This window comes from Macaca mulatta, chromosome 6, assembly GCF_049350105.2.
Source record: "Macaca mulatta isolate MMU2019108-1 chromosome 6, T2T-MMU8v2.0, whole genome shotgun sequence".
Classification (NCBI taxonomy): domain Eukaryota; kingdom Metazoa; phylum Chordata; class Mammalia; order Primates; family Cercopithecidae; genus Macaca; species Macaca mulatta.
This window is the reverse complement of record NC_133411.1, coordinates 13,235,963-13,308,051: the sequence shown is the minus strand read 5'-3', so window position 1 is coordinate 13,308,051 and position 72,089 is coordinate 13,235,963. Positions and strand designations below refer to the sequence as shown.

Genomic DNA, 72,089 nt, shown 5'->3' with positions numbered 1-72,089 from the left:
CTCCTTCATTTCTGCTCTAATCTTAGTTATTTCTTGTCTTCTGCTAGTTTTTGAATTTGTTTGCTCTTGCTTTGCTAGTTCTTTTAATTGTGATGTTAGAGTGTTGATATTAGATCTTTGCTGCTTTCTCCTGTGGGCATTTAGTGCTATAAATTTCCCTTTAAACTGTTTTAGCTATGTCCCAGAGATTCTGGTACATTTTGTCTTTGTTCTCTGTGGTTTCAACTAACTTTTATTTATGCCTTAATTTTGTTATTTACCCAGTAGTCATTCAGGAGCAGGTTGTTCAACTTCTATGTAGTTGTGTGATTGTAAGTGAATTTCTTAATCCTGGGTTCTAATTTGATTGCATTGTGGTCTGAGAGACAGTTTGTTATGATTTCTGTTCTGTTGCATTTGCTGAGGAGTGTATTACTTACAATTATATGGTCAGTTTTAGAATAAGTGCAATGTGGTGCTGAGAAGAATGTGTATTCTGTTGATTTGGGGTGGACAGTTCTTTAGATGTCTATTAGGTCCACTTGGTCTAGAGGTGAGTTCAAGTCCTGAATATCCTTGTTAATTTTCTGTCTCAATCTGTCTAATATTGACAGTGGGGTGTTAAAGTCTCCCACTATTATTGTGTGGGAGTCTAAATCTCTAAGTAGATCTCTAAGGACTTGCTTTATGAATCTGGGTGCTCCTGTATTGGGAGAATATATGTTTACGGTAGCTAGCTCTTCTTGCTGCAGTGGTCCCTTTACCATTATGTAATGCCCTTCTTTGTCTTTTTTGATCTTTGTTGGTTTAAAGTTTGTTTTACCAGAGACTAGAATTGCAACCCCTGCCTTTTTTTTTTTTTTTTTTTTTTGCTTTCCATTTGCTTGGTAGATCTTCCTCCATCCCTTTATTTTGAGCCTGTGTGTATCTTTGCATGTGAGATGGGTCTCCTGAATACAACACGCTGATGGGTCTTGACTCTTTATCCAATTTGCCAGTCTGCGTCTTTTAATTGGGGCATTTAGCCCATTTACATTTAGGGTTAATATTGTTATGTGTGAATTTCATCTTGTCATTATGATGCTAGCTGGTTATTTTGTCTATTAGTTAATCCAGTTTCTTCATAGTGTTGATGGTCTTTACATTTTGGTTGGTTTTTGCAGTAGCTGGTACCAGTTTTTCCTTTCCATATTTACTGCTTCCTTCAGGAGCTCTTGTAAGGCAGGCCTGGTGGTGACAAAATCCCTCAGCATTTGCTTGTCTGTAAAAGATTTTATTTCCCCTTCACTTATGAAGCTTAGTTTGGTTGGATATGAAATTCTGGGTTGAAAATGTTTTTCATTAAGAATGTTGAATATTGGCCCTCACTCTCTTCTGGCTTGCAGGGTTGCTACAGAGAGATCTACTATTAGTCTGATGGGCTTCCCTTTGTGGGTATCCCGACCTTTTTCTCTGGCTGTCCTTTACATTTTTTCCTTCATTTCAAACTAGGTGAATTTGATAATTACGTGTCTTGGAGTTGCTCTTCTCAAGGAGTATCTTTGTGGCATTCTCTGTACTTCCTGAATTTGAATGTTGGCCTATCTTGCTAGGTTTGGGAAGTTCTCCTGGATAGTATCGTGAAGTATGTTTTCCAACTTGGGTCCATTCTCCTCATCACTTTCAGGTACAGCAATCAAATGTAGGTTTGCTCTTCTCACATAGTCCATATTTCTTGGAGGCTTTGTTCATTCCTTTCTATTCTTTTTTCTCTAATCTTGTCTTCATGCTTTATTTCATTAAGTTGATCTTCAATCTCTGATATCCTTTCTTCCCCTTGATTAATTCAACTACTGATACTTACGTATGCTTCATGAAGTTCTTGTGCTGTATTTTTCAACTCCATCAGGTTATTCATGTTCTTCTCTAAACTGGTTATTCTAGTTAGCAGTTCCCCTAAACTTTTATCAAGGTTCTTAACTTCCTTCCATTGGGTTAGAATATGTTCCTTTAGCTCAGAGGAGTTTGTTATTACCCACCTTCTGAAGCCTACTTCTGTCAATTCATCAAACTCATTCTCCATCCAGTTTTGTTCCCTTGCTGGCAAGAAGTTGTGATCCTTTGGAGGAGAAGAGGCGTTCTGGTTTTTGGAATTTTCATCCTTTTTGCACTGGTTTTTCTTCATCTCTGTGGATTTACCTACTTTTGGTCTTTGCTGTTAGTGACCTTTGGGTGGAGTTTTTGCATGGTCGTCCTTTTTGTTGATGTTGATGCTATTGCTTTCTATTTGTCAGTTTTCCTTCTAACAGTCAGGCCCCTCTTATGCAGGACTGCTGGAGTTTGCTGGAGATCCACTCCAGACCCTGCTTGCCTGGGTATCACCAGCAGAGGCTGCACAACAGCAAGGATTGCTTCCTGCTTCTTCCTCTGGAAGCTTTATCCCAGAGGGGCACCCTCCAGATGCCAGCCAAAGCTCTCCTGTATGAGGTCTGTCAACCCCTCCTGGGAGGTTTCTCCCCATCAGGAGGCAGGCATCAGGGACCTACTTGAGGAGGTAGTCTGTCCCTTAGCAGAGCTTGAGAGCTGTGCTGGGAGATCTGCTGCTCTCTTCAGAGTAGGCAGGCAGGAACATTTACATCTACTGAAGCTGTACCAACAGCTGCCCCTTTACCCAGGTGCTCTGTCCCAGGGAGATGGGAGTTTTATCTATAAGCCCCTGACTAGGGCTGCTGCCTTTCTTTCAGAGGTGTCCTGCCCAGAGTGGAGGAATCTAGAGAGGTAGTCTGACTAGAGCAGCTTTGCGGTGCTGAGGTGGGCTCCACCCAGTCTGAACTTCCAGGTGGCTTTGTTTACACTGTGAGGGGAAAATTGCCTACATAAGTCTCAGTAATGTTGGACGCCCCTCCCCCACCAAGCTGGAGCATCCCAGGTTGACTTCAGATTGTTGTGCTGTCAGCAAGAATTTCAGTCCAGTAGATCTTAGCTTGTTGGGCCCCTTGGGGCTGGGATCAGCTGAGCAAGACCACTTGGATCCCTTGGTTCAGCCCCCCTTCGAGGGGAGTGAATGGTTCTGTCTCACTGGCATTCCAGGTGCCACTGGGGTATGAAAAAACTCCTGCAGCTAGCTCAGTGTATGCCAAAATGGCTGCCCAGTTTTGTGCTTGAAACCCAGAACCCTTGTGGTGTAGGCACCTGAGGGAATCTCCTGGTCTACAGGTTGTGAAGACTGTGGGAAAAGTGTAGTACCTGGGCTGGACAACACCATCCCTCAAGTCAGAGTCCCTCAAGACTTTCCTTGGCTAGGGGATGGGGTTCCCTGACCCCTTGCACTTCCCAGGTGAGGTGACACCTGGGAATGATTCTGCTTGCCCTCCATGGGCTGCACTCACTGTCTAACCAGTCCCAGTGAGATGAACCAGGTACCTCAATTGGAAATGCAGAAATCACCCGCCTTCTGCATTAGTCTTGCTGGAAGCTGCAGACCGGAGCTATTCCTATTGGGCCAGGAATGTTTTTTTTCATCAATTCCTGTCAGACATTGAATGAAGGCTTTTCCCAGAGAACATCAGTTCCCTGACTCTTCCAGCCAGCTACATGTGTGGCAAAACAGGCTCCAGTGACAAGAGAAAACCTTTAGGCAAAGAAACAGAGGGCCTAACAGTTAGCAGTTGGGGTGACTTTTGGACTGAAATGGCAAGAGTCCACAACACTCAAGTGGCATAGGTGGAGGAAAAGATTCCACATGATATTCAACTTTAACTGATGGTCACAGAAGGCAACACTTCCAAATATATTAGTATTAAATCCAAAATCTGACTGCATTGCCATAATTTTAAATAATTTGTGGAAACAATGATGACTATATATATGACTACCCCTCAAAAAACAATATAGGAAATTTAGAAAGCTCAAAATAATGAGATTTTCTATAAGAAAAATAAAATTAAATGTTATAAAAATTAATATACCATTCTTACATTTTATTCCAGAGTTGACAAAATTAGGGAAAGAATGTATAGATATTTTTAAACCAGTACTATTACTATAGCATTGTCCAAAGATTTATCTGGACTAGAAGTATTTATGAACTCAGATTCTTACACATGTTTCAAATGTATATCCCATACAGTAAAATATTTTTAGGGATGTTATTAGCATAATTTTATAACTACTGATTTCTAACCCAATGACAAGAAAAAAAAAAAATATATATATATATGTATATTTTGTATCCAGCAGCTGGACATCACCATTGAATTATTACAACATTAGCAGGCATTTTTTGTTAAAAAGGTGTTCATCATACAGCTTCCACATTTTAAGTGTAAGATGTTCAATTTTTTTCTTTATCTGATAATTATGGATTTCATCATCCTAGATTCAATAAGGGTTTATCAGTCTTGATTAACCCAGTCAGAACAGGAGCTCCTTTAAATTTCAGAGATTCTATAATGCATTTATAAATACTTGTAGGAGGAAGAATACCAATCCATTTTGTCAGAAATGATTTTATACTTACAACATGGGAGAACCTCACAAAATTCCTGGGCAAGCAAGGACACTCAGGAGCAGATAGGTAGATTCTTCCCTTTTTCATTATGTGCTGTTCTGTGTGACGCTACTCTGTGGGGTTGTAATTTGAGCTAGGGCTTAACTCTAGGGTTAAAGACCATTTCCCAAGTCACTCAAAATTTTCTTATGTCTTCATTGGTCTCTTTTGTATATTTATTTGAGATTTCCTTATTTCTTCCAAAAAAGAAGAGTGAAAAGCCATGCCTCTGAACTCTTCTTATTCTAGGATGGTAATTTTAAAATATGGCAAAGACAGAAGCAATGGATTATTCCATTCTATCTGACTTCTAAATCTAAAATTTAGGATGTGAAACATACTTCAAGCAATTGTCATACAAGCCAGGAAAGACAATTTAGGAGCCAGAGCTCTTGATGCTCTTGAACATAGAAAGGTAATTTCCCTTCTTTATACTTTGTATATTTCCTCTCCTTTTATATGACTGTTTGAGGGGCATTGCTATAAGGAGCCCAAGTAATAATTAATCTCAAAACGTATCCAAAAGAATTGACCACAGCCACAATGACTGCATTTACAAACAGAACATTTTAAGTGGCTAATTAGCATCCCTTTTTAAGTAAGAGAAGGGTGTGTGTCAGTACAAACACATAAAGAACCTTATTTCTATAACTTCAGCCCTGGGTCAAATAAATACAGACACAAATACATAGTAGGGAGAAATCCCTGCAGGAAAAAACGAACAAACAAAATTCCCTCCCACAAAAGCCAGAGAAGTCAATTTAATAATTCCTTTACAGTCAAAAGAGATTCATAACATTGGCAGACAAGTTGATTGACACAAGGAAATTAGCACATGTGCAGCTGAGATAGCCTAAAGTCTCAACAAACTAGTTTTCTGGCCCATCTTATCCAGGTATGTCAATATTTTTTGTAAGCCTGCAGGCTAAGTAAACTCAGTCTACTAGAGATGTCTTAAATTATAATGGAACAATTGCTTGTATCATTGTTCTGGAGTAAGAAATATTTTACATTTCCTTATGTCTTTTTTCCCTTGAAATCCTATGTGGGTTTTTTTTTAATTTAAAAAATAGTTTAGGATTTTGTTAATTTTTTTATCAATATTTTTTCCTTCTGTGACTTGAAAGGTAAGAATTTATGCCCCAGATAGAATATTTTTAAAGTTAAAATGCAGATCATATTTGTCACAGGCATAGTTGTCTAGATCTTAGATCAGAATCTGTATCTTCAGTGTGCTTAGGAAACCAGGGTACTTTTAAAACATGCAAATTATTGGGTCTCATCCTCAGAGATTTTGATTTATTGAGTCTGAAATGGAATCCTGATTTTGCTTTAGAACTATGACAACACAAGTCTGATGTGTTTGAATACTTCATTTAATTTAATGAAATGTTATTCACAAAACACAGCATTTGTTGTTGAAGGACTTGCCTATTGTGCTCTGCTTCACATAAACCATTTAAATAGCAGGGTGGACGGGTCAACCAAAGAAACATCACCCACCAAAATCATGGAGGTATGTAGATAATCCATGATAACTGATTCTTGAGCACTTTTAAACTAATCAACAACGCACCGATGACATATTAAGCAATCAGCCTTATCTCTACATGGCAGTGCAGAAAGTAGTATTTTCTATCCGTGAAACTGAGTGCAAAAGGTGAACTTGCAGTGGCAATGAGGTAAGGAGAAATGGAATGTTGCTTAAAGAATAAAATAATAAAATATGTCAATATTAGCAACCACAATTTTGGCCCTCAAAACCATTAAATATTGGCATTGTTAACCACCATTCTAGATGAGGAAGGCAAGGTCGGAGTGATTCCAGTAGGTGTCTGCTGAGACTTGCATAGAAGTAAATGATGTGCTCATGACTTGCACACTCATCTTCTGACTGATTAGCTGAATGATGTTATGCTCATACTAAAACCTTAAATGAATTCATAAAGTCAGATTTATTTATTTGGTTGTAGCAAGGATGAACACACAATAGAGGAACTGTGGGGGTGTCTCAGTAAGAGAGATATGAAAAGAGATTCATATAAAATTTGACCTTTTGCTGGATGACTTTAAGGAGGATAATGTAAGCAAGCAGGAGCTAGTCTGAGATTAGATGTCAAAAAAGAGGGACAATATTATAAGAATCACACAAATAATAATTATCATAATAATTTATCATGTTACATAATTATATGATTATATAGATATAAAAATATTATAAATATTCTAAAATATAATTATATGATATAAATAAATGTAAGTATACTAACACAAATAAAATTATATATCTATTATTTTATATTATATATTTTTATATATATCATATATTTAATACATTGTATAATATAAATATATAACTAGCATTTTATAATTAATTTAGCATAATATTTTTATTACAGATAAATATTATGTATACATCTCTAGCACTTTGAAAGAATCAAGGCATAGGTAACAGATTAAGCATCTATAATGTCAGAAGAGGGAGATTTGGACCATTTCTCTGGTTGTGGAGTAGTATTGTCTCTGTCTTGTTACATGCATGCTTACAGTCATCTTTCTCTGCCTTGTTGATCTTCTGTAACTATTGTTTCTGCTCATTTGGGGATATCATGGTATTGTCACACCTGGCAAGCTGGGCATCTCTTCCAGATTATCAATGGGTAGACTATATTTAAAGAACTCTATAATATTAAACAAATGAAAGCATAAAACCATTTTAAACTGCTAAGCAAATAGACTGGGTAATAGAACTTAATCAAATAAAAATTATGTTGAGGAAGAAAAATTCTGTGTGTACTATCTTTAATTAAATCGCAGTATAGATGCTCCTTGACAACATCATAGCTTAGCCTAGCCTATCTTAAACATGCTTAAAGCACATTAGCCTAGAGTTGAGCAAAATTATCTAACCCTAAGTCTATTTTATAATAAAATGTTGAATATCTTATGTAATTTATTAAATTCTGTACCAAAAGTGATAAACAGAATGCTTGTATAGGTACTCAAAGTACAGTTTCTACTGAATATACATCACTTTCACACCACTGTGAAGTTGAAAAATCATAAGTTGAACCAGCACAGATCACTGTATTTTGAATGTTCTGGCTAAAATTCAATTTGTTATTTTAATTGTAACAAAGTATTTTTCTCTCCTTTTTTTTCACTGACACCTATAGTCAAATAAGAAACAAAGAATTTCAGACTTGGTTGCCAGAAATAAGCAAATGAGTCGTTTACTCATTGAATTAGACCAAGGCTATTTAGAATCAACAATAAGTTGAGAAATGACTTGTTAAAAGGAAATTTTTATTGTCTATTTAATCATCATCAAAGTCATGGCTATATGATGGTTATAATTCTGAGAATTAGAAGCTTGAAAAGAATGAAAATTAAGCTGAGGAAAACAATATGTGATTACATGTTTCTTAAACACCCTAAAATTAATCAGATATATTTCTTCACATGAGCCTTTACATGTAGAGAAAATGTTTCACACTGAATATCATCAAAAAGCAATTACTGTTTATAAAGCATAATATAAAAACTGGAAGACTTACCAGAGAAATCCAGTTTATAAAGAGGAAATTAATTTAATTTCAGAAGTATCCACAAACACAATCCTCACTTTTTATTGTATATAATTAAGCACACTTGAAAGTGAAAAGTAACCTATAGGGAGCAAATACATTCCCAGAAATGTACAACCTACCAACACTGAATCATGAAGAAATAGAAAATCTGAACAGATAAATAACGAGTAAGGAGATTGAGTCAGTAATCACAACATGCAAAGAAAATCCAAGACTAGGTGGCTTTGCTGCTGAATTCTACCAAATATTTTTTAAAATAATTAATGCCAATCATTCTTAATTTCTTTCAAAATATTGAAGATTAGGAAACGCTTCCAAATTCATGTTATGAGCCCAGCATTACCATGTGTCAAACCCAGAAAAGTAAACTACAAGAAAATAAAATTACTGTCCAATATCCATGATGGGCATAAATGCAAAAAACACAAAATACTAGCAAGTTCAATTTAACAGCATATTTAAAGAATCATACACCAGAACCAAGTGAAGATTTTTTATCCCCGGGATACAAGAATGTGTCAATATATGCAAACCAATAAGTGTGAAGTACACATTAACAAAATAAAGCATTAAAATTATATGGTTATCTCAATAGATACAGAGAAAGAATTTGACAAAATTTAACATCCATTTATGATAAAAATTCGCAAGAAATTATGTATAGAAATGGAATGAACCTCAGCATAACGAGAGCCATATATGACAACTCACAGCTAATATCACACTCAACAGTAAAAAAAACTGAAAGCTTTTCTGATGTGATCAGAAACAAGACAAGAGTGTCCACTTTCACCAATTCTATTCTACATGACACTGGAGGTACTAGTGAGAACAATTACACAAGAAAAAGAAATAAAGTCATCTAAATAAAAATGGAAGTAAAATTGTCTGTTTGCAGATGACATAGTCCTATATGTAGAAAACCCTAAAGTCTCCATCAAAAAAGTGTTACAATTAATAAACTGATTCAGTAAAGTTACAGGATACAAAATCAGCATATGAAAATCAATAGTTTCTGTATGCTAATAATAAACTATCCCAAAATGAAGCTAAGAAATCCCATTTATGGATCTAATAAATGTTTACCCACTTTTCATAAAATGACTACAGAATACACTTTATTTTTCTCTGCACGAGGATCATTTTCAACCAAAGTGTAAATGGACAAATGGGATCACAAGTCAGAAAATCTTCTGCACAGAAAAGGAAACAATCAACAAAGTGAAAAAAAAAACTTACAGAATAGGAGAAAATGTTTGCAAATTATTCATCTCATGGGGATTAATGGCTAGAATATATAAGGAACTTAAACAACTTTAACTCCATAGGGGAAAAATGAGAAAATTTCATTTAAAAAGGAGCAAAATTTTGAACAGACATTTCTCAAAAGAAGACATACAAATGGGAAACAGGTATTTGAAAAGGTGTTCAACGTCATTGATCATAACAGAAATGAAAATCAAAACTACAATATAATATAATCTCACCTCAGTTAAAATAACTTTTATCCAAATATGGTACATATACCCAATGGAGTATTTTCAGCCATAAAAAAGATTGAGATTCTATCTTTTGCAACAATAAGGATGAAACTGGAAATCATTAATTATTCAGTGAAGTAAGCCAGGAACCAAAAGACAAATTTTGTATGTTCTCATTATTTTTTGGGAGCTAAAAATTAAAACAATTGAACTCATGGATATAGAAAGTAAAAAAAGGTTATTAGAGGCTGGGATGTGTTGTGGAGAGTTGAGGATGATGTGGGGATGGTTAATGCCTATGAAAAATAGAAAGATTGAATAAAACCTAGTATTTACTAGCACAGTAGGGTGACTATAGTAAAAAATAATTTAGTTGCACATTTAAAAATAACTAAAAGAGTATAATTGGATTGTTTTTAACACAAGGAATAACGGCTTGAAGTGTTAGATGCCTCATTTACTCCAATGTGATTATTACACATTACATGTTGGTATCAAAATATCCTATGTAATCCATAAATATATATACCTACTATGCCCACACGAAAAAAATTTAAAAAGTAATTACATTCACAAAAGCATAAAAAATTATAAAATATTTAGGAATAAATTTAACCAATTTACACATGAAAACTGTAAAACATTGATGAAACGAATTGAAGAAGACACAAATAAATAGATACCTCATGTATATAGATTAGAAGAATTTCTTTTGTTAAAATGTCTATACTATCCAAAGCAGTCTACAGGTTCTACGCAATTCCTTTCAAAATTCTAAAGTTATTTTTCACACACAAAAAAATCTAAAACATACACAGAGCCACAAAATGCTCCAACTAGCCAAAGAAGTCTTGAGCAAAAGTAACAAAGCTAAAGGCATCACATTACCTGACTCCAAAATATACTACAAAGCTATAGTAATGAAAATAGCATAATATGGGCATAAAAACAGACATAGAGACCAATGGAACAGAAAAAATTGTAGGATACTGGCACAAAATAGACATATAGATCAATGGAATAGAATAAAGAAAGGGAAAGTTGGATTTCCATATGCAGAATAGTAAAACTGGGGTCACAATGAAATGTCATCCTACTCCAGCCAGAATGGCCATTATTTAAAAAGTTGAAAAACGATAGATGGTGTGGAAGTGGTAAAAAAGAAAATGCTTATATACTCTTGGTGGGAATGTAATTAGTACAATCTTTATGGAAAACAGTATAGAGATTTCTCAAAGAACTAAAAATAAAATTACAATTCAAACCCACAATCCCATTAGTGGGTATTTACCAAAAGAAAAAAAGATCATTATATAAAAAAGGTACCTGCGCATATATGTTTATGTCAGCACTCTTCATGATAGCAAAGATTTAGAATCAAACTATGTGTCCGTCAACAGATAGTGGATAAAGAAAACGTGGTTTAAGGTCAGGCAGATGGCTTTTGCCTGTAATCGCAACATGTTGGGAGGCTGAGGCAGGAGGATTGCTTGAACCCAGGAGTTTGAGGCTGTAGTAAGCTATGATTGCACTACTGCACACACTCCTGGGTGACAGAGAAAGAGATCTTGTCTCAAAAAGAAAAAGAAAGAAAGAGAGAGAGAGAGGAAGGAAAGAAGGAAGGAAGGAGGGAGGGAGGGATAGAAGGAAGGAAGGATGGAAGGAAGGAGGGATGGATGGAGGGAGGGAGGGAGAGAAGGAAGAAGAAAGGAAGGAAGGAAGGAGGAAGGAAGGAAAGAAAAAGAGAGAAAGAAAGAGAGAAAGAGGCAGAGAGGAAGGGAGGGAGGGAGGAAGGAAGAGAGAAAAAGAGAGAGAGAGAGAAAGAAAGAAAGAGAAAGAAAGAAAGAAAGAAAGAAAGAAAGAAAGAAAGAAAGAAAGAAAGAAAGAAAGAAAGAAAGAAAGAAAAAGAAAAAGACAGACAGAAAGACAGAGAGAGAGAGGGAAATGGAAAGAAGGAGAAAAAGGAAGGGAGAGAGAAAGGAAGGAGAGAGAAAGGAAGGGAGAGAGATAAAGAAGGAGAAAGGAAAGAAGGTAGTATGGTTTATATATACTGGAATACCACTCAGCCATAAAAAAAAGAAAGAAATCATGTATTTTTCAGCAATGTGGATGGAACTGGAAGCCATTATCTTAAGTAAAACCACTCAGAAACAGAAAGTCAAATACCACATGCACTCATTTATAACTTGAAGTTAAATAATATGTGCATGTGTACATAGCATGTGGAATAATAGACACTGAAGACTCAGAAGGGTTGGGGGGGTGAAAGATGAGAAATTATTTAATGCGTACAATGCACAATATTCGGATGATGGCTACACTAAAAGCCCAGACTTCATCACTACACAACATGCCCAAGTAACAAACATTTTTAAAAATTACAATTAAAAAGTCAAACTTATAAAAGCACGGAGTAGAATGGTAGTTGCCATGGCTAGTGATATGCTTTGGCTCTGTGCCCCCACCCAAATCTCACATCTAACTGTAATTTCCAATGTTCAGGAAGGGACCTGGTGGGAGGTGATTGGCTTATGGGTGCAGATTCCCTCTTGCTGCTCTCGTGATAGTGAGTGAGTTCTTATGAGATCTGGTTGTTCAAAAGTGTATGGTACTTACCGCTTCTCTCTTTCTTTCTCATGCTACCATGTGAAGACATGCTTGCTTCCCCTTCACCCTTCCACCATGATTGTAAGTTTCCTGAGGCCTCCTGGCCATGCTTCCTGTAGAGCCTGTGTAATCGTAAGTCAATTAAACCTCTTTTCTTCATAAATTACCCAGTCTCAGGTATTTCTTTATAGCAGTGTGAGAACAGACTAATATAGCCAGGATGTGGGGCCCAGGGGAGGTTGGGTGGGGAGATATTGGTCAAAGTGTACAACGTTTCAGTTAGATAGAATGAGTAAGTTCTGTAGATTAATTGCATAGCATGTCAACTATAGATAATAATAATATATTGTGTACTTGAAAATTGCTGACAGTAAATCTAAAATGTTGTCATTACAAAAAATGGTAAGTATGTGAGGTAATGGATATGTTAATTAGCTTGAGTGTGATAATCATTTCACAATGTATACATCTATGAAAACATCATGTGATATACTGTAAATATATATAATTTTATTTGTCAATTGTGCCTCAAAATTGGAAAAATATAAAATCAATATTCCTGTTAAAAAACAAAATTTGAAAAACAAATATAATGTAGTATCCTGATATGAGATGTTTTAATTTCACCTCCCTAAAAATTATGTTTTACTTTTACTATATCCTTTACCTTACCTGTTACAGTTTTACCTTTTAAGCTTTTTGATTTCCTTAAATAAAAATGTTATAATGCATCAAATTAATCAAATCAAATAACTGAATCACCCAGAGCTCTAATTACTTTGATTAGATCATTCAATTATAAAGTAGCTTTTTCATTATTAATCAATTAATGTCACCTGCCTACAAAAACAAATAAATATGACAGAACAGTTTTCTAAGCTCATTTCACTAAAGATATTATCATGTGTTCATCAAATGAGGATGTTAGAAAGTTTGCTAAGAGAGCAGAATTATATATTAATTCTAAATTTTTTGAAGGAAACCTTTACTGTTTTCTTGATTCTGATTTTTTTTGTTGATATTGGAGAATCCACACTTAGAAATAGTAACACCAAATATAAGAAAAAATTCTGAGAACAGTATTTCTACAGTATTTCTTCATTTTAAGGAAAATAACATTGAAACATACTGAAAGGTCATGTGGTTTGCATTAGAAGATAATATTTGTCTTGTATAACAAAATAAAATTCAGTAATTTTTATTTTACAAAATATTTACTATAGAGAACAGAATACTATCATTATTATACGTCATAATATAAAAGTCTTTAATTTTAAAGCATTTTTTGTGTTTTATAAGAAAAATTTCAACCTCTATGTTTCATAATTATGAAATTTACAGCTAATAAAATAGTGTTCACAAAACTACTTTTATTTTGAAGGTGAGCTCTACCCTTTCCCAAATAAATTTGAAGAATGGTAGTGTAAATTATTTTAGTTTTCTTGCATTGACAGCAAGAAGTAACCTCTGACTTCTAAGGTGTTAATCAAACTATATTCTAATTTCAAAGGACCAGCTGATGTGGTACCTCACAGCTCTCTAGGGGCTTGCAGATAGCCGTCATTTCAGCAGGACCAGGATACAACCTCCCCTCCAACCTCCTCACCTTTCCCAACTTTTATTTCTATTAAGAATTGGTTTGTTGTGTTTCAAACATCGCCCCTTTCCCCTCTATTTTTTGGGGTGTTACATGCTCTATTTTTTAAGTGCATATACTGTCTATTTTAGGATATGTTTTTAAATTTTAACTTACATGGAAATTATGGCTTTAGTCATCATTTTTTTTCTTGCTTTTATGCAATCAATGTTTACTAAGCTTTACTCTCATTTTCACAAACATTTTTCTTACCCTTCCTCCATTTGTTTGAGATGATTTTCACCTATGAGAAATGTGGTTGGTGGTAAATTCTGGTTTTATTATCTGAAAATGTCCTTATTTTCCTCCTTTTCTAAAAGACAATTTGCCAGAAATGGAATTTTAGGTTAGTTTTTCTCTAACTCAATGCAGATAGAATTCCATTAGGTTCTATCTTCATTGTTACTAATTGCAGTTACTCTATTTTTACCCTGAAGGTGGCCACCTCTCCAAAGTCATACACTTCCTATAAGATCTCTTGCTTTTGTGTTCTGCAGTTTTTCTGAAATGGGTCAAGACTGATATACTTTTTATTGATATTCTCTGAAATCTTAGCCCCCTCTTCTTGAATATCTAGATCATTATGGAACTTCTTTATATGTATCAAAATATTACCCAAATTTCCAAGATTTATTTCAGTGTTTTTCATTTCTATGCCTCTGGACTACATTTGAGATAATATCATCAGATTTATATAAGAACTATCAAACTCTCTCTTCAACTGAGTAAATGTGGTGCTTAAATAATGATGTATATTACATTTTAAATGTACCAATTAAATTTAAATTAGCATTTAATTAATTTTTAATCTATTTCTTGAATTTTTTTTTCATTCACATATGCTTAGTCATTGTATTAGTTCATTTCCATGCTGCTGATAAAAACATACCCGAGACTGGGCAATTTACAAAAGAGAGGAGTTTCATGGACTTACAGATCCACATGGCTGGGGAGGCCTCACAATCACAGTGGCAGACAAGGAGGAGCAAGTCACATCTTACATAGATGGTGGCAGGCAAGAGAGAGCTTGTGCAGGGAAACTCCCATTATTAAAACCATCAGATCTCATGAGACTCATTCACTATCAAAAGAACAGTACAGGAAAGACCCACCCCCACAAATCAGCCACCTGCCACCGGGTTCCTTCAATGACATGTGGGAATTGTGGGAGTTACAATTCAAGATGAGATTTGGGTGGGGACACAGCCAAACCACATCAGCAATTTTTCTTTTATAATCCTGTATTTTCTTCAAATATTTTGTATTTTTTCTAGCTTCTTCAAACATATGAATATGGTTATATTCTATGCTGTATCTGACAATTTCATTATTTATAATCATTGCAGATCTCTAATCTCTGTTTTAGCTAATTCTTACTAATGTTTCCACTCTCCTGCAATTTTTAATTCTGAATTTGAGCCAATTGTTCTCTTTGAAGTTTATTAGTAAGAATGCATTGAGGTCAATGTTGAAGTTGTGTTCTTTCAGTATTTGTGTTTACCTCTACCAGTTTCTGGGGGCGTTATCCACCCAGAGTACTTTAAATTCTCTATTTCGGGGACTAGGGACCTTACTGGTGGCATGGATTTGGGTCAAATGTCTGTATGACAGCCTGTTTGAAGTGATAAATTCTCAAGTGAGATATTTGCTCATTCACCCACCCATAAGTTTGATATAGTCAAGTTTAGTTTATGTCTGCTGGGAGGCTGATTCTAATTCTTATTCATCCTATTACCATCACTATTGTAAGGAAATCATAAGTATGATTGCCTGTCACATGTCATGTACTTGTTTATTCAAGTAAAAAGTCAAAGTTTCCAGAGTGTGGCAGAAACTCTCCGAATGTAAGTCTGTTCTGGCTCTTGCTTTCTTCTCAGGAATTCTGTTTTAACTCTATCTGGGAATTCTAAGGATTCCTTATTTTCATAATCATTCTCAATAAATTCATTTTTAATGTTTTTTATCTAGCATATTGTTTAATTTAGAGAGTCGCTCAAGGTATTTAACACACACTAGAGTTTACAAACAAAATCCATATCTTCTTTCAAATAAGGAAGGTTCTGAAGGCAGGTGGCAGATATGGACCCTCTTCTTCGAGAATGTAGGGCTCACAATGTATTAGGGTTCCCTTCCCCTTTTCTCCTATTCTGCTCCATGGGTGGGTGGGGAATGGGTAGGTTTCTGTTAAACTTTCTGTCTTTCATAGGATAACAGTGATTCAGAACAAAGCCAACAAATGAATATTCAATTCACGCCCATGCATAGAGTCCATCCTTTTCCTTTCCTTCTTCCTGAAATCAATCTCTAGGAGAATTTGAGGGAGAGGAAGGCATTTGTCCATATCTTCATCTCTACTACAATCTCTACTCAACCAGTGAGGTCACATGCCTCTCAAAACTGTCAGCAATGTGGAATGGGAAGTTGAATTAAAAATAAGATTGAATAAAAATAAATCAAAATTAAATCAGAAATGGAGTGGGTTTTCTAATGATTGAAAATGACTACAACAGTATGGGATTTAACTGAGCTGCCATCTCTGTCATTTTGTTTCTCCAAGTCCATTTCAAATTCCTGCTTGTGAACTATTGTCCCAACTTGGATTAGGTGTCTATCCCTTGGTCAATGGCCATCAAGCATCGATTATTGGTAATTCTTCTACTAGGAATACACAAAGTGGGGAAGAAGTGTTTCTGTAAGGGTGTAGATCTTATTCTACTAAAATTAGCTATAAATGACAAAGAAAGAGATAGTGGCCTGACAAGAGAGCTACAGACCATGACAGACTGCATTAAAGTCAGGAATTTATCAGATCAGGGATAGGAACAGTAATGCTTATTTTATTTATATATATATATATGCACACACACACACACACACACATATATATATACACACACACACACACACACACATATATATATGCCTAGAAAGATATTATGGGGGACTAACATGACTGCTATTAAACCCAGGATATTAGGGTTTAATATTTGAACACAAAAGAAACAAACAAAATTGCAAATAGACGAGTTTTTGTAAGAAGTCAATCAGGCAGATTTTACATGAGTCATGACTGCGTTAAGCAAAATAAATAATTACATTATTATTAATTTAAAAATGAGGTAATTACTTATATCTTAACCATGGTTGCATGTTTTACATTTTCTTTAAAGTCATACTAAACAATGCAAATACTTTGAATAACTATTTTGTATTATACACAGGCATATTAAGAGCTAGTATTTTGCTATTTTCAACTTAGGCTTATATATTTTGTGTAAAAAATATAAATTTATTAAAAGCAAATAATTTACCCTGAAGAAACAAAGAAATAGTGCAATGTTATATACCCCTTAATAAACGAATAAATGGATTGATTTATTAACAGAATAAATTGTATAGAAACTATGATGTGATCTTTAAAAGCAGATATAATCAGTGTGCTAGAAAATTAGTCACTGGCAAATAATAGAAGGTAGAAATGAGGATTGTGAAGCTTTTTTGTATCTTGTTAATTTTACTTTTTCTTCCCCTTTCTTCCAAAGCAGAATTAAAAAGCTCATTTCCAATGTCAGCCAATATCAGGCATTTTGCCAGACAGGCAAAGAAGTGGAGGTAATATCATAACAGGTAATGACTAAATTTATTTTAGAGCCTCTGCTTCTACAGCTTTGGAGAGAAAGTGATTCATAGCTGAGAAATCAGGATAATGCAATCAAAAGTCCCCGTGGTACCATTCTTGACCTTTAAAGCCAAAGCACATTTGCAGAATGGAGAATTGAGCAGGAAGCCTACTTTCAAACACTGACCTAACAATGCTTGGTGGTTCACCAGCTAAACAGAGCTCCTTATCAATATTTCAGAGTCTAATGGAACAGGTGCCCTTTATAACCAAAGGTCATGTTACAACTGGAAAAGAGAGCGGCTTGAAGAAAGTCATCTTCAGTAGTACTAATCTTAGCTACAAAAGAACATAAACGTACGCAGAAATATTTTTGGCAAACATTTCTGAAAGGGAGTTTATAATGGTTTATTTAATTCAGAGGCTTGAAAAAGCTATAGCATATTAGTTATTATTTAATTGTAAGAACAGGCACTCAAGCTGATATACGTATAGGTGTTTATTTTGGTTAAAGCTCATGGATGATATTGAAAATATTTGTGGAACTAGAAAAAAATGCACTTCCATGGCACATAGATCTGTTATTGGAAAGTGAAGACCCTGAAACCATTTCTTCTTTTCACTTTTGCCTCTCACGGTATGTCTAACACTCTCCTACTTTTCTCCAAAGACAAGTTTGCTGATGAATTCTGTTCTGTCCTCCAATGTTTTGCTTTAGTATGCCATGGCATCCACTCTGGCTTCAAATTCAAAGAACCACTCAATCTTCACACCTAACAGAATCCAGTTAGCCTAGACTCTAAGGTTTCTATGTCAAATTTTTATAGAGCCAGAAAGACTCACTCATCATAGCATATGGATTAAGTTCCTGGGGTCAAACTTTATGGTATTTGAGGGAAAACTTGTCCCCCCACAAACCAAAAGAGGTAGAAATAAAAGATAGTTAAAACTTTGGTTGGCTGCAAAGTATCTACAAAAGGAGAATAAATAAGGAAGCAACTATTAGCTTCTCTACAAAAATTAGCAAAGGAAATTTAGGTTAGAAAACAGATTACTGGTCTACCAATCCAAGCCAGTTTTAAGGGGCTGTGTTGTAATCGCCAGGATAAACACTCCAATTCTGAAAATACGTGTGGACTAACTATATTACATTGCCTTACTTTTTTTAGGATTATAAAAAGCTTTTGAAAATAATGAGATATCACTGACCAGGCTTAGCACAACAGAGATTATTCTTGATCGTGGAAAGAGGTAAAATGTTACCAAAGAATCCGAGGAAAAATATTTAGGAAATATTACAGCAATTACAACTCGACACATGACACTATTGTAAAATTGTGACCAATTTTTCCTTTTTGATAAGAAGGTTGAACTAGATTCATGAGATAGTCACTTACTGAAAACTATCCAGTCAGAAAGTAAATTTAAAGCTAAAATAGTCATAGCAAAGTAAACAAGACTCTACCTTTGGTGTCAGAGATCTCACAATCTAGAGATAATGTCCCTTCCAGCTCTAAAATTCTGCTACCTCATGGGGCAGCGGTGGTGTTGAAGGTGATATTAGGCATAGCATCCTCTTACATGGGGGCCTCAGATCTGCATTGGTGCAGACAACTTTCCACTACAAGCTTCCCAGAGCTAGTCACACTAAAGAAATTTAAAACTTGAAACAAGTTAACACTTTCTATTAATGGAACTAATGCTGAAACCCCAGTGATACTTTGGCAGAAGCTGGATTGTAGAATGTAAAATACATTTAAAGGTTTACAGTGGCTTTTGCTTGATTTCTAAACCACCAATCCAAATTGGGTCTGGCTGCCTCCGCCCAGAGGCAGGCCTAGGAGACTGACTTGAGGAAGTTACAGGCCATGAGTGGGTCCATCTAACTCATCCTGCTGTTTGGCTGGTTGTGGCAGACAGAGGACAGAGAATCCACAGATATCTCCAAACTTCTATCCTTTTTTTTATTTAAAAAAAATTTAAAAGAGGCAAATGGCTCAATCACTTTCTTAGAGTCCAAAGCAAGAATAGCAAATTTTTGTGATTAAAAAATGCCCAGTGGTGTTGGAAAAGATCTACTTTCTCGATAGTGCTAGGAATCTGCATTCACAGGCTGTGCCAATTCTCTTAAGTCCATATTCCTTGCTATGGCTTATAAGGCTCTTCACAGTCTAGTCCAACATCATTTTCCAACTGTACTCTCAGATTCTCTCCTCCCAACTGCTGGCTACACTGACTTACATGCGCCCATACATTTGTAACACATTCTTCATGCTTTCCTGCCCTGGCACACCCTGCCCACCACTGCACACAGTGATGAATGCCTATTCATCTCTTCAGCTAGGGCTCTCCCATATATAGGAAATGTTCCCTAACTCCCACAGAAAGGCCTGACTATTCCTTTATTCATGACTTCCTCAATAAATTTTAGTTTGCGTTTTAAAAACCGTGATGTGTTTTTTCTTGTGCCTCTACTGTCTTCCTGATAAATTAAACTCACTGAAAGTAAAGTAGATGGCGCTTCATCTTTATGTCTGCGAGCTGTCTTACCTTAAGACATTGTATAATTTGCAGCTGCCAACAATAATCAATAATAAATAAACATTAAAATAATGGTTTGTCTTCTTTAAAACCAGTGGTTACTGTCATTTTTAAAAATCCCTTCTCAATTCCTGAAAGATTTGTAATAATTGAAATAAAAGCTTACAATATGTGTTCAACTGATGTCAAAAAATGGCCCCTTTTCTCCAGTCATTCCTGTGTCATCTCATCCTTAACCACGTCAGTTTGCAATTCTTCCTTTGACTGTGGACTGAGACTGTGACTTCCCTTAGCCCTTAGAATACTCACTTGTGCCATCTTGCTTGGAGCTCTACCACCATGAGACAAAAACCCAAGCTAATGAAGTAGAAGCCTCTCAGTCAAGGTCTTCCCAGACCAGCCCATTCCCAGTTAACCCAACGTACGACCATAGTAACTAAATGATCATGATCCCAGCCCAGCCAAGTCCAGGTCATTCTGTAAAACCATCAAATCAACATTGATACGAGTGAAATAATAACTTTTTATTGTTAGAAGCCACTAAGTTTTAGGGTGACTTATTATTCAATAATAATTAACTGACATAAAACACAGCAATACAGAGAATATCAAAGAAGAGCAAAAAATGACTTAGAATTTCGATAAGATGAAGCAATTGAATTAAAATTATAAATATTTTAATATTTTATACAGAATAGCAGAAGCAAAAATCAGTATGCGTCAGTATCTGAAATAAAATAATGTATTTTATTATTTTGTATTAAAGTTAGTATTTTTTATTATTTTAATGTAAGGTTAAAAATAAAATAATGTATTTTTTCTTTAATAAATAAAATAGTAAATATTATTATATCCTGTTTTAACTTTTATTTTAGGTTAAGAGAATCATGATCAGGTTTGTTATATAGGTGAACTGCTCATTTTGGGGGGTCTGGCATAAAGATAATTTCATCACCTGGGTAATAAGCCTAGTACTTAATAGGTATTTTTTCTGATCCTCTTCTGACTCCTATTCTCCACTCTCAAGTAGGCCCCTGTGTCTGCTGTTCCCCTCCTAGTGTCCATGTGTTTTCATTGTTTAGCTCCCACTTATAAGTGAAAACCTGTGGTGTTTGGTTTTCTGTCCCGGCATTAGTTTGCTAAGGATAATGGCCTGTCTTCATCCATGTTGCTGAGAGGACATGGTCTCATTCCTTTTCATGGCAGCATAGTATTTCATGGTCTATATGTACCCAATTTTCTTTATGAAGCCTACCACTGATGGGCATTTAAGTTGATTCCATGCTATTGTGAATAGTGCTGCTATGAACATAGGTGTGCTTGTGTCTTATGGTAGAACGATTTATATTCCTTTGGTTATATACCAAATAATAGGATTGCTGGGTCAAATGGTAATTCTGTTTTAAGTTATTTAAGGAACTACCACGCTGCTTTTCATAACCACTGAAGTAATTTATATTCCCACTAGCAGTATATAAGCATCTCTTTTTTCTCACCAGCATCTGTCATATTTTGACTTTTTGTTAATAGCCATTTGACTGGTGTCAGATAGTATTCCATTGCGGTTTTGATTTGCATTTCTCTAATGATTAGTAACTCCAAACAGTTTTTCATATGCTTGTTGATTGTTTACATGTCTTACTTTGAAAAGTGTCTGTTCATGCCCTTTACCCACTTCTAAAAGGGATTGTTGGCTTTCTGCTTTTAAGTTTGTTTTTAAGTTTCTTAAAGATTCTGGCTATTAGACCTTTGGGGAATGCACAGTTTGCAAAAATTTTCTTCCATTCTGTAGGTTGTTTATTTACTCTGTTTATAGTTGCTTTTACTGTGCAGCAGCTCTTTAGTTTAATTAGGTCTCATTTGTCAATTTTTGGTTTTGTTACAACTGTTTTGGATGTCTTCATCATGAAATCTTTGCCAAGTCCTATGTCTAGAATGGTATTTCATAGGTTATCTTCCAGGCATTTTATGGTTCAAGTTTTACATATGAGTCTTTTAATCAACCTTGGGTGATTTTTGCATATGGGATAAGATTGAGCTCTGGTTTTGATCTTCTGCCTATGGCTAGTCAGTTACCCCAGGACCATTTATTGAATGGGGAGTCCTTTCTCCATTGCTTGTTTTTGTCCATTTTGTAGAAGACTGTACAGTTGTAGGTGTGCAGCATTATTTATGGACTCTCCATTTCTGTTTCATTAATCCATGTGTTCATTTTGTACCAGTACCATTTTTGGTTACTGTAGCCCTGTAATATAGTTTGAAGTCAGGTAACATGCTGCCTCTAGCTTTGTTCTTTTTGCTTAGAATTGCCTTGGCTATTTGGGCTCATTTTGGTTCCATATGAATTTCTAAATAGTCTTTTCTAATTCTGTGAAGAATGCCATTGGTTGGTTGATAGGAATAGCATTCAATCTTTAAATTCCTTTGGCCAGCATGGCCATTTAGACAATGTTGATTGTTCCTATCCATGAGCATGGAATATTTTTCCATTTGTTTGTGTCATTCCTGATTTCTTTGTGCTGCGTTTTGTAATTCTTGTTTTAGAGCTCTTTCACCTCCATGGTTAGCTGAATTTCTAAGTGCTTTTGTGTGTGTGCAGAAATTGTGAATGGGATTGTATTCCTAATTTGGCTCTCAGTTTGGATGCTGTTGCTGTGTAGGAATGCTACTGATTTTTGTACCTTGATTTTGTATCCTGAAACTTTCCTGAGGTTGTTTATCAGATCTAGGAGCTATTGGGCTGAGACTATGGGGTTTTCTAGATACAGAATCATGACCCCTGCAGACAGGGATAGTTTGACTTCCTCTCTTCCTATTTGGATGCCTTTGAATTCTTTATCTTGCTTGATTGCTCTGTCCAAAACTTCCAATACTATGCTGAATAGGTGTGGAAAGAGAGGGCATACCTATCTTGTGCTGGTTTTCAAGGGAAATGTTTCTAGCTTTCATACATTCAGCATGATGTTGGCTGTGGATTTGTCATAGATGGCTCTTATTATTTTGATTATTTTTCCTTCAATGTCTAGTTTTTTGAGGATTTTTTAACATGAAGCAATGTTGAATTTATCAACAGCCTTTTCTGCATCTATTGAGATAATTATGTGGTTTTTGCTTTTAGTTCTGTTTGTGTGATGAATCACATTTATTGATTTGCATATGTTGAACCAAACTTGCATTCCATGGATAAACCCTACTTCATCATGGTGGATTAGCTTTTTGAGGTGTTGCTGGATTTAATTTGCTAGTATCTTTTTTTATAATTTTTTTCTCTGTGTTCTCAGTAATATTTGCCTGAAGTTTTCTTTTTTTCTTGTGTCTCTGCCAGGTTTTGGTGTCAGGATGAGGCTGGCCTCATAGAATGAGTTGAGAAGTCTCTGTTCAAGTTTTGTAAAATTTTCAGTAGTTATGGCACCAGCTTTTCCTTATGCATCTGGTCAAATTCAGCTGTGAATCCATCTGGTCCTGGGTGATTTTTGTTTGGTAGGATTTTCATTACTGATTCAATTATAAAACTCGTTATTTGTCTGTTCATGAATCCAATTTCTTCCTCTTTCAGACTTAGGAGGCTGTATGTTCCAGGAATGTATTCATATATTTTAGGTTTTCTAGAGTGTCTGCACAGAAGTGTTCATAGTAGTTTCTGATGTTTGTGTTTTTCTTTTTGTATTTCTGTGGGTTCAGTAGCAACATCCATTTGTCATTTACAATTGTGTTTATTTGAATATTCTCCCTTTTCTATCTGTGTAGCTAGCAATGTATCTCATTAATTTTTTCACATAGCCAGCTCCTGGATTTGTTGATCTTTTATACAGGTTTTCTTATCTCAGTTTCCTTCAGTTCACCTCTGATTTCAGTTGTTTCTTATCTTCTGATAGGTTTGAGGTTGGTTTGTACTTCCTTCTCTAGCTCTTCTACTTGTGATGTTAGGTTGTTAATTTGAGATCTTTCTACCTTTTTGATGCTTAGTGCTATAAATTTTTCTCTTAACATTACCTTAGGTGTATCCTAGAGATGCTGGTATTTTGTACCTATGTTTTCATTAGTTTCCAATAATTTCTTGACTTCTGCCTTAATTTCATTGTTTGCCCAAAAGTCATCCAAGATCAGGTTGTCTAATTTCCATGTAATTGTATTGTTTTAAGTGATTTTCTGAGTATTCATTTCTATTTTCATTTCCCTGTGGTCCAAGAGTATGGTTGGTATGATTTCAGCTGTTTTGAATTTGCTAAGGATTGTTTTGTCTAATTATGTGGTCATTTTTGCTGTATGTGCCAAGTGGCAATGAGAAGAATGTCTATTCCATTGTTTTTAGATGGAGAGTTCTATAGATGACTATTAGATGCATGTTATCAGGTGTTGGTTCAGGTCCTGAATATCTGTTAATTTTCTACCTCAATAATCTGTCTGATAGTGTCAGTAGTGTGTTGAAGTTTCCCACTTTTATTGTTTGGGAATCTAAGTCTCTTTTGTAAGTCTTTAAGAACTTGCTCCATGAATCCAGGTGCTCCTCTTTTTGATGCATATAGATTAGCATGTATATGTATTCTTGTTGAATTGAATCTTTTGCCATGATATGATGTCTTTATTTATCTCTTTTTATCTTTGTTGGTTTAAAGTCTACTTTGCCTAAAATTAGGATTTCAACACCTGCTTTTGTCTTTCATTTGCTTGGTAGATTTTTCTCCATTACTTTATTTTGAGCTTATGGATGTCATTGCATGTGAGATGGGTCTTTTGTAGATAGCATACCATTGGGTCTTGTTCTTTATCCCGTTTGCCACTCTGTGCCCTTTAATTGGGGCATTTAGCCCATTTACATTCAAGGTTAGTATTGATAGGTGCAGATTTGATCCTGTCATCATGTTGTTAACTGGTTGTTATAAAGACTGGTTTGTATGATTGCTTTGTATTATTATCTATAGTCTGTGTACTTAAGTATGTTTTATAGTGGTTGGTAATGCTCTTTTCTTTCCATATTTAGTGCTCCTTTCAGGACCTCAGTAATGAAGGTCTGGTGGTAATAAATTCCCTTAGCATTAGCTTGTCTGAAAAGGATGTTATTTCTCCTTTACCTATAAGCTTAGTTTGGCTAGACATTAAATTTTTGGTTGGAAATTCTTTTCTTTAAGAATGTTGAATATAGGCCCCAGTCTCTTGTGGCTTGTAGGGTTTCCATTGAAAGGGCCACTGTTAGTCTAATGGAGATCCCTTTGTAGGTGACCTGTCCCTTAACCTCTAGCTGCCTTTAACATTTTTAAATTTCATTTTGACCTTGGAGAATGTGATTACTATGTGTATTGGGAATGGTCTTTTTTGTGTATTATTTCACAGGTGTTCTCTGCATTTATTGAATTTAAATGTTGGCCTCTCCAGTGAGGTCAACGAAGTTTTCATGGATGATATCCTGAAACATGTTTTCCAGGTTGTTTGTTTTCTCCCTGTCTGTTTTAGGGTTGCCAATGAGTCACAGATTTGGTCTCTTTACATAATCCCATATTTCCAGGAGGGTTTTTTTGTTGTTGTTCTTTTTAATTCATTTTTCTTAATTTTTGTCTGACTAGATTAATTCAGGAGCCAGTTTTCAAGCTCTGAGATTCTTTTCTCAGCTTGTTCTATTTTGCTGTTAATATTTATGATTGCATTATGCAATTCTTGTAGTATGTTTTTCAACTTTATCAGCTTATTTTGGTTCTTTTTTATAACGGTTACTTCATCTATAAGCTCCTGTGTTGTTTTACTGTGGTTTTTAGCTTCCTTGAATTGTGTTTCAATGTTCTCATGAATCTCGATGATCTTCATTGCTATCCATATTCTGAATTCTATTTCTATTATTTCAACCTGGTTAAGAAACCTTGCTGGGGAACTAATGTGGTTGCCTGGATGAAAGAAGGCATTCTGGATATTTGAGTTGAATCAGCAGAGTTCTTCTGCTGATTCTTTCTTATTTGTGTGGGCTGATTATGCTTCAATACTTGAAGTTTCTGTCCTTTGGATGGATTTTTTTTTTTTTTTTTTTTTTTGCTTTTTTTCTTCTTTGATGTCCTTGGCAGTTTGATTATGTTATAACATGTGTTCAGTTGGCTGGCTTTGGTTCTAGTCATCTCCTGAGTCTTGGAGGAGCCCTCTCCAATTACTCTCCCCATGCTTGTGTTTCTTTTGTTGAGTGTTCTGGTCCACAGGGCTTCCTCAGGCAGGGGCCACAGTTGGCAGGTAAGCCATATCCTTAAGAAGTCAACCCTAATCAGATGTCTATATGCTTCCTAGGAAAACATGGGCTTGCACCTGTCCACAGAGTTCAAGTGGAAGTGGACACTGGATTGTAAGCTCTAGTGGGTGTGGCTCTTATGGCTACAGGAGGCGGGCAGGAGTAGGGTTGCCCATCATATCATCCATGTGTTTCCACGGCAACAGGAGGCTGCATTCCTCAGCAAATTTAGGCAGAAGTAGGACCACTGAGCCAGAAAGTCTAGGAGGCATGGCTCCTTTGGCTACCAGTGCCAGAGGTGGGTAGGGATGTTCACCCTGCAGTCCAGATGCTTCCTGGGACAACAGAAGGCTGTGTCCATCAACTGAGTTCCCACAGAATCAGGACTGGCCCAAATGGAAGCTGTGTCTCCTGGCTGAGTTCACACAGGACTCAGCCTGTGTGAGGGAAGGAAGTTGTAGCAAATATTGCCCTCCTGGCTATCAGTGGCTTTGGGGGTGGGGAGCGGTTGGGATGCAGTCACTCACCCTGCCATCAGGGTCTTTCTTGGAACATCAGGAGGCTGCACCCTCCAGCTGAGTACACACAAAATAAGACTGCTGGACTGGAGGCTCTAGCAGATGTTGCTCACCTGGCTACCCATGGTGAGGGTGGGCAATGTGGCAGGCCAAATTTGGGCCTAGGCGGGACTGCTGGAGCCAAGTCCTCTCTGGCAAGGTGGGTTGAAGCAATCCTACCATTCCCAGGCACAACACGTGCAACCTCTACTGGGAATGTGGCACCCATGCTGGTTGGCTCCAGGACCCAGGGCTTATAGAGGTCCCCTTGAACTCGAGAGTTGCCCCGAAAAAATATCTGACACCTTCCTGCTTCAGTCTAGAAGTGCAGTGATTTTCTCATGCCCAGTCTAGCACAGGTCCCTGTAGAAAGTGTGAATCTCTCAGGCACTCTTACTCACCCACTCAGCCTTTCCCATGTTGGAGAAGTTCTCCTGGCTCTACCCTGAGCCCGGACAGGCTGGGGTCCAGCCTCATTTCTACCTGCACTGTCTTCCCCTGCTGCCATGATGAATCCCAATGTGCTTTCTCAGATGATTGGCCTGTGGATTCAGTATCACTAGTTCTTTTCAGCACACAGGAGTTGCTTCCTGTAGACCATCTTGGCACCTACCATTCTTTCTATATTCTTATAATCATAAGAATAATTTTGTCAGATTATTTTGTGAAAAATAGTTACTGCTACCTGAGTTTTATATTTACAGAAAATAATTATGTCACTTTTAAAAATTATTAGTAACAATATAAACACTTTTATTAGTACTCTTTTTATTTATTTATTTGTACTATTTTTCTTATTATGTTTAAGTATTAGGGTACATGAGCACAACGTGCAGGTTTGTTACATAGGTATATATGTGCCATGTTGGTTTGCTGCACCCATCAACTTGTCATTTACATTAGGTATTTCTCCTAGTGCTATCTCTCCCCCAGCCCCCGCTACCCCCAACAGGCCCTGGTGTGTGATGTTCCCTGTCCTGTATCCAAGTGTTCTCATTGTTCAATTCCCACCTATGAGTGAGAACATGCAGTGTTTGATTTTCTGTCCTTGCGATAGTTTGCTGAGAATGATGTTTTCCAGCTTAAGCCATGTCCCTGCAAAGGACATGAACGCATCATTTTTTATGGCTGCATAGTATTCCATGGTGTATATGTGCCACATTTTCTTAATTCAGTCTATCATGGATGGACATTTGGGTTGGTTCCAAGCCTTTGCTATTGTGAATAGTGCCACAACAAACATATGTGTGCATGTGTCTTTACAGTAGCATGATTTATAATTCTTTGGGTATATACATAGTAATGGGATTGCTGGGTCTAATGGTATTTCTAGTTCTAGATTCCTGAGGAATCACCACACAATCTTCCACAATGGTTGAACTAATTTACACTCCCACCAAAAGTGTAAAAGCATCCCTATTTGTCCACATCCTCTCCAGCATCTGTCATTTCCCGACTTTGTAATGATCAGCATTCTAACTGGGATGAGATGATATCTCATTGTGGTTTTGATTTGCATTTCTCTGATGACCAGTGATGATGAGCATTTTTTTCATGTGTCTGTTGGCTGCATAAATGTCTTCTTTTCAGAAGTGTCTGTTCATATCCTTTGCCCGCTTTTTGATGGGGTTGTTTTATTCTTGTAAATTTGTTTAAGTTCCTTGTAGATTCTGGATATTAGCCCTTTGTCAGATGGATACATTGCAAAAATTTTCTCCCATTCTGTAGGTTGCCTGTTCACTCTGTTGGTAGTTTATTTTGCTGTGCAGAAGCTCTTTAGTTTAATTAGATCCCATTTGTCTATTTTGGCTTTTGTTGTCATTGTTTTTGGCATTTTAGTCATGAAGTCTTTGCCCATGCCTATGTCTTGAATGGTATTGCTTAGGTTTTCTTCTAAGGTATTTTATGGTTTAGATCTTATATTTAATCTTTAATCCATCTTGAATTAATTTTGGCATAAGGCGTAAGGAAGGGATCCAGTTTCAGCTTTCCACATATGGCTAGCCAGTTTTCCCAGAACCATTTATTAAATAGGGAATCCTTTCCCCATTTTTTGTTTTTGTCAGGTTTGTCAAAGATCAGATGGTTGTAGATGTGTGGCGTTATTTCTGAGGCCTCTGTTCTATTCCATTTGTCTATATCTCTGTTTTGGTACCAGTACCAGGTTGTTTTTGTTACTGTAGCCTTGTAATTTATTTTGAAGTCAGGTAGCGTGATGCCCCAACTTTGTTCTTTTTTCTTAGGATTGTCTTTGCTATGTGGGCACATTTTTGGTTCCATAAGAAATTTAAAGAAGTTTTTTCCAATTCTGTGAAGTAAATCAATGGTAGCTTGATGGGGATAGCATTGAATCTACAAATTACTTTGGGGAGTATGGTCATTTTCAGGATATCAATTCTTCCTATCCATGAGCATGGAGTGTTCTTCCATTTGTTTGTGTCCTCTTTTATTTCATTGAGCAGTGCTTTGTAGTTCTCCTTGAAGAAGTCCTTCACATCCCTTGTAAGTTGTATTCCTAGGTATTTTATTCTCTTAGTAGCAATTGTGAATGGGAGTTCACTCATGATTTTGCTCTCTGTTTGTCTGTTATTGGGGTATAGGAATGATTGTGATTTTGCACTTGATTTTGTTTCCTGAGACTTTGTTAAAGTTGCTTATCAGCTTAAGGAGATTTTGGGCTGAGACAATGGGGTTTTCTAAATATACAATCATGTCATCTGCAAACAGAGACAATTTGACTTCCTCTTTTCCTAATTGAATACCCTTTCTTTCTTTCTTTCTCTTGCCTAATTGCCCTGGGCAGAACTTCCAACCCTATGTTGAGTAGGAGTGGTGAGAGAGGACATCCCTATCTTGTGCCAATTTTCAAAGGGAATGATTCCAGTTTTTGCCCATTCAGTATGATATTGGCTGTGGGTTTGTCATAAACAGCTCTTATTATTTTGAGATACGTCCCATCAATACCTAGTTTATTGAGAGTTTTAGTATGAAGGACTGTCGAATTGTGTTGAAGTACTTTTCTGCATCTATTGAGATGATCATGTGGTTTTTGTCTTTGGTTCTGTTTATATGATGGATTACATTTATTGATTTACATATGTTGAACCAGCCTTGAGTCCCAGGGGTGAAGCCAACTTGATCTTGGTGGATAAACTTTTTGATGTGCTGCTGGATTCGGTTTGCCAGTATTTCATTGAGGATTTTTGCATTGATGTTAATAAGTTATATTGGTCAAAAATACTACTTTTTTGTTGTGTCTCTGCCAGGCTTTGGTATGAGGATGACGTTGGCCTCATAAAATGAATTAGGGAGGATAAGCTGTTTGATGTGCTGCTGGAGTAATTTGCCAGTATTTTGTTGAGGAATTGGCATTACCATGCTAAATTATTTATTCAATTTTAGAAATGTAGCTAAAAGCATATTGCATTTTCTACTACGTAGAACTATTTTGTTACTATAATTTTCTATGTCTTTTTTATTAAGGAGAATTACAGATGGAAATATAGCATTAAAGAAAAAAAATTAAAACATCTGTTAACTAGTTCTACAGTAAATATTAAAATTTCTATATCCAAAATAATTATATTTCAAATTTGTAACACTGCTGAATTTGTATTGTGTCTTTTTCTTCAGTATAAAAAGGTTTTCTGAGGATAATAGCTTTTGACTTCATCCAAGTCCCTGCAAAGGACATAATCTCATTCCTTTTTATGGCTGCATAGTATTCTATGTTGTATATGTACCACATTTTCTTTATTCAGTCTATCATTGATGGGCACTTGAGTTGATTCCATGTCTTTGCTATTGTGAACAGTGCTACAATGAACATACACATGTGTGTAACTTTATAATAGAATGATTTATATTCCTTTGCGTATATACTGAGTAATGGGATTGCTGGGTCAAACTAATGCAGTAACAGCAAACCAAGCACCACATGTTCTCAGTCATAGGCGGGAGCTGAACAATGAGAACACATGGACACAGGGAGGTGAACAGCACTTACTGGGGCCTGTCGGGGGAAGGTGGGGTGGAGAGACCACTAGGGAAAACAGCTGATGCATGCTGGGCTTAATACCCAGGTGATGGGTTGATAGGTTCAGCAAACCACCGTGGCACACATTTACCCATGAACCAAACCTGCACATCCTGCACATGTATCCCAAAGTTTTAAAAATAAATAAATAAATACATTTTTTGAAAAAGAAAAAAGAAATAAAAAGAGGTTGTATATCTCACATTCACATGATGTTTGATAGACAATAAAGCATTTTTTATTAATCATCTATAAAACTCAGGAAGGATGGTTATTTCTTCAGTGCCTCTTATGGGTCTTGTACAGTACCTACCATTACAGTTATTGTGTTTTCAGAGCCAAATATGATTAAGACACCTCTGGAAGGGAGGAGTAGGAGAAGTGCAGTCATGTGTCCCTTAATGACAGGGATGTGTTCTGAGAAATGTGTGGTTAGGTGATTTTGTCGTTGCATGGACATCGTAGAGTACACAAACCTAAATGGAACAGCCTACTACACGGTATGGCCTATTGCTCTTAGGCTACAAAACTGTACAGCATGTTACCATTCTGAATACTGTAGGCAACTATAACACGCTGGTAAGTATATGTGTATTTGAACATATCTAAACACAGAAAAGATACAGTAAAAATACAGTATAAAGGTTTAAAAAGGTACATCTATATAGGACTCTGACCATGAATGGAGCTTGCTAAGACTGGATGTTGCTCTGGGTAAATCAGTGAGTCAGTAACAAGTGAATGTGGAGGCCTTGAACATTGGTATACATTACTGTGGACTTTATAAACACTGGACACTCAAGCTACACTAAATTTGTAAAGACCACTTTCTTTCTTCAACAATAAATTAATCTTAGTTTACTGTAACATTTTTATAAACTTTTGTTTTTTTAACTTTTTGGCTCTTTTATAATTACATGTAGCTTAAAACAAACACATTGTACAACTGTAAAATATATTCTATTTTCTAATTGTATAAAGGTGTAAAGTCTTCTTTATTTTTTTTTCTGTTTAAACTTTTTGTTAAAAATGAATACACAAACACACACGTTAGCCTAGGCCCATACAATGTCAACATCATCAATATTACTATTTTCCACCTCCACATCTTGTCCAAGTAGAAGGACTTCAAAGGCAATAACACACATGTAGATAACATCTCTGTCATCTCCTATGATAACAATGTCTTCTGGAATACCTCCTGAAAAGCTTGCTTGAGGTTCTTTCATAGCTAACTTTTTTTTTTTTTAATGTATAATGAGTACACTCTAAGATAACAATAAAAGTATATTATGGTAAATATATAAACAGGAATTGTTTATTGTCATCATCCAGTATTGCATACTGTACGTAAGTGCATGTGCTATACTTTTATACAACTGGCAGTGTGGTAGGTTTGCTTGCACCAGCATCACTACAAATATGTGAGTAGTTTGTTGTACTACTACATTATAATGGCTATAATGTCACTGGGTGATAGGAAAAGGAAATTTTCAGCTCCGTTATAATCTTACGGGACCACTGTTGTGCATGTGGTCCATCAAGCAAAACGCTGTTATGGAGTGCTTGACTGTAATCAAATTGGGAACATACAACAATTCTGTTTTTTATCATAGTTTTAATTCTCTTTCACCATTTTGATAGCATCACTTCCACATATGAGCTTTTCTCATTCCCTGCTCTTCCCTTATAATCTCCAAAATCGAATTTTAAGGTTAAATTTGACCAAGATTTGGGCAGAAGGTAACCTGTTAAGACAACAGTAGAGAACACCTCTCAGGTAGATCTCTAAACCCAAAGACAAACTTTTGAAAGACCGTTGTCTCCAGCATTGTCTCCAGACTATAAGACATTTATGGAATCGCCTTAGCTGGTAGTGGAAAGCCACATCCAAGAGGACTAATCCTGGCCCCAAATAGATCCACAGAGGCAGACAGACCTTTTCAGATAAGAGACCCCAAAGCAGTTAGTTAGAGCATCAGCATCTAAGAGTCAGATGCAGGTGTGTGTTTCATCGATTGGGATGAGCATGAGTCTGTTTAGAGGCCATGCAAAGTTCATGAGAAGACAAGGAGGCAAGTCAGAAGCACAGTAGTCCTAAAGGGCATGATGCAGGGAAAGAAGTGAACACTTGAGAGACAAGAGTAAAAGTCACCCAGTCACGGACAATAGCGATGCACAAAGCAGGGCCTTGACCACAGGTTAAAATCCTAACACTCAGACACGGGTGGATGGATAGTCAAAGTTCAAGCATTAGAAATTCTGATTTTAATATGAACTATTCAACCCTTAGCCTGGAATCCTGCCTACTTCTCTGACATGGGATATGACTGGCCTTTAATCTGCACTACTGCTGAAACAGGCTCTGAGGACTTGAGCCTGGACTTGAGGTCAGCCAGCCTAAGAGGAATACAACCCTAATGTATCCTCATGCAACTGCCTCTTCCTCATCTCCCTCTTTATGAAATTGAAAAGTTGCATAAGATCATCTCTAAGGTATCTTTTTGGTCTGCAAGTCTCAACTTTTTTTTTTAAATCTTTCTATTATTTTTTCACATCATCTTTACAGAGATCAGCAATTCTTGAGGTCATCTAAACGACATGATCTGAAATTTCCAACTCATTGAAATAGCAGAATTAATCTAGCCATAAAAATAGACAGAGGTCAACACAGTGAACTGAGCCTAAAAGAAAAAGACAAGGGAGGCTGTGACGAGAAAATTATACCTGACCTCACCCTTCTATTTCCTTTGGCTTTAGTTTTTATAGGATGCTATATTTCTAGGGGAGCCATTCACATTTGCTGCAGGTAAATGCTTGTGTTCTGAATTTATTGAGACAGGTAGCAGAGTGTCAAGGTATAGGCCAAGGGTAACTAAAACAGGGAAAGAGAGCATTGGAGAATGACGTACACAGATGCAAACTTTGTGGATTAGATATGTGTTCGGGGTAGGGAGTGGCCCATTTACAGAAAAATGTAACCAGCCAGATTTTAAACAAATGATAATAAAAGAAAGTACCATATCATTTTTTTGTCATTTCTTTACTTGCTTAATTTTTTCCTGGGTTGCTACAAATAATTCCAAAGAAAATGAGTCTTTAAAATTATAATGCATTGCATGTAATATTTGTGTTTTAGTATATGCTTAACCAGCGCTTAAAGGGGGAAAACCCATAATTTTTACATAACATAAATTCAGTCTCTGAACTGGAGTTTTAGGAAACAGGCGTGTAGCTTTTCCATCCAGATGATACTATTTTTATTCTAATATAAATGGTCAGTGATATCTTTCATTTGAAAAAACCAGGAGTTTAACTGAGCACAGACATTCTTATAAAAAATTTTAAGATGGAAATAAAAACCTCTAACTTAACATGCTTTTATAAGCCTCCTTTATAACAGGTATTCTCTCTTAGTACAGGTATAATAGCTTAGGAGTGATTTTATTCTTAAATATTGAAAGCAGCAAATGAGAATGTTCTTCTGACTTAATCCTTTATAGAATATGTCACTATTTCCACTAAATTCCAGCTCACTCAAAGCACAGAGGAATAATAGGTGGCTTATACTTAAAAGCAAATGGGCATTTGAATATCAGTTCATAACTTAAATAAGGTGCTCTTACAAATGTATACATAAGTGTTTAACCTGGCTAATAACCTGCTAAAAGAATGCAATTTCTATGTGTGTGTAAATTTAGGAGATATTCACAAAAGAATGTAAAATAGCTGTTTCTTTAAAGTTGCTTTTGAGATAGTTGTAGGTTTATATGCAGTTTTAAGTAACAATACAGAGAGATTTCACGTACCCTAGGCCAATTTTCTCCAATAATAACAAGTTGCAGAACTATATTACAAACATTATACTGACATTGATCCAATCCATAAAATTTACGTGTGTGTGTGTGTGTGTGTGTGTGTGTGTGTGTTGATTTTTATTCCTTTTTATCACATGGGTAGGCTTCCATATCCACCACCACAGTCAAGGTAAAGAACAGTTCCATCATCACAAGTATCCCTCATCTTGACCTTTAATAACTGCAAAGCCCACTTCTATCTCCAAAAACGCACAATGTCAAAATGAAGATTAAAAAAAATAAGGACATTGAGAATGGTAAGAATGTATAAAAAGAATTAGTAAGACACAAAAGAAGACAATAGGAAATAAACACAGATAATGGATGTCTTCACCTAGTTTGCCACCAGAAAACGGAGTCTAGGACAAGGAATTTTATATCAATAATTTCTTTTGAGAATTGAATAGAAGTAATAGAAGCAGAAAACTGGGAAGACAAAGAAATAGAAGGTGAAAAAACCTATACAATGGTGGACTTTTCAAGCTGGTAATCACTGAGGGCAACTGGGGTTTGACCTTACTGGGATGCTTTGAGGAATCAGGTAGAATGCATCATAGAATTCACTAGCGATAGGATAAAAAGGGGAGCTTGTGTCTACCAGTGCCTGCCACAGTCCCCGCTGGGTTGGGTTGATTAAGGACTGACTCACAAGCAATTAACTTCCTCACACTTCTTGATATGCACAAAGTCAGTGCCAAACTGGTTCCTACGGACAGCCAGGTTGCAGCATCAGAGGAGGTACAGGACAAGAGCCACTGGCATGTAGTGCATTTGAAACAAGATCCATTAGGTTACCTTTGTGAAGTTTGTTGATATAACAAAAGGTGAGTAGACAGTGGAAATTAGGTGGCACACAAGAGGTATCTAATATTTTGAATTGCATAGGTGAGACAAAATAACTACTGCTTAGTCATAAGCAAACTCCTTTCAGATAAGGCACCTGACCGAACTTCTGTGACTTACATCAAGTAACTCAGGAAACCACCAATAAGTTCTTTAAACCATCTTACTTAGGGCTTTGCTCAAATAGACTTTATGTATTATTCAGGGTTCTCCAGAGAAACCGATGAAGAAGATGGAGAGATAGATGATAGAGATAGATAGATGATAGATAGATAGATAGATAGATAGATAGATAGATAGATAGATAGAGATTTATTATTAAGAATTGGCTCATGCTATTATGGAGGCTGACGAGTCTAAAATCAGAAAAGCCAGCATCCAGTTCCAAGGCCATCATGCAGGAGAATTCTCTTACTTGGGAAAGAGTCAGCATTTTGTTCTTTTCAGGCCTTCAACTTATTGGATGAGTCCCATCCACATTATGGAGGGCATCTGCTTTACTCAGTCTACCAATTTAAATATTAATCTCACCCAGAAATACCTCACAGAAATACCTAGCATAAGTTTTGACCAAATATCTGAATACCTTATGGCCCAGTGAAGTTGACACAGAAAATAAACCACCACACTGTACATTCTCTTTCTAGAAATGAATTTTTAAATGATTACAAGTGAATAGGCATGGAGATCTCTTTTGTCAAATGTGGTCGTATGTAAAGTACTGTTTTAAAGTAGCAATGTATAAATGAGAAATAAGATAGCAGAATTAATTTTAAAATCTTCATTTAAGTTAAACTGAACAATAACGTCTCCTCTGACACTAACATTTTTAAATTATTTGGTTTGATGATTTTTTTCTAATAAACAATTATATAAAATATAAGACTCTATAATTATCAAACCCAATAAAAGTCAATTTAAAACTATCAATAATTTGGCTTGACTGAGATTTTAAACCTTCCAAGAAAATTACCAAGTAGTATAAGCTAAAATTTTGCTACATTAATCACTTTGGTGGTAGTTGGGAGACAATAAGTCTGCATGTATAGAGGTTAAGTATAGGCAACTGATTGAGGATTTAGCTTGATATTCGTTGATTAAAAAAATTAGATTCAGTTGGTCATGGCCTTTAAAGGCAGATGGGTAAGAATCAGACTATTCATGAGCATAATGCAAAGAATTTCAACGGCCGTAAATTAGAAATACAACAATAATAGAGTTCCTTTGTAGTAGTTTTCCAGCTGTGGTCATAAGTTCTCCCTTCTTTCAAACCGGTATGAGTAGACTGATAAGTAAGGTGACCATGTAGGAAAAACATGTCAGGCATTGAGCCTATGTTCAAAAAGCTCTTTACTCCTACTCCAGACTAAGATATGTTGGTTTCCTAAAGAGATCATTAATTTGGTGCTCCTTCACACCAATATTTCAAAATGTTTAGACATTGTTCAACAGTTGTTTACAATGAGAAGTGAGTAATTCATTCAGTAAGGCAGGGAATGGAAGTGAAGCAGAATTTCTTGATATTGGCCTCCTCTCTATGATAGACTGAACAATGGCACCCAAAGCTGTTCTAATCCAGAGAACTGTGACTACATTATCTTATACGGCGAAAGGGATTTTGAAGATGGATCTAAGTTAAGGATTTTAAGATGAGAATGGATCTTCCTGAATTCCAGTAGGCTCAATATAATCACAAGGATCCTCATAAGAGGGAGGCAGGAGTGTCGGAGTCAGAGGAGGTGACGCGATGATGGAAACAAAAGTCGCAGCAAGGGCATTGCTGGTGTGCAGAAACTGGAACAGGCAAAGGCAAGAAATTGTCCCCACACAATATTCAGAGCCTCCAGAAAGCAAGCAGCCCTGTCAAGCCACTTGGGACTTCTGACCTCCAGAAGAGTAAGATAATAAATTTGTGTTGTTTTAAGTCATCAAGATTGTGGTCATTTTTTACAGCAGCAGGAGCAGCAGCAAACTAACACATTCCCACTATATATAAAGACTAGACACAAATATGAGAACCTCATTTAGCAAAACTAAATACCTGTGACTACATAGATACACCTCTTTATAAGGCATTATAGCATCACTTGAGAACTCTGACCTCACCAGGTGAGACCTAATGAGACTCCTGACCTCCTCAGGGTGTCAAAGTCGATCACATGAAAACATATAGCGTCCCCAATAAAGGAGTGATGTCAAAAACATTTTCAACTTTTCCCAACATTTCCAGTAATATGTTAGAGCTATAGTCAAGCATTCTTGCCCCAAGAAACTAAACTCATACCAGATTTGCCTCATCCTGAATCTACCAGAGTTGGGAGATTGGAGGATAGCCCACACATCCTTCCAAGATGTTCTGACTTTCATTTTTTTACTTTGTAAGATATGTTCTGAAGCCGAGGCTGATATGCTCAAGAATCAGGAATAGATGGTTCTTGTTTATCATCCCTTGTCCTCTCCTAAATAGAGTAGTCACTGCAAAAGTCACTGGATAGGATCAAAATAGAACTGGAGGCGAACTCAAATGCCATCTTCTCAATGAGGCTCACACCGATCATCCTATTTATAAATTTCAACTCCAATGTCCTTTGCCTTTTCTTCCTTTCTTTTTATCCTGTAACACATACTGCCTTCTGACGCACTATACGTTATCTTGTTTAGTGTGTTTATTTGGTATGTCCCTCTTCTCATACTAAAATGGAATTCATGAGTCGGGATGTTTATCTCATATCATCGATGCACCCAAAGCCCTATAAAAGTTAAATAAACAGATTCATGAATGAATTAACATTGAAATTGCAGAGGCTGGCTCAGGGAAAGCATCTCATATAGTGACTTCTCTGCTTCACCTCTGGGTACTATACCTTGTCTGGATTGTTAACCCTTTTAGATGAGGGTGAACAAGGGTAAGGATGTGTCCCTGTTACTGGATTATTTTAGGTAGCCTTTTCTGAAGCTATTTAACTGCCTGGCAGATAAGAACTAGAATGTATATATAGACCATAATGGATACTTGAGAGTTAACCCCTCCTTGTCTGTGAAGCCTCTGTCCTACTTACAGTACAGCCTGAAGATCACCTATGCTGAAGGTACCTGCCTTGGTATAATGTGAGTTAAGGACCTAGACCACTACGTGATTAGCCAAAGAGGGTAATTTAGCTTAGATGTGGCCTGAAAGGAATGAAATCTAGACTGGATGGAACCTAGCTAACCCAATTTCGAAGAAAGATTAAATACCAGATAAGTGGAGAAAAATGCAAACATTAAAGTAGAGGAGCAGCAAAACGGGATCTGTAAGCAAAATGATAAGTAAGATCATGAGGCAGAAAAAGATAAGAGTCACTGGAGATCGCCAAGACCTTTCAGAGCAGAAATTGGAAAGCTGAGTCACTAGTTGAAGCACTAGAGCAAGGAGTAGGAGAGCTTGCTGCTGAAGGAGTCAGAGTCAATCACATCACCAGAGTCTCTGTTGGACTATTGTTCACTACCTTGACCTAAATGATGGAGTCATGTTCCTTAAGACCCTCTGTCAGGCTCGGAGACAGTTTCCTGCACCCATTACTTTTATTCTTACTAACAAGTTTGTAGCTTAGAACACAAATTCAAGTAGCATTCTTAATCATCTTTTACAATAACTAAACATTATTTCCATTTCTCTCCCCCATTTAGAGGGATGGTAGAAATTTAAAATAGGTCACTTTCTAATTCTCACCTTTATCTCTTTCTCTAGAGTTGTGGCAAGTTCCAGGAGGCTTACAAGGGGCAAGTGTTTTGGCTGCACTTGTATAAGAATAACAAGATTGAAGAGATGGGAAGGAGCCCATCTTCATGAATTTCCACTTATTTTTACTTACTATCGAACTTTGGGTCAAGGATTCACAAAATGATATCCTCTTGAATCATGAGATCTCTTCATGTCTCTCAGCTACTTCTAAGCTCTCTTCACTCCTTAAGCCTTGGATGTTTGAAGTCATAACTGCTTGGATATACCATGAGCCATTCCTTCATTGAGGTCTTTCTGCACTGCTGAGCCTCTGCCTTGGAGACGTGGTTCATTTTACTTCTGTCCTGGGATTCTCTAAACATACCAAGGCATTTGACTACCCCTCTCCCACCACACCTGGACTTCACATCCTTGGTGGAGTCAGAGGGTTCTTGGGCAAAGCTCAGTGCTCTGCACTGAATATTACACATCTCCTTCCCAAATATTCAGTTGTAAATATGTTTTCAATATTCAAAACTGTCCACCAGAACTCTTAATCCTGCCAACTAGGATGATTTTCCTGAATCAAGATCAGGAAGTCTTCACTAAGTATTCTCTAAAATATATTATTCAAGCCCAGAGAGTTGTTCTTAACACCCCCATCTTCAACATCAAGATTTTGGAAACAAAGGCCAACAATAGTTGCGTTCTGCTATGTCACCCATCTCTGAGATGATAAAGGTAGAAGACCCCAACTTTTGAATGGGGCAAAGGGCCTGGGGTACAGGGTAACATTGAAGGAGAAACTTTGATTATATTTTGATATAAATATGCTTAAATATTTGCATTAATTATGGAAAACGATGTAATCTAAATGCTATGAATTTCTTAAAATAAGAAAGATCCCAGTCAACCTCATATGAAAAGATTTTCCTCTGTGAATCTTAGTAGAGATTTTAGTGAGCCAACTACAGTGCTTTATGTATAGATTCTCACCTAAGATTCCTAAAACTGAATCATTAGTTACACATGCATACTCAAAACTGAGAAAGTGAAACAATGTTTACCTGCCACCAAAATAAAGTATATTATTTGAATAACAAATAATATTAATAAAGTATAATTATTTGATTTTTTTACATTTGCATATGGTTACAATAATTTTCTCTGGCAATAGAAATCTTTCATATTCCAGAGTTTGAGAATTAATTATAATAACTGAAATCAAATGTTAGTATTGCACACTGGTATTTACAAAGTACTCCTTAATATATTGTTGCATTCTATCTTTATGGAAGAAATTGACTGATAACTTTAAGGGAACCAAATTTAAAGTGATAAATCACTTTAGTTTTTTCCTAAAATGAAGTATGTAACTGGGAGTAGGATAAGTTACCCGGGTGCTCAGTCCAGTAGTAACTTTAGGGCAACTAAACTGTTATAATAATTTCCAAAGCTAAAGAGATTTACCCCCTTCACCTCGCAAGACTTGTTTGATATACTAGCATCGAATCCTGGCTCAATTCCATATCAGAGTTAGATATATTTCAATCTGTTAACATTTTTAGCAGTCTTTGATTGACTACACACATAATCTGGAGGATGGTTTATTGCATATAAAGTATCTATTTTTAAGCAGTTTTCTCTGTGTTTGGTTTTTCAAGTAATTACTTCTATTAAAGTCAAATATTTCATGTCTTCTCTTTCCACATCTATTTGTAACGTGGTTGCATTACTTATTTTGTATTCTAAGAAGACATTCCTTTTCCCAAGGGTTTCTATGTTTCCTCCCACTTACATTGCAACCATATTCAGAACTTAAACAATTCATCAAGACTCTGACACTTTGCCAGTCTAATTCAGGAAAGGCAGCCATGTTTTAATCAACAAAGCTTAAAGAGACAGAAAGAAAGGAAGATTTCACTACTCTAGGGGTTTGTTGTATATATTCTTTTTATAGACAAATTTCTTTCAGTCAATCTTGAAGTACAGGTTACATAAGAAATATGTTAGTCAAATAACTACAAAATATGGGAGAAAATGGAGTTGTAATTTGCACACTTAGTATTTTCGTTGCTAACATCAATGAAAGGAATTAATTTTGTATTCATGAGCATGAAATTAGCATGAAATACAGCTATTCAAAAACATATAATTTGGTATATTTATAGGATAATTTATTCTCCAAAATTAAAAAGTTATCTACTTCATTAAATCTAATGAATCAGTATAATGGGCATTTTCACATATAATTATACCGGAAAGCACAAAGGAGGAGGGAGAGAGACACACACACACACAGATAGAGAGAGAGAGAGAGAAAGAAAGGGGAAAAATTGTGTTATTTGTCTTATTTTCTTTTTTATGGTATTATACATATATATGTTCATTAAACTTCCTTGTGGTCTCAGTCACTCTGTATCTGCATGTGTGTGTACGTGTGTGTATTCTTATCTCAGAAGGGGGCGGAGGAAAGAGTTGACATAGATATTAAACATTCAAAGAATTAGGCTAATACAATGAAGGTAGAATCTCATATTTCATGTTTGGAGGGTAAATCTGAAAATAACAGGACTGCAGATAATTTTATGGTACACAAAAGTAACCATTTTATTGTCTGAAAATCTCATATAACATATTTTATTCAATCTACTTCACTAACCTACAAGTTCCATCACATGAATTGGTCCTATCAGATTCCCAAACACTTACAATTTGGTGAGAGTAGCAGATAGACAAAATAACTGTGTTCCCAAGAAGAATTTAACATTTCTCATGAGATTAGAAGATACGTTTCTACAGTGTGAATGAGAGAATGTAGCAATGCTGATATCCCTACAAATCAATCTGGGCATTGAACTTGTCTGGCGAAAGGAGGAGAATATTGATTTAATGTTGGGCTTGTTCAACTTATTTTCATTTGCCAAATGACCAGGTAGGAATATTAGGCAGACAATTACATGCATGGGAATGGGGATTAGATAAAAACCTCGACTGGCCTATCGAACAGACTAAGAAAGAATGTCAGTTGATGAGTTCATAAAGGTATTACTATCCATAGAATTTCTTTACACTGGACCTAGAATTGAGAGGAGTAATTCACTGTGGTACAATAACACATTTCTGTGATTCCAAGTCTCGCCTTTTATTCACTTTCACATGTTTGAAATTTTTTTTAAAAGACTGTACACACATACATAGATGTATTTATGTGCATACACATACAGTATCCCTTATGATTGATGTCACCATAGAATCAAGGAAATATAGTCATATTTTGTATTTCTACTTGATATAATTTTAAATTCTCATTAGAAGAAACATAGCTGTGCAAACCAAGTATTTGGGGACAAGTTTTTAACTTGACGAAGGTCTTCCAACTATGCAAACTTTATGGCATGTGGATTTCAAATACTGCAAGCAAGAGGTGGAAATGTTATCTAGGGAGTCAGCAGGTTGAGGCCTGTTATGGTCTCAATGTGTCTCTCAAATTCCTGTGTTGAAACTAAGTAGCCAAAGTTATAGTGTTAATAGATGAGGTTTCAGGATGAAGCCATGAGGATGAAGCACTCATGATTGGGATTAGAGCCTTTACACACGACTATGAGGGGATGGGTTTGTTCTCTTCTGCATTTCCACCATGTGAGGACACAGAATTTGTCCTTTTTTGCCCTGTCTCTCTCACCACATGAGGACACTGAGACAGCACCATCTCTGAGGAACAGGCCTTCTCCAAACACTGAGCCTGCTGGCACCTTGATCTTGAACCTCCTAGCCTCCAGAACTGTGAAAACAAATCTAGAAATAAATTTCCATTCTTTATAGACTACCCAACCTCTGGTATATTATCAGAGCAGTACAAACAGACTATCACAAAGCCCATGCCCTTTCCTTTAAAGACTCAAAGATATTGTGACAGTCTTTAATTGAAGTAGTTCCAAGCAAGATAAATTGCCTGCATATTCACTATCAGTGGTTTTGAGGAAGTGAAGAGACTGGAGGGAAAAAAAAAATATTGTGTATAGCACTCAAGTGCTAGCCCTGGTGACTTGGTGAATGATGCCATTAAATGATATAAAGAATACCAAATAAGCCAGGGGAGAAATTGGGAGAGGAGAGTAATTCAGCCTGAAAATTGTGAATTCAAATGGAAAATGAAAGTTAATATTTCTGCAAAAATGTTGATACAGAATGTAACAGCTAACTGTTGATACGTTATACATTAAAGGAAAGTGTATAGTAAGAGCTTACAAATACTTTCTGAACAAATTTTAGAATGTTTTGTGTACATATCCTTTAGTTATAGGGCTATAAATATATTTTTATAAGGGCAATCATGTCTTAAAGTCTAGATCTGTACTGTCCAATATTTTCAGATTTCTTATTCTTTACATTTTAGATGTGTTCCTCCAATATAATAAGGTAGCTCTTTAATTTGAGAATTTGGTCCATTTGTAGTTAAATGACTTACTTAGATGAGTATGGATTCATGTCTATTTATCTTAATCTTGCATTTTACTCTTCCTTTTCTTTTTTCTTTTAACTTCTCTTGAGTTATTTTTTCATTATTCTATTTACTCTGGTTGGCTTGGTAGATTTACAAGATTTGCAAGATTACAAGATTGTTTTACTATGCTTTTTAATGATTACCCAGCAATTATAGCACATGTTCTTGAGTTATCACAGCTTAGTACCTTTATGGCTTCTCATATCAGACAATTTCCTTTAATCACCTTCATTTCCTTTGTCCTCTTCCTGACTTAGAGCCTACCTCTCTCATGTGATTTGATTCTTCTAAGTTAGTTCTCTTTTCTCATTACTGGGGGTTTCTCCACAAGTCATAATCACCACAGTTCTAACAGAAACTATCCATTCATATTTACTAATATATTTGCCATTTCAAATGCTCTTCCTTTAAGTTTGCATCTTCAAGCTTTTATCCAGCATCATTGCCCTTCTCCCTAAAAAATATAGTTATTTAATGTACTTCTACTAGTGACAAATCCGGTGCCACTTTATTTCTCTAAAAATGTCTTTCTATGTTTATTTTCTGAAAGATATTCTGATGGGTTTAAATTCTAAGTCAGCTGATATCTGCTTTTCCCCCTTTGAAGCTCCCGTTCTGTTGTCTTCCGGCTTCCCTGCCTCTCTGGGAAGACCAGGGTGGTCTTCAGGTCATCCTTTTGAAGGTATTGTGCCTTTTTTCCTCACTTCTTTTAAGATTTTTAAAAGCAAATATGTTTTACAAATCTTGAGTATATGCTTTCTAGTTAATCATTAACTTTGGGGACAGTAAAAAAAAAAAAAAAAAAGCTGTTTAGTGATCTCTGGCAACTCTCTGTCCCATTTTCAATAAATTTGAGAAAGGAGTTATAGTTACAATACACTGACAAATGGAAGACACTTTTGTCCTGCAAACTTATTTAGAGCGGCTCTTTAGTTCATTGTTCTCTTGCCACCAGACCATGAAGTGTCTCATTTTTCCTTCTCTCTTATTTATGAGGGGAATTTATGTAGAATCTTGTATTATTTATGTCAAAAATGATCATCCATATTCAAGACTTCTTTCAAATAAAATATATTTAATGTCTTCTCAAATAAAATCAGTCAAAATTAAACAGCATGCTTTCTTCATAGTGTTTACTTAAAATGTTGGTCTGTTTTGATAATTAAATTATTTTTAATTAAATATTAGCCATCTATATATGTCTTCTAGGTAATTGTAAGTAAAGTCTCTAATTACAAAACAATATGTGAAAACTTCCCAGTGACTTGTCACTAGGTTCTTTACAAGGCAGGAATGGGATTCTGGAATGCGTTGATGGCCTGGCTGTTCTCTTTATCCCTAGTATGTTCATGTTGTGTATGTGTGCACATGCACATGTGCGGATGTGTGTCAGTTACTTCTAAATTTGTAAAAGTTTGAGTGAGAACTCCACTACAAGCTTCAACTTCTCTGCTATGAAAGACCTGTGAAAGCCAGTTTTTCTGTGAGTGAGCAGTACAGTCAGTTCAACATTTGATTTAATGTAAAGAGAAAACATTCATTAAAGATAATGTACTAACATACATATATATTTCAAATATACATAGGTCAAATATAAAATAAATAATTAGATGCACAGAAGCACACGATTACAGAGTGGACTAACATAAAATTTAAAGAACCACCATTTACTACATATACATTCAATGCTACACTTTCCACTACAATGAATAATATGTCTAATGTGCAAATATTAAACTAGTGTATAATAATATCATCATATACTTAATATCTAAACCTAAACATGTTTTCTTCTAAATTCATAGCTCATAGTATTTGACAGTGTCTGGCTCTTACCGTTACTTGTTGCCTGTTTGTGAAGCATCCAGAATTTTCAGAGTGATTATTTTCTAGCCATTAATTTCACAACAGTAACAACAATGATCATGTTTGGTACATCAACCTCCTGCTGAGAGCTGTCCACACTCTGATTTCCTTATGGCCTTCCTCTTTAAAATAACCATCTCTCTTTCCATCTCTGTTGCTGTAGGTCTGTATTCTGATAAGTTAGGTCACAGTGTCAGGTCATACAGGACAGTTTCCTTTAAAAGTAAACAGGCCTCCAAAATAACTGGCCGTGTGACAGTCTTGTGAGTCACAGTGACATGCTGTCCTTGAGTAAAGAATCTTATCATTAGTTTCTCAAATTGTTGATGTACAGATTAATGCATAACCTAATGACACTGAGAAGGACTCCGATTTATTTCTGAAACATGAAGTTTTACTGATGGTCTTGCAGGTAGACATTTTAGCCTGTATGTTGCAATCTGTATACAATGATTGTAACCTCTGTATCACACTCTCAAACAAGAAGGGACAACTCTGGTATGAAGCCTCTCCTCCCTCTCCTAAAGCTTCCTATTCACACCTTCCAACTTGTAACAGATTCTGGAAACTCCTAACCTTGTTGGTGTGTCTTCCCAGGTCAGTCCTCACATTTGGCCGCCAATAAACCTTTATTATTAAATTATATCTGCCTCAACAGCTGTAATTTGGGTCACAATTCCAAACTGATATAACTTGTGATTTTTTTTCAACGTATTCTTCCTAATTTACCACATACGTTACAACATTTTCATGGCTAGTCATTTATCACTTGGATTAAAACAAAAATTTTCCAAAATTTAGTGGTACAGTGCTTAGCGAAGTAAAGATTTAGGCCTCTGAATATAACAAGACTGTTTCATGATGTAAAGACATTTTGCTTTATGCCATAAATATTTCTTTTAAGTGAGCATAAAAATCTCACCTTCATTTCCAAAATTTAGTCCAAATTAGTTAACGTAAAATTTTATAGTACAGTTGATTTATTATTTAGAAATAACCTATTTTTCTATATATGCTCACATTTTAGATCTTGTGTTCCTGACTCAATTAAATGATGGAATTATATTAATCTCAATCAGTGTTTGGGGTTTAGGACATCAGTTTAGAAGTATAAATGATTTAACGTAATTGAATTTAGTCACTAGGAACTTCCAGCAATATTACAGAAAGTCAAAGGAGATTACAGACATGCACATTTTTCAAAGAACAGAACCATATTATTAATTAACATTAAACTCAAAGGAATGTTGATACTTCAATTATATTTAAAACTGCTGATCAGGAAATGATGAATCAGAGTCAAAAATATAAGTAGGAGTGCAGTCACCATTAAGCAGTTACTGAATATTTTATCTAAATGTTAAGAGCTTTTTGGTATAGTGATTACATATTAAGAAAGGTTACTAGTGAACACTAGGATCTCAAAAACAGTTTCATTAAAAATAATAAAACATTAGAGAATTCGTGTTTAACTGGCGATTTTTTAACTTAAGGAAACAGTATCATCCCTGGCCTCCACCAAAGACAGAAGACACTAGCAGTTTCCAGTTATATACAAATTGAATGTCTCCAGTTATTGTCAAATGTGTCCTAGAAGGCAATATTGCCCTGGGTTGAGAAACATTGTTTTTAGATAAAAGTCAAAAAAATTTCCTAAATTCTTACCATGTGCTGAAATTTTATTTATTAACGGGCCTAATATTAAGGTATTTGATATATTGTATCTTTAACTAGAGGCTAAACTGCATTTTAACAAACCACATTTCTCACCTACGACAAATGTCTAACTGTAAAGATTATTCAATCCTTCTTGCCTGGGAATCACCTGTTCCAAAAATCAGTGCCCCTGGGAGCACCAATCTCTAATGGGCATCAGTAATCTGCTGAAAATTCCACATTGGTGAAGTAAACTCACCCGTTGTGAGAACAGTTGTCCCTCAGTATCCACAGGGGATTTTCTGGAACCTTCTGCAGATACCAAAACCCACTGATGTTTAAGTTTATATAAAATGGCAATATATTTGCCTACAACCTCTGCACATTCTCTTTTTACTAACTGTATTAAGTATTATAAGTAATCTGTTGGTACTAATACTTTTTACTAGTTGTATTAAGTATTATAAGTAATCTTGTTGGTATACTCAATACCATTTTATTAGGCATTATATTATAAATAAAATATTATATATTATAAATATTACAAATATAATATAAATATTATAACACCTAACACAATGTAAATTCCTCATAAATAGTTGTTTAGGGAATTGTTTAGGGGAATAACGTATTGTATAGGGGATTATGTGTATTGTTTAGGGAATAATGACAAGAAAAATGTCTATACATGGTTCGAATTCGGAGGTTGCATGGTTCCAGGAATTTGTTCATTTCGTCTAAGTTTTCTAGTTTGTGAGCATAGTAGTCTCCGACAATCTTTTCCATATCTGTGGTATCATTTGTAATGTCTACTTGTTTATTTCTGATTGTGCTTATTTCCATCTTCTCGCTTCTTTTCTTGGTTACTGTAGCTACTGGTCTATCAATGTTGTTTATCTTATCACACAACCAACTTCATTTTGTTAATCCTATATATATATATACACACACACATATATGTATGTCTCAATTTCATTTAGTTCTGCCCCAGTCTTTGTTATTTATTTTCTTCTGATGGCATTGGGTTTAGTTTTCTCTTGTTTTTCTCGTTCTTTGAGGTACAACACTAGGTTATTATTTTGTGATCTTTCTGTTTTTTTTTGGTTTAGACATTTAACACTATAAGCTCCTTTCCTAGCACTACTTTTGCTGTATCCCAGAGGTGTTGGTTTTGGTATGTTGTGTCTCCATTTTCATTTGTTTCAAAAACTTTAAATTTTCATCTTAATTGATTCCATCTTTGAACCAAAGAACATTCAGCAGCAGATTGCTTAATTTTTCTGTATTTGTATAGAGAGTTCCTCTCAAAATTCATTTCTAGTTTTATTCCACGGTGGTCCAACAAGATGTTTGATGTGACTTTGACTTTAAAAATTTTATTCAGATGTGATTTGTGGCCTAATATATTGTCTATATTGGAGAATATTCAAAGCACTGAGGAGAAGAGGGTGTATTGTGCAGCTGTTGGATAGAATGTTATATAAGCATCTGTTAAGTCCATTTGATCTAAAGTCCAATTTAAGTACAAGGTTCTTTTGTGGATTTTCTCTCTTGCTGATCTGTCTAATGTTGCCAGGCGGTGTTGAAGTCCCCTGTAATTATTGTATGACTGTCCGTATCTTTTCTTATGTAGAATACAATTTGTCTTATGAATCTGGCTGCTCTGATGGTAGGTGCATGTATATTTAGAATTGATATTTTCTTGTTGAAGTAATCCCTTTATCATTATACAGTGACCTTCTTTGTCTTTTTTGCTATTATTGATCTAAAATCTGTTTTATCTGCTATAAGAACAGCTACTCCTGCTCACTTTTGATTTCCATTTGTGTGGAACATTTTTTTCAACCCCTTTACCTTCAGCCAAAAAGTGCCTTTGCCAGTTAGGTGGGTTTCTTACAAGCAGCTTGTAATTAGATCATGTTTTTTCAATCCATTTAGCCAATCTATATATTTTAAGAAGAACATTTGATCCACTTATGTTTAAGGTTAATGTTGATATTTAAGGTTTTGCTCCTGTCATAATGTTAACTGGTATCCAGTTGCTTCACATTCCCATTTGTGTAATTGTTTTATAAGACCTGTAAGTCTTATAGTTTCATGCACTTTTATGACAGCAAATATCAACCTTTATTTCCATGCTCCCTTGAGCATTTATGGAAGGGCTGGTTTAGTTGTGACAAATTCCCTTAGCATTTCCTTATCTGGGAAATACTTTATTTTTCATTTATGAAGCTTAGTCTAGCAGGTTACAAAATTCATGACTGACAGTATTTTTCTGAGAGCAGAACCTCATCTCTTCTTGTTTGTAAAGTTTTGGCTGAGAAGTCCACTGTTTATCTGATGGAATTTTCTTTGTAAGTGATTAGATGTTTTTCTCGTGCTGATTTTAGGATTTTTCCCCTCACATTGACTTTAGATGGTCTGATGATTATATGTCCTGGTTAAGCTCTTACAATGTGTCTTCATAGAGTTCTCTGAGCCTCTTGTATCTGGGTGTATAAAACTACAGCAAGACTAGGGACATTTTCCTCAATTATTGTCTCAAATAGGTTTCCCTAACTTTTTGCTTTTTCTTTTCTCTCAGGAATTTCTATGACTTGTAGTTCAGACTTTTTACACACTAGAAAGATTAGCTCATTTAAAAATTTTTTTCTTTATTGTTGTCTGACTGGATTAATTTGAAAGACCTATCTTCAACCTCTGAGATTCTTCTGCTTGGGCTATTCAATTTATAAGCTGTCAACTGTATTTTATAATTCCTTCAATGAGCTTTTGATTTCCATAAGTTCTGTTTTTTTTGTTTTTAAAAAGTATCTATCTCTTTGGTAAATTTTTAATTTATATCCTAAATTGACTTTTTTTGAATTCTTTGTATAGGCTTTCAGCTGTCTCTTGGATCTCATTGAGTTTCTTTAAAATCAGCATTATGAATTCTTTATCTGGCATTCAAAGATTTCATTTTGATTAGGATTCATTGCTTGAGAGTTAGTGTGATCCTTTGATGGTGTCACATCACTCTTTTTTTCATATTTTCAGAATTATATTTTTATTATCATCTGGATAAACTATCTTTTCTTCTTATTTTTGAATTTATTTTTGTTTGAATAGGTTTTCTTTTCCCGTCAGGATGTGACTATAGTGTATGTGACATAGGGTCATTTGGCTTTGGTTCTGTGTACTTTTAGTGGCAAAGACTCTATGCATTTCTCGGTTATAGATAGCCTTAGTGTGGTAGCTTTCATAAATGCTGGTTATAGTAGCATATACTTTCGGTGTGTGAGCAGGCTTATGGCCTCCTACAGGGCTGGAATGGTGGAAGTCTCAGGAAAGATATATCATTCCCAAGTGCTATGCACTGTGCTCTCAGATTTTGTATTGGATTGTGCAGTTCAACCTCCAGGCTAGTAGATGGTACTTGCAGATAAGAGCCAATTGCAGCAGTAATAGTCAGGTTTATGCTTGGCCTTGGTTTACTGAGAGAAGCTCTCGTTGGCTCAGGCAATGGGCTAGTCTGTGGGATGTACAGCGGCCTGAGCTCCCTGTTCAGCCTGAGAAGGGGGGATAAAGCTGGGTAGAGATAGACCAGGAAAGTTCACCCTAGGATTCCCCAGCAGTAAGCACAAGCACCAGACTTGGGTGAAATGCCCTGAAGTCTCCATAGGAGTGGCAAGTAGGCTACCCCAGCTCCACAGTCTTCACAGGCAGGAATGCAATATTAGCTTATAGAATAATAGCTCAAAGTCTGATCTGCAAGTAGGTTACCGTACAAATCAAACTCATTTTTTTACCTTCACCTTAGTTGTTTTAGGGTAAATCAAAAGGTGTGATTATCTTCTGGAAATTCTATGAGATTAGAAAAATTGAAATAAATAATAGTGTTAATATGTAATATGTATAACATCCATGGAGACTTAAAATCTGAATTTTAAGCCCCAGATATGAAAATGAAAATGACAGAAATTTGAAACAAATAGGATATCACTTTCTATTTTTAAGATTTCCAGTTAGTAATTAATGGATTATAGCTCACCTTTGTGATACTCAACACACAGCAATGAGCAGCATTAGAATGGAGGCAACTCCAAGGGTATGAAGGATGTTCCTGGGGTGAGGAAAGTTTCCTTAGATAATAGTAATAGTTAGATCTAATAATAATCACTATTTCAATCGTGAAAACAGTGTTACAAATGGAAGACCATTGTGAATTTTTAATCTCTTTAGATGCAAGTATATATTTCCTTTAACTGTATAAGAGTTGAAATCTAGGAGTTTCAAATGCCTCTTCTGAACATACACAAGCTTTGATGAGTATCTGTTAAAATCTACACTTCTGAGTACAGTAATAGTTCTTAAACGCACGAGTGTTTCTTTTGGTAGAAAAAAATATTTGGATCAGTTGGTAATTTGAGAACTTACAATTTTCTACACTTGAATAATTTAATAATTTCCAAGTTTACTTCTAATTACCATGACTTAAATAACTGGCACTTTGCACGAAATTATTCAAGGCCTTATTGCCACTGCTTAGAGTCAGTGATGATGATAAGAGCTCCTTATTGATGCAGGGTCCTGAGAGACAGCACCCGGATGGGCTTCCTATTCTGAGCTGGGACAGGTGGGTAAACCTTTGGAGGGTCAAATTCCTGGTCGTGGCTATTAGCGAAGAACATCTGGAGCCGGGAGGGCCAGTCGTCTCGCCGCCGCAGCAGCCCGTAGGTGCCCTTGTGCCCGCACATCATGTAGCAATTCCAGGGGTCTTCCTTAATGGCCCCCTGGGCAGCCTCAGGCCCCACCAAGAGGTCCACACACTCCACGCAAAAGCACCTGCAGCAGTTGCTGTTTCCACACTTGAGCAACTCGCGGCCCCCGCAGCAGATGGTGCAGAAGGACTGGTAGCCGTCGTCGTACTGGTATGCACACTCCAGAAGGCAGTTCTTGCAGTTTTGGTACACTCCTCCAATGAAGAGGGGGTGTTCCAGGGTGACGCTGAGGCTCCCACAGGAGATGCAAATGTCCTCCATGTTCCGGCACTTCTGCCGCACCTCATACACCAGCCACTCTCTTGCGCACTCATCGATAATCTCCTTGACCTTGGGCTTTTCCGTTGTGCTCTTCCGGGGCTTTTTGGCTGGTGGAGGTGGTGCATAGGCGGCTGCCTCAGATTCCACCCACATGTCCGTGTACACTTCTTTGTAGGGATTCTTCTCCTCTTCTGCTGGCTCCAGGCCCTCGGGGCCAGAGGGCTGGAAGTCTCCCAGGGCCCATTCAATCGTCTGCTTGCTCTGCACCTCCACGGCCTTGGCAGTGTCACTCTCGTTGCTGTCGTGGCAAACCGGGAAGAGCTTCCCTGCACGGCTGCTGGCCACCTGCAGGACCTCGTAGATGGCTTTGCGGTACATGGGTTCCTTGTTTCACGTGGCCTGGTGGAAAGCACTGCAAAACAAGCTCAGCGGCATCAGCTTCTCACCACACACCACTGATAATTTGCCATCTCCGAACCACATGACCATGCGGGTGCCTTCAGCTGCTCGGCTCCGGCCCGTCATCCACCAAGACACAATGCGGCCTGGCCACCAGGAGAAGCCCCGCAGTTTCCCCTGCACCAGCTCCCCAATGCCAAAGCCCTGGCCGTCCTCGTACTCCGGCTCATGATCGCCTGCTTTGGTGGTGTTCTTGTCCCCAGCATTGACGCCCAAGGGCTCAGGCGTGGTAGCCACAGTGCGGGATGCGGGGTGAGTGTGCTGCTGCACAGCAGAAGGGCTGGCCTCCTCCACCTTCTGAGACTCCCCGGGCCCCTGGTTTTCTTCCACAGCATTCATTCCTGCAGTGACCTTGGCTTTCTTCTCAACCCATGAGGCCAGGTGCAGCCCATCTGCAATCGCGCTCAGGTGTCAAGATCTGTATTATTTTATAGCCTACACTTAAATGTTCAATTTATTTGGACTTCGTTTTTTTCTATGGTGTGAAATAGATACAATTTCATCTACTTTGAATGATAAGTCTTTTTTGTTAGCAATATTTATTGAATAAGGTATCATCTTTGAACTGAACTAACTTGTTTGATATATATTAACTTTATATATACTGAAGGACATACGCATTCTGTTACATATATTGAAGAAAGTTAATTTACGTATTAAACATATCTATGCTAGAAGAAAATAAATTAGAACATACAATTATGTTCATAGACAAACAGTAATTCAAATATGAAAATAAACATTTTCTTGAATGAAAGGACTAAAATATATTTCTCCTAGATCACCTCCAAAAAATTTCTATAGGTTTTAACCCCGGTAAGACGGAAATGAAGACAAGCTGATAAATTTGAAGTCAACAAGCACAGATTTTCAAATAATTATATAATTGTTGAATCATATAAAAGATATTTGTGAAAAAATAATCGATTTAGAATTATTTATTTCATATAAATAACATCAAAGCAGAAAGAAAGAGGGGGAATATATGGATACAAAAAGAATGTAACTTTTATTAAGTTCCTTGTCTCCTTCAGTGGGCAGATATATTGAGAAAAACCAAGACACAATTTAGATACATGATATATCTATTTGTTTAAAATATTGTGTATTTGTATGTAATAAATAATAGGTGGATTATTCACTAAATAGTGTTTAAATGACAAGCTTTATGTCTTGAAATATATATTATAGTAATAGCTCAAAACCTCCAAAGATCATTTTCAAGTGGATTAAAGATTTACAAGTGTAAATGAATTTTTTTAAAAAAATTAGGTTAAAATATTAAAAAAAAAAGTGATAATTTGTTTTGGGAGATTTGTGTAGACATGAAAGTCAGCAATATAGTTACATATCAATTAAAGTAGACCTATAAAATAAGACACAAGAAAAAATAATCCTTTACAGAATAAAACTAAGAATAATGTATGTTGCAGAAAAAATAATGAAAGTCCACAAAAATCTACAAATCAATCAGAGAGAGAGAGAGAAAGAATTCCATAAGAAACATTAGCAAAGGCTTTGATCAGGCAATTCACACACAAAAATGTAATGACTAATTAGAATAGAAAAGGATTTTCCACATTATTAATATTTATAGTAAAATAAGATGATAAAGTAATATCCCTAACATAACATTTTATATATTAAAATTTGGAGATCCAGTTGCTATGAGGATGTTTGCAAATGAATATTAGCAGACACTGCAAAAATAGTGTCTTTTAACATAATTATACACAATAAATAAACCATAAAGAAAAATGAATAGAGGCCAGTATAACAGTATCTGCAGAATTAAAAATCTCATAATTTTAACTCAGAAATTTGCTTTCAGAAATTTATCTCAGTTAAACATGTGTATATGCACATGAAAAAGTGCTTGTAATTGATGTATAAGTAAATGTGAAAGCCACCCATGTAGCCATAAATCAGGAAATTCTAAATACACTGCTAATCTAATATTGTAGAGTGTTCTGTCAGAATTTTATAATATACTGCCATTGATCTGGTGTGGCAGTTGTGAGAGGGTATGAAAGTAAGTTAAAAGAGTATGGTCCCATCTCAATAAAGGAATTACCATATTCGGTAAACCATGCTATGTATTTTCAAAAGATATACAATAGATAGATTGACATGAACATCTGGAAGATCCCCAAACTAACAGCAGTTCCAACTAGAGCAAGCATGGGTGAAAGATTATGTACACTGCATCTAAATTCTTCTAGGTTTCTTTTTAAGTGTCATTAATTGATGTGTTATGTGACTAAAATATAATGATTATTTTATATATCAAATGAATAATGGATATTTTAACAATAACTAGAATAGAAAATATTTATTAAGAAATTTCTATTTGTCAGACTGTTTTGTGCATACTTGAGAAGATTTACCTTATTTCGAAATGACCACATCAGATAGTCAATATGATTGTCCTTATTGTACAGGTAAAGAAACAATGGCCGAGTGAAGCTAAGTATATTGCCCAAGGCTGAATTACTGATAAGTGACAAAACCTGAATTCCAAATAATGCACCCTATCCCCAGAATTCTGCTTTTAACCTGCAGGGTATTCCATATGACACATTACAATAATATTGTGATGTGGATACCCATCTTTTATCTTAACAAATTAAGAAACATTATAAGCAACAAATTATAGAGGAATGATGATTAGCTGACCACGGAGTGAGAGTAATCTTACAGGTGTGTTTCCCTGACTGAGTTGATGAATACCATGACCGACTTCACTTGCAGATTGTATATAACATACAATTATTTGGTCAAATTGAGCAAACATTTTCACACATTATGAATTTCCAGTTTATAAAAGTAAACAATTTTATTTCTACTCTTCATGAAGTTGCTTTATAATAGACCTTCCATATGCCTATACCCTGCAATTAACAATCAATATTTAATAGTTTTAGATAACCATCTGTTATGGTTGAATGGTGTCCCCCAAAAGGATATGTTGAAATCCTAATCCCCAGTGCTCAGAATGTGATATTGTTTGGGAAAAGGGTCATAGCAGATATAGTTGGCTAAGTTGAGTGATACTACAGTGTTATGGATCCTTAATCCACGGGAAATTTGAACACACACACACACACACACACACACACGAGAGCAGTATGTGAAGACACACACACACAGGAGAAAGCCATGTGAAGACAGAATCAAATTTTGAAGTTATATTGCTCCAAACCAAGGAATGCCTAAAACTATCAGAACCTGAAAGATAGAAGGAAAGACCCTCCCCCAGAGGCTACAGAAGGAATAAGGTCTAGCCAACACCTTGATTTTGGACTTGTGGCTCCAGAACTCTGAGTGAATATATTTTTGTTTATTTTAGCCACCCAGTCTGTGGTATTTTGTTATGAAAGTCCTAGGAAACTAATTCAACATCAAAATAATTCATCACTGAACTAATCTGTAGAATAATCATTTTAAAAAATTAAGTTTCTGGAATAATTTTGGAAAATGATACTTCTTGCCTGAATCAACAGATTGTAATTTGTTAAGGGAATTTTCTTAGTACGATGAAATCAACATAAACATCACAACCCTTAGCTCTTCACTGCAGATTAATCATAACAGACAGTTTATTGTCTGAAGTACAAACTACTTGCAAGTAAGTTCATGAAGACTTTTTACTAAGTGATAAAAGATGATATGCAATGCATTTCTTCCCATCAGGAAGAGGAATAGCTGTCCATAAACTAGCTGTCTATTTCCTTAGGGGATGAAGACAGATTTCTAGCATCCCTGTGAACCTGGAAGGACAGCAGCAATTGGCATGGGACAGCAGAAAATGGGTGACCTATCGTCTCCTCTTCACAGTGCTAGGATTCATTGGGTTAGAGATTCTGTGTAACGAAAGAACATGAAGCAATTTGGTGTATATTTGGGCAACTACATTGCTGATAGCTATGAGAAAAAATATTATTTGACAAAAATATGATTTGACAAAATGTGATTAGAAGTATCAGAGATGTCAGCATCTTCTCCCTTGCATAATATAGCAGAGACATCAAGTATAGTATCTTGAGGGTTTTCCTAAGGGCAGTAACCAAATGAAAAATTTTAAAGTTCCTAAATAGAGGTCATCCCCAAGCCTAAACCACAATATTTCAAACATAGATCTCAAATTAGTAGCTTTGGTATTTTCAATCCACAGGATCTCTTAGATAATGCACTGCTCTAAATACTGCTTTGTAACAGCCGGGCAATGTATTTAACTAGATGGCCAATAATTTAATCTATGGTACACGCTATATACCAAAGTTATATATTCTTACCTTATTGTCTACAGGGAAATATTTTCAACTTGCAATACATTAACTTAGATATACAAAATGGTATTCTAATCTTTTTTTAAAAAGATTTTTAAAACACTCTAAGCATGCACCAAAATGTTATCTAAAGTATAACCTTTTGTAAAAGGAACTGTCAAAACAGTTTGGCTAAACTTAACTGAAAATTACTATCTCACCTTGCATTTCTATGAAAAGACATTTAATAGGCTCATGATCAGAGATTTATAATAGGTAGAAAAATACTATCTGATCAAAGATTTAACTTAGTACAATTATGTGAAGGATAAACTGCACACTATAATTTTAGATCATGATGATTTGAGGATAATGCCAGGGCAATGAAAATTTTTAATGGATGATCACTACAAAATTATTTTATAACTTTCAGTTATAGAAAGGTATTTGGTGTTTAGAACCCTGGTTAGGTAACCTGAGACTTTAATTTGTTGAAAGAAAAATGACTGGTAATATGTAATATTATGATAATATGCAAGGACTAGAAAGAAAGTCTTCAGACTTTTAAGTGATTATGCTTAATTCCGTAGAAAATAATCTTATTTTGTTTAAATAAATATTACATAAAAATCATCAAGCCTTATGTTAATAACTTATTGATATAGAGAAATACTGCTAAATTTTGAAAAAGAGGATTAATGAAATTGAGACCTAGAAAGCCAAACTATCATTTTATGTCTGTTGACAAATATGTGTGTGTGTGTGTGTGTGTGCACGCATGGGTGTGTGTGTGTATGAGAGACAAAGAAAGAGAGATTTTTATGTTGCCTGCTCATTTCTACTACTTAACTAAAAAATAACATAGAATTACAATTTTCTCTAAAAGTAATCATCCTAGTTGATGTTTAGATGGATAATGCAATGTAAGGAGGCAAAACCAGGTAGTGGGATACCAGCTGGGAGCCTGCTGTAGTTGTATATAGACCAAGGATGGTGGCTTGGACCAGGATACTGGCAGAGATGTGTATAAATACAAAGAAATGAAACATACATGTGATGAAGAGTCAAAAGAGCCTGATGATAAATGAGAGAGACAGAAGAGCCAAGAATGACCTCTAGATTTCTGGCAGATGCAACTAAATTGATGGTGATATCATCCACTAAAATGAAAAGCACCGAAAGCTTGAATCACCGACTATTGTGTGTAAAGTTCTTGACCATCACTTATAATAAGGAAAATGCAGATTAACAGGAAAATAAGTTATTGCATCACTCTCAACATTCTACAACCATTTGTTGATAGTGGTGAGAAAAAGGGGACGCTAATATACAGCCAGTGAAAATATTAATTGATAAAACCTCCTCAAGGAACAATTAGAAAACATTTTGTGAAATTAAAGATGCAAATATGCTATGACTTACCAATTCAGTGTTGTGTCCTGAAGAAACGCTCCCATGTTGGCCCAAGAAACATATCTGGGCATCTGCTCCGTACCATTGTTTGTTGTAGCAAAGTAGGGGACCTGCTTATTTCCTTCTCAGCAAGAATTACACAACTAACTATAATTGTTTCAAACAATGGAATATTCCATAGCAGCAGAAAGAAATAAATTGGGCCTCCATGTGCTAACATGGATAAATAACTAAAATGTAATATAAAGTTCAGAGGTTGCAGAAGGATATGTACGTTACCATACAGTTTATGTAATCTCTAAAACCATAAAACAATACTACATATTGTTAATAGTAATACAAATTACAAAATGGTACTTGGGAATGATTAGCACCAGCATTATGGTAATGATTATCCCTGGGGAAGAAAGAAAGGGATGGGGGAGCTTACATATACAATACAAAAAAATCTGAGAATTCAAAATAACAGTTTTGGGTAGGTAAAATTATTAGTGAATTTTATTGCCATCATTATATACTTCTGTACTGTTGGCACTTTAATAATTTTAATAAATAATAAAATATTCACTAAAAATTATTTCAACAATTTTTATGCTGAGAATTACCGCCATCTTACTCCACCCATATCCTTCAATATGGTGTTTTGCAAAATAAAGCACACACATTATTTCAAGAAATGTGCATACCGTCGCCATCCTAGACATGTATGCAATGTCATGATACTTGCGTTTGTCACTAAGTGTCCAGTAGCTACATACTGATGAGAAGGTATTGTTGTCATGGTCTCACATGTTTCTGTCATCTCTACCAGCTCTGCAGCAACTGCAATGAAGATCAGTTATCTCAGCATTAGTCAAATCCAATTAGTCAGTTTCAAGTCCTCAATCTATCATTACATTTGAGGTTAGAAAATAAGACAAAAAGTTGTGAAGTGCCCAAAATCACAATAAAAAGCCAAATTGTATGATGTCTAGTGCTTTTAGAAAACTGTGGCCAGAGATAAGACAAACTTGATTACTCAGCTTGGCTATGCCCCTCATCCCCTGTGAGACTGTTTTTCAATTAAAAGTCATTTAATCTTGGCAAGGTACAATTTCCTCATTGTAGGTACTGACTGCATCTCTGCACTGTCTACATGTTTTACATACTTGTCTCATTTAATTCCTAAGCAACTATGAGAGGAAACATTATTGTCATTGTCTGATATACAGAGAAACATACATTTACCAACCTAATGTCCCCAAGTTGGTAAGTGTTCCAGAGACGACATCTCAGCCACATTTGGGACCATCTGCCTCCCACTCTTACGATCAAGACACAGCATTTGGTCTGTTGAATGCAAAGCATATGTAAGATTTACGCAAAGAAAGTCAAAGAAATGTTCAAAAATGAGAACTTTAAAGCATACTACAATTATTATCTTATCAATATTAGCATACTGTTACATCAAACATAATCTTCTGAGAGCCAAATCTCAAATAAAGCAGTGAACAGTTAGACAGGTGTTTGCACTCACCTTAGGTAGAGATTTAAAATAAAAACAATGTCATGTCATGATTATTTAGTATCATCTTGTTTCTCTTGTTCAATTCCTCATCATATCCTCCCTTTTCAGTCCTTTTCCCACACCTGCCATGCCAAAAATGTTTCTTTGCAGGTGTAGCTAGTGGCAGATTACACTTAGGTAAGAAAAGGCTTTATTAACTATAAATCGTTTTGCCCTATAGTAAACCTGGAATCGTAAAACTTGCTCTGGGTCACACTCACAAATAAAACAATCAATGGATATATATGCATGAGTACTAAGGTGTGAGTATTGGGGTTAGATCAAGTACACTTAATATGTAACTGTGCTGAATAGCGGACTCTAGGGGAAAACCCAAATGACTAAGCTTGTTATATTTTTTCATGACTGAATGCTCTCTTAAGGTTATCTTTGTAGAGGTACTAGGCCCTTAACATTTGCAAAATTATATACCTTTCAAAAATCACCAAGCTCATTCCATATCTGTATTTTGAGAACATTTTTGCCTTGGGTTTTTATCTCCAAAAATCTTTTACGTTTTGAACATGATATAAATATAAATCTCTGTGGTGAGGATCTTCATTATTTATGTTTCTGATGATGTTTAGCAAAATAATTTCACTCTAGGGTAGGTATGGTGATAAATTTTATTGTCCCAGAGAATATTGATAATTTAAGTTCTGTGCTCTCTGAAGTTGCTTATTCATTCTGCTTAACCCTCAGGATCCAATTTAAAATGAAATCTTCTTTGCTTGTAATAGAGATATGGAAAATGTTTTAAGAGTGGAGAAATCATGATAATATATACATAAATATTATTTCATTTTCTATTCATCATTCCTTCTTAATTCCTTATTTAGTCTTTCCTTTGTGGTTGTCAGAAGTAGAGCCCCATGTACTATTTTAAGGATTTTGGAAAAACTGGAATTGACTTAGGGTACCAATCCTGTCCCTGAGTTTCAACTTTGATTTCTCTGGACTTCAGTCATTCTCGAGACATTGGAAGGTCTAAGAAAAGTTAGGAAGTTTGGAGAGCTTTCAGGACTAAAGTTATTTCTAGGTGAGAAGGAGGGTCCTTGTTGTCTCGTCTTTATACTGAAATTTATTCTTTGAATTTAGAATCACTTTTTTCCCACAAGTACCTTTATTTATGTTTATTTTAAAAAGACTATTTTAAGCACTTTATATATGAAAACAGATTTGAGTATCCCATTACTGAGGTAGGCACTACTCTATCCCCATCCTAAAGATTAAAAATCTGAGAAGCAGAGAGCTGGGGTATCTATCAAACATCATATCGCTTGTTAGAAGAAAGTCCAGGCAGTCTGCCTCAAGAACTTATGCCCAGAACTACTCATGCTGACACACAGGGGGGATTTTCTTTGTGTTTTTGGTGCACATCATTGTCTACTGTATTGCAGTGATCTAAAATAAAACTAAAGTGCCCTCTAGTTTTGAGAATGTTTTCATTTGGTGGGATTTTGTCTCATTTATGAAAGGGATTCCTTCTCTTTCTACTAAGAACATGGTCGTCTGCATCCTCATCTTTCTGGATTATACCACTGCCAGCCTTGCCTGCCTTCCTCTCATCTTTCATCATGATCAGAGCAGAGGAAATAATGATGCCTATTCCTCTACGATGTGTTCAGAATTAATCACTTAAGTATTTTCCTGCTACCTAACATTAGTTGTACTCATTTGCTTTTTCTGCTACTCAAGTCTCTCTTCATCTATCATTGCTCACTCTTGTTTAAAGGCAATTTAAAATATCAATGCCTGGTTCCTTCTTGCTTTGGAAAAATGATTGATTTTTCCTGACAAGAGCCTGGAGCACTTTCAGCCTCACCGTTTACTGCTATTCTTCGTGCCAATCTGGGTGAAGACAATCAACTGTATAAAGAAGGCCTTTCTTTGAGATCCCTTCACCTCCACCCAAACCCCACCTCCATGCGGAACGTGTTGCTGTCAGCATGCTCTTCTTTTTCCTCCTCGTCTTGTCTTACTTTCCTGTTGTCTGACCCTGCCAGACCCACTCTCTTGTTAGTGCGACCTCAAATTAAGCCAAGAAACTGATCTTGTGAGTGTATAAACAGGCATAAGAAATTCACCCTTTCCAAATGAAATAGAACCTGACTTCTGACTTTCCCTTTCCTCATAATGCTGTTGTAAATGTCCAAAGTTAAAGTAACCTGGCCCACTCTAACTAGAGTCCAAAGTGACAGTATTCTGGACCCATTGTTCCTTTTGCTTGATGTGTGTTTACCTGTTAATTCATGAAACGTAAGCTTTTAAAATCTCACTCATCTATCCTGTTTCCAGATTTTACTATGTCTCCCCTGCACTGCCATAACATGGGTTTTAACTGGCTTGTTTAAAAGCCTTATATCTCTATCTACACGGTCAGTTATTTAATATTTTTAAAAATATTTTTATACCAACTCCGTGCACATAGGCAAACAAAGTTCTTGTTAAATAAAGTTTAATAATACATTATCCTTCCTCTTTAGAAAGCTTGGTAGTCGAGAGAGAGAGAGAGAGAGAGAGAGAGAGTGTGTGTGTGTTTGTGTGTACCTGTACTTAGGCTTCACACAGCAGGTGTGGGAATCTATGTTCAATTAAACATGTATTTAATTATTATATGCCCTTACTAAAAACATTAGTAAGTCTTTGTTTTCCATTGAATTTAGTGAATACCATGTATTCTGACCTTAGAGCCTCAAATCTTACAAATCTAAATACACCAAACCTCATGACATACAGCATTCAAACTAGACTCTTTTTTTTCTGGAATGGCCCTCAGCTTTCCCCCTCTCCTTACATGTGCAGAACACTCTTCCTCTCCTCCCTGCCACAACTGACTTCTTTGTTAATTCTTGGGCTGCCTCTTTTACATCCTTCAAACACCATCTCCCTACAAGAAGGGCTGTCTTCCATCATGCCACCCTACTTCAAACTATATTACCAGCCTACGGTAACCAAAACAGCATGCTACTCATACAAAAACAGTCACATAGACCAATGAAACAGAATAAACAACTCAGAAATAAGACTGGACACCTACAACCATCTGATATTCGGCAAACCTGACAAAAACAAGCAACGGGAAAAGGATTCCCTCTTTAATAAATGGTACTGGGAGAACTGGCTAGCCATATGCAGAAAATTGAAACTGGAATCCTTCCTTGCACCTTATACAAAAATTAACTCAAGTTGGATTAAAGGCTTAAATATAAAACCCAAAACTATAAAAATCCAAAAAGAAAATGTAGGCAATTCCATTCAGGACATAGGCATGGGCAAATATTTTATAACGAAATTCCCAAAAGCAATTGCAACAAAAGCCAAAATTGGCAAATGGAATCTAATTAAACTAAAGAGCTTCTGCACAGCAAAAGAAACTATCATCAGAGTGAACAGACAACCTACAGAATGGGAGAAAATTTTTGCAATCTATCCATCTGATAAAGGTCTAATATACAGAATCTACAGGGAACTTAAGCAAATTTACAAGAAAAACAACAAATAATCCTATTTAAATGTGGGCAAAGTAACATAAATTATTCTGTTATAAAGACACATGCATGCATATGTTCATTGCAGCACTATTCACGATAGCAAAGACATGGAATCAACACAAACGCCCATCAATGGTAGACTAAATAAAGAAAATGTGTTACATATACACCATGGAATACTATGCAGCCATGAAAAGGAATGAGATCATGTCCACTGCAGGAACATAGATGGAGCTGGAAGCCTTTATCGTCAGCAAGCTAATGCAGAAACAGAGAACCATACACTGCATGTTCTCACTTATAAGTGGGAGCTGAACAATAAGAACACATAGACACAGGGAGGGGAACAACACACACCGACACTGGGGCTTGTCAGAGGAAGATGGGGTTGGGGAGAGCATCAGAAAAAAATGGCTAATGCATGTGGGGCTTGATACCTAGGTGATGGGTTAATAGTTGCAGCAAACCACAGTGGCACACACTTACCTATGTAACAAACCTGCACATCTTGCACATGTACCCTGGAACTTAAATAAAATAAAATAAAATAAAATAAAATAAAATAAAAAAGGACTGCTTTCAGTCCTTCGAACTGAAATGAGTTCCATCCTTTTCTGTAGGCTCATAATACTTTATCTATTTCTTAAGATTCATTCTTGATTACAGCTTGCATTTGTCACACTTAAGGACAACAGAATACATCATGGAAAGGAAAGGGGACTTGGAGCAGGCACATCCAAATTCAAATTCTTCCCCTTTCCATCTCTGAGATCTAGTCAATTACTTCGTTTTCTGTCTACATTTTTCCTCATCTCTAAAATGCAGATAATAAACACCCAACCTGGAATTGTACAGAAAGTATTTGGCACCAATTAGGTGCTCAGTGAAATATTTCTTTCTCTTTGTGCAGCTGGCTTACTTTCTCTCGTTCATTGTCCACTTCTTAGGGACTTAGGTTTGAATGCCTTCAGGTTCTTCGCGTGGTACTTTAAACATTTTGATAATCTAATACCTTGTTATTGATTGAAATAAAATTTAATATTGGTCTTGAGAAAGTATGCATGAAACCAGAGTAATTCTGGAGAACCAGAGAGTTTGCACATCTTAACGTGGCAAGGAGCAAGAAGTGTTAGAATGAAAGAATCTTGTTATTTAATCTTTCAAATCACACCAAAAGGATTCCCAAACTGTAAACTCATTACCACCTTGAGGTCCTGATCACCAGTTCAGAGCTTTTGTTTTAGGCCTTTACCTTTATAGTCCTTCTCCTGTGTCCAGAGAGCTCCTCCTCCAAGGCCCTGCTGAAATATTTGGTTGTCTTCAATATTGCCCTGTTCTTCACCCCCTAGTCACTGACTTCTAGACAGGGCCAGTGTCTTCCACCTTTTCCTATCCTAATAAGTTGCTGATGTGTCTATTGTTTCACTTTTCACATTGTATTGCAAGTATTGTTATCAAGACTTTTTTTTTTTTTTTTTTTTTTTTGAGATGAAGTCTTGCTGTTTCACTCAGGCTGGAGTGCAGTGGCGCGATCTCGGCTCACTGCAACCACCACCTCCCAGGTTCAAGTGATTATCCTGCCTCAGCCTCATGAGTAGCTGGGACGACAGGCACATGCCATCAAGTCCGGCTAATTTTTTTGTAGTTTTAGTAGAGACAGGGTTTCACCGTGTTAGCCAGGATGGTCTCAATCTCCTGACCTCATGATCCACCCACCTCAGCCTCCCCAAGTGTTGGGATTACAGGCATAAGCCACTGCGCCCGGTCTATTATCAAGATTTTAAGAGCTGGTTGTCTCTGTTTAGACTGAGGTATCAATGCAATGGATATGAGATAGGTAGTTGAGTGCAGGAAAAGATCCTCAAATGCAGAATCAATACAGGAATCATTATGAAATGATTCTATCTCCAGGCCCTTATGGTACTATCAGAATTATAAAAAGAAACCAGAAAGTAGAGCTAGATAGTGAAGAGATGTGTTTTTGGAGAAAGGTGTCTTTGAACTTTGTGTCCTCACCCAAAAGGAGAGGCATCTGCAGGCTGCCTCATACATGAGGCAAGTGGATGTGGGACAGAAGTCAGTTTCTGCTATAGTCTGGATGTTTGTCTCCTCCAAACCTCATGATGAAATTTGATCCCCAATTTAGAAGTGGGACCTAATGGAAGGTGTTTGGATCATGGAAGCAGATGCCTCAAGAATGGTTCCATGCCACCCTCATGGTAATGCCTGAGTTCTCACTCTATTAGTTCCCACAAGAGTCGGTTGTTAAAAAAAAGTCTGGCACCACTTCACTCCCTCTTTTTCTTCCTCTGTCACCATGTGATCTCTTCACACATCTGCTCTTTTTTGCCTTCCACCATGAGTAAAAGCAGCCTGAGGCTTTCACCAGATGCCCAGATTTCCAGCCAGCAGAATCATGAGCCACATAAATCTTTTTTCAAAATAAATTAATCAGTCTCAGGTAGTCCTTTGTAGCAACACAAAATGGGCTAAGACAGTCTCTGAGATTACCCAGAGTAATGCTTTGACACACATTCTCTGCAGTGGAGGAAATGCAGAGAACAGCTAGGTTTCTATCAGAACCAGCAGGAGAAAGCGAAAATGAGTCAGGGAGCAGATGTGAGGCTATGAAAGAGAGAGCTGTCTTGGGTTCTGCTCAACGGGATGCAAAAGGCTGGCGGTGAATGTCAGAGACTGGAGACTGGGAATGGCTGGCAAGCCAGCACCCAGAGTACACAAGCACCTATTCAGGCAAAGTGAATGGCAGCAAAAAGATCTAGGGTGATGGAAGTAGCAAAGAGTTCACTAAAGTGACAGAAGAAAGTTCCAATATCTGCCTGTTCAAGAAAATCCTTTCACACTTTTCATCCTTTCTCTTTCCCTGAAAAAGTCTGAAACAGGCCAAGAGGGTTATGAGTGGAAGTTGATAAAAAACTGGCCAGAGGAATAAGACAAGAGACCAACCCTGCCTCCTCCCAGTGCTAGTGCCCACACTCAAGCAGGCCAGAGCTGGCAAAGATAAAAGCAAACCTGACATCAGATTCCTGGTGTCGTTTAACAACTTGGAATGACTATTCTAATCATAACATGTGACAGTAGAGTCGTCTTTCATTATATGTGGGGAATTGGTTCAAGGACCCTGTGTATACCCAAATTCGTGCAAGCTCAAGTCTGGTAGTCAGCCCTGCAGAGCTCACAAATAAGAAAAGTCAGCCCTCCATATATATGGATTTTGCATGCCACAAATTCTGCATTTTTAATATGCATTTGGTTTAAAATTTTTGAACATAAGAAGTGGACCATGCAGTTCAAATCCATGTTGTTCAACGGTCAACTGAATTTATAATGTGAAGTGACCATTAAACTTTTTATTTCCTATAAAGGAACAGGCAAGTGAGGAGACCTACTCAAGGTTTCATCCTTTTGGGGGTGAAGCATTTCACCACTGAATTTAAAAATAAAGTTTCCTTCAGGTCGCATCTCTTATCTCAATTGTTCAATATGCTGCTTATATTCACAGTATGGGGCTCCAGGTGACTGAAAGCAGCCATGTTTACTCATCTCCACTTATGCTATGCCCCAACTGCCCCAAGTCATAGGCCACACTCTCAGATAATAGGCACTAAATAAGTGAACTATATGGACTGCTCTGGAACATAAGAGCAAAATATTTGTCTCATGTGGGTTTGTATTTCTTGTCTGCCTACAAGGCTATACCTTTGGTTTCACACATAGCAAATACTGAGCTGTAATGATTTACCACATTCCTCTCCCTAATCGCAGCAAGAGGCTTTTATGTTAGAACAACTTAAAAGGGGAAAATATGGAACCCAAAATATAAGGACACAGTTTTAGGCATCCTAACGGAAATGTTGCCAAGCTTGGCTGCCACAGCGGTCTGTGGCATGAAGGAGGAAGTGTTCAGTTTAGAGAGGAAGGGAATAAAGAGAGTGGCGGGCACAAGACACCCTTTTAAGATTCCACCAGGGACAGCGAATATGCGGGGGCAGCATCGCCAGCTCCCAAGGTGGGGGCCCACCTTAATTGCCCACTTTCTAGTGTTTTCACATGATGCTTTGGGAGAAAATTGTCTGCAGCTTATTTGGGGGGTTCCTTAGGCATTGAAATCAAATTCCCTGTAAGGGCTCTTCTTTTTTTCCCCCTTCCTTACTCTATGGCACTCTGAACAACCTTCCTCTTAAAATCCTGTGCAAATGTTGACTTGCACTATATGTATGAATTCCCAAGAAAAAAAATATGCTTTGGCTTGAAATGTTCATTTAATTAGAAATAAAATCCAACAAATAATTCTAAAACAAAATATATGTCTGAATTCCTGGCATAAATTTTTGGTTATCAGGCCAGTTTCCTAAACATGATTTTATTTATTTATTTATTTATTTATTAATTATTAATTTTGAGACAGAGTTTCACTCTGTTGCCCAGGCTGGAGTGCAATGGTGCGGTCTCAGCTCACTGCAACCTCCACCTCCCGGGTTCAAGCAATTCTCCTGCCTCAGCCTCCCGAGTAGCTGGGTTTACAGGCATGCACCACCACACCTGGCTAATTTTTTGTATTTAGTAGAGACGAGGTTTTACCATGTTGGTCAGGCTGGTCTCAAACTACTGACCTCAGGTGACCCGCCCAACTCAGCCTCCCAAAGTGCTGAGATTATAGGAGTGAGACACTGCCCCAACCCAAACATCCTTTTATAAACAACCCATTCACGTCTTTACTTCTCACGGCCTGCATGTGCACACACACACACACACAAGTGTGGACACGCATGCACACACACAAAACTTGCTTGATTTTTACCTAGAGGGTAAAAGTGCTAAGAACTGCATAATTCCAGGTAATTTACTCTTGATCTTCCATTTCTGAATTATACATATGGAAGTTATAGGAGTCTGAATAACCTCATGAGGACATTCATGGGTCATTAAGAAGTGTGTGCAATTTTCTTAACAGTCATAATTGCAAATCATTTATACAAGCATATTCACTTGGAAGAATTTACTTCTATTTCTTGTATGATTTTTTTTAAGAATGTTAATCATTTCTCTGAGAATTGCTAACTGACTGTAATTTTTTGCTTGTGGAATCAAATCAGTTCCTCATTGAGTCGAACCAGGCTTACAGGGTGGGCACCACAGTTTGGAGGTAACAGTCACAAAGAGAATCTTTTTATTGATTTGACCATAAAAAGACAGCAGTATCCTGAGAATATTTACAGACAAGAGAGGTAATGCAGCCCAATATTCCACCTTTATGGCAAAAAACTGACATGCAAAGACTGAGATGATCCCCTTTTTCATTACTAGTTGTTGATGCTTATAAAAAAGATTAAGTACATGTAGAGACTGCTTCATACACACTTTATGCTGAATATAATTATTAAATTGTTTTATGAATATGTTTTTAAAGTACATGCACTTCAAGCTTGTGAATCTGAAAGCAAAGTGATGAAACAATAGTTTTCTATAACAAGCGTGATCAGAGACTTCCTGTGCAATCTGCTACTAAGATGGCACCTCAGGGTTTACAAGGCACGTATTTTCTTTCAACCAGCTAAAATAAATTTTACCCAACCAAATATGGATGGTGAAATGTCAGGCAGATTTTAAGACAGAGGCATCTCCTCTCTGAATTTTTAGATATTCTATCTGCAAAGCAGAAGACATTTTATTGTTATGTAGCCAAATGTCTTCGTTATGAATACCTTATTAAAATCATTTTAACTGTACGAGGTCACTTACAAAACGAATTATGCTTAAAAACCAGATGAGTTGTTTACATTACGGGTAGATGGACAGAGAAATGTTGGTGATTGCTTTGTGAAAATTAAAAGGGAACTATATGCAAGTTAAAATGTATACATACACATATATGTATAAGCTCACTAAACAAAGTACTAAAACAAAAATTGATTATTCAAATATAAAGCATAGACATATGATTACCAGCAAGTATTCTATACACGTGTGGTCAGTTATTTATTGGCTTACAGTGACTGTGTAACTTCTTAGTGGGGAAGGGATTTTAAAGAATATTGGACTAGTTTCCTGTTGCTACTATAACAAGTTACTGCAAACTTGGTGGCTTAAAATGGTACAAATTTATTCTCTTACACTTATAAAGGCCAGAAGTCTGACAGTTTCACTGAGATAAAGTTAAGGTATTAGCAAGCCTGGTTATGTCTAGTAGTTTTGTGGAAGAATATGGTCATTGATTTTGCCGTTTCTAGAGGCTGCCCACAGTCCTTGGCTCCCAGCTGCATCACTCCTCTCTCTGCTTCCGTAGTCCCATGGCCTTCTCCCTCACCGTAGTCAAATCTACCTCTGCCTCTCTCTTTTAAGGGTAATTGTGATTTCATTTAGGGTCTACCCAGATAAGACAAGTAATCCCCCATGTCAAGATATTCAGTCACATCTACAAAGTCTCTTTTGTCAAGTAAGGTAACATGTACCTGTTCCTGGGATTAGGGTGTGAATATCTTCGGGGTCTTTATTTAGCCTACCATAGAAATGCTAGAATTTTCACTGATGAACAGGTTAGAAAATGCAGTTAGAATTTCCTAAAATATCTGAACAAATAGGAAGTTGAACCGTGTCATCAGCCAATAACATTGGTAATGTTGAAAAATGTTTTAGGTTTATGTCAATAATTTACCAAATGTGTATAATCATTAGAAGCAACACTTTTCAGAAAATAGTAGATTACTTACCTATAAATCCTTTTCTAGACAAGCCCTTGGGAAGGATTCTTAAACTCCACTAAAAGAATACTAACATTGATATTTGGAACTACTCATTAGCGAACTCATTATTGGAATGTAACCATCTCCGTATTGAAATAATTCCAAAATTCTGACAAAATTAGACAAATAACAAGAAATGAGAGATAAACTAAGGCTTTTGAATAAATAGACCAATGATAGAAAACCACTACAACTCAGTTTTTTTAAGGTATCAACTAGTTATAATATTCGATTGCATGAATGAGTGAGAAATAAAAGGTGTTTATTCTATATACTTTAAAGTGAGTATTTGAATAGTTGGTAAATTGTGTAGTAAATTGAGATTTTTAATAAACATAAATGATTCTTCCAAAAGAAAAATAACTTTCTGTTTAATAATAGTTGTTTTGCCTAAATTTGCTACAACTTTTCACTTTCTCACATTAGGCACAGTGTTAGCCAGACATATTGAACATTTCTCCAATTAAATGAAAGCTTTCTCATTTACAGATGCAGACTAAACGTATAAGGTTTATTACAAAGCTACGCATGCAGGGTGCCATGCTAGCAGCTGGAAAATAACTGTGTGTGGGTGAAACCGGAAGCTAATCAACTAGGCACTCACAACTGTTTATAAAGAAGAAAAGGAAGAGAGAGAACAGGAAGTAGAATGATGAGAGAAAGGGGAGGGAGGGCGAGAGGAAGTAGGAAAAAAGTGGTGCTCTTGATCTCATTGGTAGCATGTAATTCACTAAATTGAAATTCTCCAAGAACACAATCACCTGACTCTTTCAAGGAAATGATGACACCTTCGATGACTTTAGACAGCCAGTTCCCCGGAAAAGAATGACCTTTGCTATGAGAATGGTAGACAACTGTCTCTACTGAGTTTTTGTATTACCCAATGTCTAGTTAATTTTGGAGGTAAATCCATTCAAAATATTGATATGAATCATTTTTGTGCATTTATGACATGAAACTTTGCTCTATTAACAACAATAAAATTGAACTATATTTCAATTTCATAAATAGAGGTAAAAGGAAAACCCATTGAGATCACTTAAAAGTAAAAAAAAGATAATAAATACAGTTTTTAACAATTAGTATTTTCCCCAAGCACATCAATTTACCAAGTTTTATAAGCACAACATTAATATGATGGCAAACCATGGTGAGTCTATTTTTGGCCTACATCCACATTATTAAATGTTTAGTTTGAATTAATAGCATATAGCCAGAATGTTCTAAATTGCAACAGAATTATGGAAAATTTGTATTGTAACAAAGATAAGACTATGGTCCCAGTGCTCAAAACAGCCATCACCAAAAATATATGACAGACTGTGCTTCAAAATATCTCATTTGTCTCCTGCTTAACAAATCAAATCTGAAATAATCTTGAAATAAAATGTACATATCAGAAATAATTCTGAACTCCACTAGTGTTATAATAGATTTTTACCCCATTTATGGCTTTCTTTTAGTGAATTGTCAAGAAGAATATTTAAATTCTACACTTTGTTAAAGTTCAATTTATTACACCTTAACTTAGGAAAAGGGCATATTTTTCTAGAAATCAGCAACTTCACAATAAAGATAAGCTGAATTATATGTGCTTTATTTCCCTTTTATTTTACCTACCTAATGTTGATACATATTGCAAATGTATGTGAAGACATACCTGATATAATTTTCTTCCCAATGAATCTAGTATAACCTTCCTTTTATCTAACAGAAGTAACATGGTTCTTGAGAGTATTAAATTAATTATTGGAAAAGTACTTGGAATATAAAAAGCCCATAAGTGCTAACTATTAATTAGTATTTCTATTATGAGTATGACCTTGAAAACTGTAGCTCATACAATTAAATGCTGGCTATACTTAGCATATATAAATACATTTCAGTGAAAAATCAGATTTTAAATTGAGTGAAGA

At 36.1% G+C, this 72,089-nt stretch overlaps 1 pseudogene; it reads right to left on the bottom strand.

Annotated features, from left to right (window-relative positions):
- Window positions 1-51,764: 51,764 nt before the first annotated feature.
- LOC716983 (DNA (cytosine-5)-methyltransferase 3A pseudogene) lies at window positions 51,765-53,051 on the bottom strand (annotated as a pseudogene).
- Between the last annotated feature and the right edge of the window lie 19,038 nt (window positions 53,052-72,089).